The sequence below is a fragment of the Ursus americanus genome, chromosome 4 (genome assembly GCF_024610735.1).
Source record: "Ursus americanus isolate L20-20 chromosome 4, mUrsAme1.1.p, whole genome shotgun sequence".
Lineage (NCBI taxonomy): Eukaryota > Metazoa > Chordata > Mammalia > Carnivora > Ursidae > Ursus > Ursus americanus.
Window position 1 is genome coordinate 9,637,507 of NC_142130.1, and position 72,089 is coordinate 9,709,595.

The 72,089-nt window shown below is 38.3% G+C and overlaps 2 protein-coding genes, 1 long non-coding RNA gene, 1 other non-coding gene and 1 pseudogene across 6 annotated transcripts; 1 reads left to right on the forward strand and 4 right to left on the reverse strand.

Moving 5' to 3' along the window:
- Positions 1 to 616: 616 nt before the first annotated feature.
- Positions 617 to 13,436, reverse strand: LOC123786384 (uncharacterized). The gene is made up of 3 exons (XR_006777941.2): positions 12,560 to 13,436; positions 3,584 to 3,838; positions 617 to 1,204 (listed from the first exon to the last, which is right to left on the reverse strand). It is a non-coding gene; the product is annotated as an uncharacterized LOC123786384 (long non-coding RNA).
- A 2,904-nt stretch (positions 13,437 to 16,340) lies between these two features.
- On the reverse strand, positions 16,341 to 27,886 carry LOC148110204 (proteasome subunit alpha type-1 pseudogene; annotated as a pseudogene).
- Positions 27,887 to 36,216: 8,330 nt separating this feature from the next.
- RPL22L1 (ribosomal protein L22 like 1) lies at positions 36,217 to 40,187 on the reverse strand. 2 transcript variants are annotated; one of them, XM_045788637.2, is made up of 4 exons: positions 40,048 to 40,187; positions 38,394 to 38,486; positions 38,107 to 38,228; positions 36,217 to 36,480 (listed from the first exon to the last, which is right to left on the reverse strand). In XM_045788637.2, the coding sequence occupies exons 1-4, from the start codon at positions 40,054 to 40,056 to the stop codon at positions 36,336 to 36,338; spliced, it is 369 nt and encodes a 122-aa protein (XP_045644593.2). In that variant the 5' UTR covers positions 40,057 to 40,187; the 3' UTR covers positions 36,217 to 36,335. The 2 variants fall into 2 exon arrangements, with proteins under 2 accessions (XP_045644593.2, XP_045644594.2); XM_045788638.2 differs by having other exon boundaries at positions 38,394 to 38,483; positions 40,048 to 40,128.
- A 6,910-nt stretch (positions 40,188 to 47,097) lies between these two features.
- EIF5A2 (eukaryotic translation initiation factor 5A2) lies at positions 47,098 to 59,077 on the reverse strand. Of its 2 annotated transcripts, none has more exons than XM_045788636.2 (5): positions 58,939 to 59,077; positions 58,017 to 58,216; positions 57,372 to 57,476; positions 51,285 to 51,372; positions 47,098 to 50,672 (listed from the first exon to the last, which is right to left on the reverse strand). In XM_045788636.2, exons 2-5 carry the CDS (start codon positions 58,179 to 58,181, stop codon positions 50,647 to 50,649), a joined length of 384 nt encoding a protein of 127 aa, XP_045644592.1. In that variant the 5' UTR covers positions 58,182 to 58,216; positions 58,939 to 59,077; the 3' UTR covers positions 47,098 to 50,646. The 2 variants fall into 2 exon arrangements, with proteins under 2 accessions (XP_045644592.1, XP_045644591.1); XM_045788635.2 differs by having other exon boundaries at positions 51,241 to 51,372.
- LOC123786476 (small nucleolar RNA SNORA67) lies at positions 51,670 to 51,812 on the forward strand. The gene has a single exon (XR_006777975.1). It is a non-coding gene; the product is annotated as a small nucleolar RNA SNORA67 (small nucleolar RNA).
- Positions 59,078 to 72,089: the final 13,012 nt, after the last annotated feature.

Sequence of the window (72,089 nt, forward strand, 5' to 3'; positions counted from 1 at the left end):
TGTGGCCTGAGGTTTGTTACCTTTATAGAGAGAAATGTATAAAGACACTCACTGCCCCCCCCAAAACCCCACCTCTAATTGTACCACAGTTAATTGAGGGGTGTATTTTCTTCCAGTCTTTTCTTGATGTGTTTTTCTATAATTACTATCACACAGAAAATGCTCTTTGGTATCATGCATTTTCCGCTTACAGTTTCATCACAGGGGAAATTACGTAGACAGTGGACCTTGACCTCATCTGCATTTTAAAAACACCTAAGGGGCTTACACGAGTGCCAGTCCCCAACGTCATAGCTCAAGACCAGTGGGATCAGAAACGTCCTATGCCGCCGGGACCCGGATCCCGAGCTCAGGGCACAAAGGTATTGAGAGCAGAGATGTCTGAGGACTGAACCTTGGAGAACTCCTTCCTCAGATGAGTGCTTTTGGACAGCTAATGTGGTGTGACTCGCCTGCAGGTGTGGTTAAAATGCAGATTCTGATTCAGCAGACTGGGGTGGGGCTTGAGATTCCGTCACTGGTCAGTGACCCCCCCTTCAGAGCACCACAGGCGTAGAGGTCAGGAAGATGAAGAAGTGCCAGAAAAATCATTTCTATTTGAAGCATTTCCCCAAGTTCTTTAAACACTGTTTCTTAACTTTTATTTTTCATATTTATGTATTTCAGACAATGAGTAAGCCACATTTTTTCTTAACCATTCCCCTCTCGTTTGTCATTTAAATTGTTTCCAACTTTCTTATTATAACCAACGCAGCAATAAACTCCTTTGTGCAGACTTCTTTGTCACCAACTTTTAAATGAGCAACTAATGCAGGAAAACGATGAAGGTAGGCCCAGCTCCCAGAGGAGCAAACCATCCGAGGCACAAGTTCCCTTCCAGCACGGCCAGTGTGACTGTCCTCAGGCAACTCGAGCAAGGTTTCTTCGCCTCAGTTTTCTCTGCCATAAAATGGGCTTTTTCTTTTCTCATATCCTTAGGCTAAGAGGAGTGAAGAAAGTGATCAGTACATCCTTTGTGGAGCCACGGTGGCAGGCAGTATTTGTGACGGCTCCGGGACGGTGGCCGAATGGGCCGACTGCATCCCTGGCGTCACCCGGCCCCAAAGCCTACCAGAGACAGAATTGTGGGTGCCACAGTAGTGAATAAACATTGGGATTTGGCCCACTCTTAGCTGTTTGGATTTCAGTGCCAGGGGTAGGAGGTCTGAAAGACATGAAAAGAAACAGCTGAATTCCAAGGCACTCCTTCAGATAAAGTTTCCTTTAAAACATTTGTACCGTTCTTCATCAATATTTATAAAGTGATGACTAGATACAGCTGCATTCCTCCTAGGCTGTGTCTAGAACACACCCATAGGACCTGATCGAAATACAGGTGTTGTTTGTTGGGGGGAGAAGGGCCCCGCACAGCAAAAAAGGAAAATCACAATCGGTTACGTGAGCACAAAGAGATGAATGCAATTTTTTTAAGGGTAGAAAAATCATGGGATTTGGGGTCCTGGGTTTGGTTTCGATTGGCCTCTTGTTAGCAGAGGTTAACAAACAAGTTAATTAACCACTTTGAGGGGGGCCTGGGTGGCTCAGTCAGTTAAGCGTCTGCCTTCAGCTCAGGTCATGATCCCGGGGTCCTGGGATCAAGCCCCACATCAGGCTCCTTGCTCAGCAGGGAGCCTGCTTCCCCCTCTCCCACTCCCCCTGCTTGTGCTCTCTCTCATTCTGTCAAATAAATAAACAAAATCTTTAAAAAACAATGAACCACTTTGAACTGCAGTTTCTTCCTCATGAGGTACTATGGACGTTATTATGAATGCGGAAAAAATATAACTTTTCTGGAAGGAGTTAGTTGATGTCTCTGGCCTTTTAAGCACACAGAATGTTACTAAATACTTGCTAACATGTTGAAGATTGAGGCCTCTTAGGATTTCATTCCATATTCCTGGTCTAATCTTTGAGAGACACCAGGAAAGGCAGCTAGCTTCCAACTAAGTCTGTCGGTAGGTGCCGCGTGGCGCCTGGAATGTCCAAACCGCTCATCTTTGGGTTATGATGCTCATTGCTTGCTTCTGTTAGAATTATCTGAGTAGGGGCACCTGGCTGGCGCAGTGGTTAAGCGTCTGCCTTCGGCTCAGGGCGTGATCCTGGCGTTCTGGGATCGAGCCCCACATCAGGCTCCTCTGCTGGGAGCCTGCTTCTTCCTCTCCCACTCCCCCTGCTTGTGTTCCCTCTCTCGCTGGCTGTCTCTGTCTCTGTCGAATAAATAAATAAAATCTTAAAAAAAAAAAAAAAAGAATTGTCCGAGAAGGATTTTTTAAATGCCAGTGTCCAGGCCCCACCCTCAACCAACTAAGGCCATGCTCTGGTATTGTTTACAGAGTTCCCAAATGACTCTGTTGTACAGCCTGGGCTCAGAACCACTGAGTTACAGTCGTAAGACACCTACTGAAAAATCCGGGGCAGGTAAAACTATAAATCATTTTCTTTTCAACATTCCCAGTTTCAAGAAATGTATCCCCTTAGCTTGTCAGTCCTCGCAGTGCACTGCAGGAAGGGGCATACACAGATGATTCTGGACACCCCAGTGAGGTGCAACAGAGACAAGCCTAGAGCATCATAGGTGCTCTGGATCTCTATGAAGAGTCAGAGAGAGGAGGGGAGAAGCGACAGGGATAATAAATTTGTATGTCCTTGACATCACCACCGACTACTATCGATGGAGTCACTACCAGGTGCCAAGTACCGTACACCGAGCATTTCACACTCTGTTCTTACGCTACTCATGTGGAGGCTGGAGACAGGGACAGAGGTAGTGGACGTGGAGTAGTAAAATAGTGCAGATTTTCTGGAAAGCAATTTGACAATATGCATCAAGAGCCCTCAAAATGTGCATACTCTTTGGCCATAGAATTCCATTTCAAGTGACAAACCCATGAAAAGGGTTCCGGACACCGATGGTGCTTTTGTTTACCAAGATGTTCATGGCAGCGTGGTTTATTCTAGTAAGAAGCGTTGAATTACCCAACAAAATGGACGGTGATTACATGAACACTGCTACATTGTACACTGGAGTCTAATGCGGCCTTTAAGGATGTTTCCCTCTACAAACAAATTTTATGAAAAGATAATTTTATATTATAAAATATTGAGTAAAACAAAGTAAGACATAAAATGGTACCTACCATGTGATTCAAAATACCAGATATGGCAAGTGATTGTAAAATGGGTTGCATTACAAATTCGGGTGCCATTGGCAGAACTCCATTTGTACCCACGTCTTCCTCAGAGAGCAAGCTTCCAAAGATTACAAATAGGGAGCGCCTGGGTGGCTCAGTCGGTTAAGTGTCTGCCTTCGGCTCAGGTCATGATCCCGGAGTCCTGGGATGGAGCCCCTGCACTGTCCAGGTCCCTGCTCAGCAGGGAGCCTGCTTCTCCCTCTGCCTCTGTCCCTCCCCCCTCGTGCTCTCTCTCACTCTGCTCTCTCTTGCTCAAATAAATACAATCTTAAAAACAAAACAAAATAAATAAAACCTTAAAACAAAACAAGACAAAAGGTTCCAAATACGTTGCCAAAATGAAAATCTCTTACTAGCAAACTCTTGGGTTGTGCGTGCAGTGGTGCTGCGGAAACCTCCCGTCTTGGCCGCTCGCTAAGGCTTGAGTGTGCGTTCCCCTCTTCAAATAAACCCAGGCAGGGAGGCAGATGTAAATAGTTAGAGGAAATGGAAAACAAATGACAACTGATTTGTAATACAACCCAAATATTTGTTTCACAAGTTTTCCTCACGACTGGAATCCGGTTCTCTGTGGGTGTGAGACGAAGAGCTGAGTAGGAAGGGCAGATCTGCAGAGGAGAAGACAAAAGGACGTGGAGAATGTGGGGGGTGGGAAGCAAACAGAATCACATTTCGGCTTGCGCAGGCGTCCTGGACTGGGGATCCAGGCTATTTTTATGACATATAGTGGACACATAATAATGGTAGATATGATCATGATAGATGAAAATATAACTACGACATGTCATAAAACAGGATTCTTTCAGTTTTTCAATCTGGAAAGTAGGATTTCAATGAGGGCAGCAAAACTGAAATTATGGGAAGCTGAGCCTCAAAAAACTACAAGAATCTGATACCGTGTCAGTGTACTTGAAAGTAAAATTGCTCTCCAAGTATTTCAGAGCCAGGCAGATGATTTTTAGTCTAAAAACTAACTGGTTACAATAGATCGGGCTCTGGGGGCTTTGAGCATACCAATGTTCTTTAAAGATGTCTCTTAATCCAGATGTCCAGATCTCTTTGATCAGGGTGAATCCACCTGGGAACATATCAAAATGCAGCTTTCCTGTGAGGTTTTCTCTTTCTTCATCACATCCAGGCTCCTATGAAGTCAGAGCCCTCCCAGTGACTTGTCTCTTAGCATAATGGCCCCTTGTTTCAAGACGGATCAGATGTACATTTAAATCAGTTGTAAGAGTTGACAAAAATTGCATAAAGGATCCAACTGTCTTCTTCACCATCGGGAGGCACCACTACTCTCCAGCCTTTGGGATCATCTTTGATTTTAACAGCCAAACAAAATAACTATAACTTTAAGAAACCCGGTGCTTTCTACAAGTTTTCTGGGAGCACTCACATTATCCTGATACTCACCTGTCACCTCTCGCTCCAAACCTCCTCTCCTGGTCTCACTCCCATCCCCTCTGCTTTCCTCATCACTGCTCTCATCAGCTCTGTCCTTTCCATAATTACTTTGTGCCGAACATGAACATACTACCCTCTTCCTCATTCTCCAAGGCAACGCTGTTTTGTGTAATAGACTTGTACTGAATATTTGGAGGCAACAGAGAAGAATCCTAGCACAGATTAAGGAATAACTCATACAGATATGCAGCATCAGCGTTCTTGAATTTCCTCGGGCATCCTTTCCCAGCTTGTCACAATAAGAACTAGAGGATGTGGTGCGGACAAGTCAGAAGAGAACCATCATCACTATTGCAAGACCAAGTCCCAAATCAATCCTAGTGATGTAGGAAAGATGTTAGGGTTCAAAGCTGATGGCCAAGAAAGAATTCTTGAGACATCATTGGTGAAAAAAGGTGATTTTATTAAGCATGGGGACAGGACCCGTGGGCAGAAAGAGCTGCACCAGGGTCGTGAGGTGTGACCCGTTATATACTTTCAAGTTGGGAGGGGGTTAGGGATAGTGTAAGTCTCTAAGGAATTTTGGAAGCAAGGTTTCCAGGACCTTGAGGGGGCTAGCTATTGTTGGGAAAAGGTCATTTATTACCGGCTAATGAAACCTTAGCCATGAGACCCTTCAGACGTATATTGGTGGGCCATATGCTTGGGAGATGATTGCCAACATGTATCTTGGGGGGTTTAGAGATAAAGGAAATTTCTAAAGGAATTTTTATACATTAAAGTAGACTTACAGGATCCTGGGGGTGGGGGGTCAGGCTAGGATTGCCTTTGCCCTTAGCAAAGTACTACCATGGAGGCAATTGAGTCCCTAGAGGAATGCCACTCTACCTGTTTCAAGGACTTGTCAATGGGCTGTAGATAGTAAGGAAATTTAATAATTTTTCTTCTGCCTTCCTTTCCCACATCACTAGGACCCACATGGCCCAGATTCATGTGGTATTACATTCAAAGAAACAGCTGAGGAGCAAAAACATGCTTCAATCTGTAATTGCATCCACTGTAGGACATGAAAGGCATCTAGCCCATGGGCCATTGAACCCTTCTCCCCTCCTCCACTCCTGCTTGCAGCTCCCATGGTTAGTCTGGAGCCCCTCATTCTCTAAAGCCCCTCGCTCTCTGTTCTTCTCTGTAACTCTTCCCAGTGCCCAGCCAAAGTGGATTCTCAATCCATCACCCTTTCTTTAACACTTTACTGTGTACATCAGCTCAGCCTCTCAAGCTTCCTTTAGGTTTGGTTTGGTCTAGTTCCAGTATTCAGCCCCATAGAAAAGAACCTAGGAGTTGACCATCAAGCAAGAAGCTTCACCCACTGAGAAGCTGGGAAGGGGAAGAGGCACAGGGACATTAAAAGGGAGGGGAAATCTGAAAGTGTAGACACTGATCATTCCTGTCCCCATTGTGCATTAATATGTTTCTCTGTTATAGTTTAGCAGGCAAACCCACCTTAGGAGGTTAGGACTGTAATGAGGGCCTGTTAGGAAGACAATGTCAGGACCATCCTTCTAGTAGAGGGAGCCAATAGAACAGTGGTTCTCCGAGTCTGGTCCCTGGACCAGCAGCATCAGCACTGCCTGGGAATTTGTTAGAAATGCAGTTTTTCGGACCCCACTGCAAATCCACTGAGTCAGGCATTCTGGGGTGGAACCCAGCACTGTTTCAAGGGATTTCAAGTGATCAAGCCCTCCACGTGCTTCTGAGGCAGCTAAAGTTTGAGAAGTAAACTTTTTTTCCCTAGCCTGGACTTCTCCAAGCCAAGGAACCGGTTGGACTCAATTCAGTCCTGGCTCTGCCCTTTCTAGCTCCGTGACCTCCACCAAACCATGTAAGCTCCCCAAGCCTGACAGACCACATAAGGCTTTCTGCTGCAGAGTGCCAGAGGTCCTTGTCCTGTCAAAGGCTGGCCCCAAAGGGTTATCTTTCTTGGCTCTCACCCACAAAGCCTACATCTGCTTTCTCTCTTCCTCTCTCTTTGGGGAGCTGCCATCATCTGCTCTGTCCCTTGGGGTGCCTCTTCCCCAAGTTTGGGGACCATTTCAATAATGATAACAATAACAATAAAATATAATAATAATAATAATAATAATAATAATAATAATTCCTAACCCCCTTTGTGATACTGACATTGAAATGACACCTCCAGAATCCACTAAGTCAGCTTACTCTTGGCCAACAGCTGGATCAAATTTGCTTCTCCGATGCAAACATGCTCCCTGAAAATCAGCACCCTTGGAAATGGGGTAGAGCATGTTGACCAAACACAGAAGTTCTGTTAGGTAAACGGGTCCCCTACAGCTAGAACAGGACCCCGGCAAGGCGTTAAAACCAAAAGTTAAAAAACAACGTTTCAATTTTAAATATATCTTTCTCCACTCATCACTTCCTAACCTCTCCTTCTCTTCAGCAAGCTCCTAATTATCATGGGTTTGAGTTCTCAGCAGCAATTTCTTTCAATTTAAGTCATTTACAGCTTGCTCCATCACTGGGGAAATGCAGCCTCGACACTGTGCCCCTTAGTGCCCAACCAGAAGGGTTTTGGTCAACTGGAGGATGGCTTCTGCCTAGTTTCTGATTATCTGGGCTTTTTGGGAGAAGATGGCAAATAACCCTGGTCGAAGTGGGGTGTATCCTCATATGCAGCATAAGCCAGAAGCCACCAAGGGAGAACAGAAGAGCAGTTCCAGAGAGCCAAGAGCTACACCTGGTACCGACTTGCACACATGCTGGAAAGAAGAGAGGCAGGAAATAGAAACCATCTCCACACCCTGGAAATGTGGTCACACTCTCCCGAAGAAAATTTTTGGCTACCTAAACAAATGCGTCTCAAGTATTCATGTGCATACGAATCACGAATCACCGGAGGAACTTTTTTAGATGTACATTGATTAGGCAGGTCTGGGTGGGCCTGAGATTCTGAATTTCTAACCGGCTCCCTGGGGATGCTGATCCTACTGGGGCTTTGACTGCATTTTGAATAGCAAGAACCTAACACCTCCATTTGTGAGGTCCTTCGCTAAGAGAAAGAACTGTAAAAACACCAGAGATTCATTAGCTGGGAGTAATAGCAAGCATTTCTGCTGAGTGTTATCACCAGCAGTCTAAGTGAAGTGCAAATTTTGTTTTGCTGGAGTGCCTGGGTGGCTCAGTTGGTTGAGCATCTGACTCTTGGTTTTGGCTCAGGTCATGATCATGGGGTCCTGGCATCAGGCCCCGAGTTGGGCTCTGTGCTCAGCTTGGGATTCTCTCCCACCCTTTCCCTCTGCCCTTCCCCTCACTGGCCTTCTCTCTCTAAAATGAATAAATAAATAAAATATTTTTATTTATTTGAGAGAGAGAGAGAGAGGATGAGAGCGGGGTGAGGAGCAGAGGGAGAAGCAGACTCACTGAGCAGGGAGCCCGATGCGGGGCTCCATCCCAGGACTCCGGAATCGTGACTGGAGCCGAAGGCACCTGCTTAACTGACTGAGCCATCCAGGCGCCCCACATAAATAAAATCTTTAAAAATATTATCTTGCTTGGAGTCCGTTGTCACCTTTTCAGAAAACAAATATTTTAAATAGTATGAGTGTGCTGTTGTGTGTTGATGTGTATTATATTTCCATTTTTTAGCTAAGTTTTTGCTTAAATACAAAACTAATTCCAAGGGGAATGATACGGGGGGACGAGTGTTACTTCTAGCCAGGGGAGCGGTTCAGTAGCTAGATCATGGGTTCAGATCAGATGATTCAGTTTCCTAGCCTCTTGCAGGCTATTTTCCAAAACACCAACTTGGCCAGTGCTTCTCATACTTGTTGAGAGGTTGAGTGCTTAGAAATCACAGTGCTCCCCACAAAGCACAATGGATGAAATACTCATATATTTTACAGAATGATATGCTACAATTTTACTGGCAGAAGCTATGGCTCTGATACATGGATACAACATAAAGTAACAGCCTGCCCTAAGTCCTTTTGGAAGTGAGCTTCAGTTTCATAAACGGTAAGGTGAAGGTAATAACACTACCTCACAGGAGACCTTTGATCCTTCATTTGGAATCCAAGACATGCTGGAGATCTTTGCTTCTGGTGTTTATGCAGTGATCACCGTAAGGCACACTAGGGCTTCTACCGCTACTGGCTACCATTTATTCGGCATCTGCCACATACCGGATACTAGCTGAGCGCCTTGCAAATATCTCATTGAACTTGACAACTACTCTGCTAGGTAAGTATTTTATTACCTCTGTGTTACAGATGAGGGAAATAAAAATGGTTCCGCTACAGTTCATTGGTGGAGTTCACTCCTCATTCATCTTGCCATGGGCCACTCACAGCCCATGCGACCAGCTCCTTCTCCCTTGCTAGAGATGTGCTTTCTTCACCAAGAAATTAACATGTGGCTTTTGACCAAGCAAGTCTCCACAGCAGCATTAACCCTTTCTGAGTCAAAATCCCTTTGACCATTCATTGGAAAACATGAACCATCTTCCCAGAAAAATGCACATAAGCAAATACACCATCTTGCGCTCAACGTCAGGATCCCAAGCAAAGAACTTCTATCCTACAGAGTTTAGGAAGACAAAGAGGGCTTTTACAGGCTCCAAACTGAACATGACCTGCTATTACAAGCACTGACCTGAAATGTTTTCCTTAGCCATTTTCCTGATCATTTTATTTTTCAAATATTTATATTGATAAAAGATTAAACAAGTCCTAAATGTCAAAAATGTTTCTTGGCTCCAGGGTGCCTATAGAGTTTCCAATTTTTTTTTTTTTTTTAGGCACTAGTCATCAAAGAGACTATCTTTTATTAGCAGACAATATCAGTTGAGATTAGTGAATGTCCAGAGAATGCTTGTTTCTCTTTCTCTGGTATCTAAATGAAACAAGATACTTAAAGCATAACAACATGATTGCTCCCTCCTGGCTTTTTGACATAAGAAGAGACTTGAGCTGTTGACAAAAAAATACAGAGGTGGGAAACACAGAGTTTGGTGGTTTCTATAACTTCCAAATATGAAAAAAAATGAAGCAGGAGTGGGGAGGGAACAAGGGAGGAAGGAAAGACAGAGATCAGGTACTTATACTCAGAATAATTTGAAATGAACCTCTGCTGTGCGTCCTGTTGAGCCACCGCTCTCGCAGTGTGCCCTCTGGACCGGCAGCATCAGCATCGGAATCACTGGGAACTTGTTGAAAATGCCAATTCTCAGCCCTCGCCTCAGGCCTGTTGAGTCAGGAACTTTAGCGATGACACCCAGCGGTCTGCTTTGAACAAGCCCTCACGGTGATTCTGACTCACGCTAAAATCTGAGAACCACTGGGGTGGACAGATCTTCTCTGATTGAAGTGACCCTGCCTGCTGGTCCTAAATCAAACCACTGACTCTGTAATGAACAGGGGACCATGAAGAGCACAATGGTGAGGACATCAGTGTTCACGGAGCAACGACTCCAAGTCAGGCACTGTGTGCTTGTGGTCTCATTTCACCACAAGCCCTAAGCATGTTTACTTTTATCTCCCTTTTAAAGATTCTTCTTAAAAGAGAGAGATTCCGAGAGGTAGTATCACTCCTCTAGCTTACAGACCTACTAAGGAGTGGGCTCACAGTAGGAAATTTGACAAGCATAAAGAGCTATAAAGAAGAATAGAGGAATACCCACAACTCCACTCCATTCAGTGTACCCCCGCGTAGTATCCCCCCACCCCGCTCCATGTAAGACCTGATTTAAAGGCTACTTTGTGGTCTCTAACGGAGTTCAGGCTCCAGAGATGATTCCTTTCTCTGAGGTCTGAAAACCCAGGAACCAAAGCCTTAGCCCCCAGTTCTGTCCTGTTCCCCCTCTAAAAGCAGATGTCCAGATCCTTTAATTCTCCTTCCATCCCTATGTAGGATAATACACAGAAATAAGAGCTTAGTGAAACGAGTGAGCTACAATAAATGCTGAAAGCTGACCTAAAATGAAGTAGGAGTTAAGACCCTCCTTTAAGATTGAGCAGAAGTCACTTCAAGCCAGATGTAAAACAAGCTATTTATGCTCAGTTCCCTAGAAAAGGGATGGAGGCTCGTTCCAAGACGTGTGGATCTTGTGCTGGGGGGGGGGGGCGGGGGCAGAGAGAACTGCTGTTTCTGGCACCCACTGCAAGTATCTGTCCTGGGCCAGGACATCATGGTCCCTGCACCACGAGCCAGGCACTGTGCACCAGAGTCAGGGAATGGAAGTCATCAAATTTCTGGACGGCACTTTGTGATGTTTGGATGGTTCTCTGTTTAACCCCCTGTGGAGGCTGGTGTGTGTCTGTTTCATGCCAGACTCAGAGAAAATAGTAAAGATAAAAGACAGGAGGCTTAGGCTTATAGATGTTGTTTTCATAAAGTGTTTGTTTTCCTTGCTGTTAAGACCACTTGTCCAAGTGAATCATTTTGAGTTGTGTTTGATTAAAGTACCTCAAAAAAAAAAAAAAAGCCAAATGTTTTTAGAATATATAGCTGTGGGAGCCAAACATAATGAGCTTCCTCTTTTGAGAAAGAAAGAAAGAAAGAAAGAGGCGGGGGAGGGAAAGAAAGAAAGAAAGAAAGAAAGAAAGAAAGAAAGAAAGAAAGAAAGAAAGAAAGAAAAGAAAGAAAGAGAAAGAAAAGCTTAGCTCTTTTGCCTGCCACTAATTCTATGAAACCTGGAAATATTTGCTGTCCCCTGGACCCAGAAGTCCTTAGCTTCCTCCTAACATAAAATGAAAATGAAGACAACCTGCAAAGATTTTATATGACACAGGGGCGCCTGGGTGGCTCAGTTTGTTAAGCGTCTGACTCTTGATCTCAGTTCGGGTCTTGATCTCATGGTCATGAGTTCAAGCCCTGCGTTGGGCTCCATGCTGGGCATGGAGCCTACTTAAAGAAAGAAAAAGAAAAGGTTTTCTATGAGAGAGATTTGTCGTATTTAGCCTGTGGATAATTGAAATTTACAATTAAGAATTTTGTCAGAAGGGGCGCCTGGGTGGCACAGCGGTTAAGCGTCTGCCTTCGGCTCAGGGCGTGATCCCAGCGTTGTGGGATCGAGCCCCGCATCAGGCTCCTCTGCTATGAGCCTGCTTCTTCCTCTCCCACTCCCCCTGCTTGTGTTCCCTCTCTCACTGGCTGTCTCTATCTATGTCAAATAAATAAATAAAATCTTTAAAAAATAATAATAATAATTTTGTCAGAAGAATGCCTGTTAGTCTCAGGGTATCTTTATTATGTGTGCTAATGAGACAGTATAGTATAAAAGAAGGAAATGGGGCTTTTTAAAAAATATTTATTTTCAGAAAGAGAGAGCGAGTGCACAAGCAGGGGTGGGGGGCAGAGTGAGAAGCAGAGTCCTCATTGAGCCAGGAGCCCAACGTCGGATTTGATCCCAGGACCCTGAGATCATGACCTGAGCCAAAGGCAGCCGCTTAACCCACTGAGCCCCCCAGGTGCCCCAAGACAGTGGTTTCTAAAAACAATAGCACCATGATGGAAGTTAAGGAGTAACACAAGATATTCACTTATGAGAGAAAAGTTTCCACAAATTTTACTTTCTTACTTTTGAATAGGCAACACATTCATGTAGTTCAAAAGTCAAACAGAGCAAAAGGACAGAGAGTGAAAGACTCCCTACACGCCCCTGTTCTGCACACCCTAGTTTCCCTCTCCAGGTCTTCCGTAGAGCCACCGGGATCTTTTGTGTTCTGTCAGACGGACATTATACATAAATAAGCAACACACAAAATTCTTTGGCCCTGTTTTCTAACGCCAGTAGGAACACAGTACTCGACACATACCACTCCACACCCTGCTTTTACGCTAAAAAACGTCTCTTGAGTGTGTTTTCATTTCAGTATATAAAGGACTTTTCCATATGTGATCCTTACCTTAAAATCACGCCCCATAGCAGAGGTTCCTTCTGGTTTGTCCCTTATTTTGTGTTTTTTTCTGTGCTCTTTTGGTTCTAAGCCTTCTTTCTATTCCTCTTACATTTCATCTGGCTTAAAGGATCATTGGATCATTGTGCCGCAGTGACCCTAAGCTTCTAAGAACTCTGGTGATGGCATGTCTGAAAAACGTTCCTGAGGTTGGAACCTAAACGTTTCTGGAGAGACAGATATGAACAGGAAGTAAACACCAAGGAGTAGAGACAGGAGAAATGGACCCAAGATTAAAGACAAAAGTAATGTGAAAGAGGGGCGCCCGGGTGGCTCAGTCATCAAGCGTCTGCCTTCGGCTCAGGGCGTGATCCCAGGGTCCTGGAATCGAGTCCCACATCGGGCTCCCTGCTCCGCTGAGAGCCTGCTTCTTCCTTTCCCACTCCCCTTGTTAGTATTCCCTCTCTCAGTGACTGTCTCTCTGTGAAATAAATAAAATCTTTAAAAAAAAAAAAAGTAATGTGAAAGAACTAACATTTGGGATACATAAATCCCTAATATATTCATCATTGATCATGATTTAAATGTTCGAACCAGTAAAAGCTATTTTTCTATGACAGGAGTCCAGTAATGTGCAGAGGTGGTTAATATGCTAAAGGAGTAGAGGAGGGATTATGCTGGAGAGACACATGAAAGTGTGCACGGCAGGCTAGAAAGATCCATACTGTCTCTACAGATGTTGACTATGAGTTGATATATTTCTATGGCCAATTTGGAAAAAATATCAAAAGGATTAAAAATGTACACACCCTATGAAATTGTTCAGAAACTCCTATTAATAAAACAAGGATAAATTTATCACGTTCTTCAGAAAAACGTTATTCAGCAAAAAAAAAAAAAAAAAATTGAAACCATCCACATATCAAACACAAGGTATTAATGAGTAAGTCATGGCTTATGCGCAAGATGAAATACTATCAGCTATGACACATGTTTACAGGCATGAGAAAATGTTCTCCATAAATTTCTAAATTTAAAAGAAATTATAATAGCAAAAAGGCTCACTCTGTGTATCTATTTTAATGTAATAATAATGTCAAATGTTCATTGAGACTCACCATGTACCACATATTTTAAATATGTACAACACCTTCATAAATTAGGAGCTATGAGTTTTCCCTATTTGCCCGTGAGAAAATTGAGATACAGAGCAATTTAGCAACTTGGATGAGATCACACAGTTGGCAGGTGGAAGGCTGGGACTTAGACCCAGGTATTCATATCTATACCGACACGCTGAACCACAAGTGACAGTGCCTACCTCCGTACCAAGAAACCCAGAAGACAAAACAGAATTAGGCATTCTTTTTTTCCTATGGCAACCACAGGGGGAAAATGCATCTCTGCATGGAGAGAAGTCATCCTTTGAAAGCAGCTCAGAGGGGCACTGGGGGAGGTGGGTCTAAGGTCATTTGTCTGCCCATGTTGCAAGGCTTCAGTTCCGATTAGGCTGACATGGGAAACTGAAATCAAGGGTAAACAAATAAGGAGAACTTCAAGGGACCAAAATGAATCAACTTAATACTTTGAAGATACTTTCATCACAAAATATGCCATGAAAATGTCTAGATTTAAAAAGAGAAACAACAATAACATACAAATATTTATGCATCTAAACTTGCAAAGTGATCAACTACTTATTTATTCACATAATAAATAGTTTCTTTAGCCTTAATGATTGCTTTAGGGTCCTCTTTATTTTCTTAATTTAAATTCAATTAATTAACATATAGTGTATTATTAGTTTCAGAGGCAGAGTTCAGTGATTCATCAGGCTTACACAACACCCAGTGCTCACTCCATCCCGTGCCCTCCTTAATGTAGGTGCTCTTTAAAAGTGAGCCCTCATCATGCGCTTGAAATCAAATTAAAATAAAATATTAAAAATAAAAGAGTAAAATAAGGTTCCTTGTTAAAAGATGAAATAGAACCCAAAAGTCTCAATACTCGCCTGTATATTGAATAACTGTATAAGGACACGTCGGTCGTATTTTGTAACTTTTCCTCAGAAATGCTTTCAAGGGGCGCCTGGGTGGCACAGCGGTTGAGCGTCTGCCTTCGGCTCAGGGCATGATCCCGGCGTTCTGGGATCGAGCCCCACATCAGGCTCCTCTGCTATGAGCCTGCTTCTTCCTCTCCCACTCCTCCTGCTTGTGTTCCCTCTCTCGCTGGCTGTCTCTATCTCTGTGGAATAAATAAAATCTTAAAAAAAAAAAAAAGAAATGCTTTCAAAAGCATTAATGGATTATTCTACATTGTTTTTAGCAAAAAAATCACTTCACCTACATCATTTACCATACTTGTCGCCAAATGACTATGTTTCTAAAAGTTCAAACCCACTGACGAATGATGGTGATTTGGCACTACAGAGGCTATGTTAAAAACAGACTGAAGCTTTTCAAGACTCAAAGAGCTCTTTCTATAACATATTTGGTAATGTCAACATTGTTAGAGTATGTCTTCCTAAAATGGCTCCTGAGAAATTCTGACATTTTGTTTATCAACAAAATTAGTGACATTACTTTTTTTTTTATCACATATGTAACTTCAAGTTTAAAAAAATTTATTGTATAAATTGACTTATATTTATATACACATATCTAGAATTTATTTCAAGGCATGTGGGCACAGGACTCCTTAAAGTACACTAAACAGTATTTTCCTCTTCATGGCATAATGGCCTGGGGCCTTGAGCAAACTAAAATAAACTACGCTAATTTTTCAGTTGTACGTTAAAGCCTTAAATCCGCCACATAAATATTCCAAAACCAACTCAGGGCAGTAAGCTGATGGCTGGATGGAAAGCACAATCAGAGGGATTACTCTAAGGCTTTGAGGGAGCAGGGGAAAAGCGTTCCTTGACCTTCTGTACTGAAAGGCTCCTTTTCATCTGGTTTCAATTCTCTTGTTTGTGCACCTTGCCATATTTATTATTGAATTCCTGATTTCTTCTTCTTGTTTCACGTTCCATGTTCCAATGATTTATGAGAAATTGCTGATCTAGATGTTATCTTTGGCATCCAGCGAATGCACAGAGCCCCTCAGAATGCTAAGAGAACGAACGTGGTTTGAGCTCCACACTGCCCAAGCTGAACAGATGTCCATCGATTCATGACAAATGCCAGCTGAAGAAGCTTTAATAAGACACATTTTTCTTCTTAAACACAGCACCAGCAAGGATCACAGATTTTTTTTTTCCCTCTTTGGTGAAAGTGACTGTTACTAGAAATGGTAAGATTTTGTCCTAAAATAGTGATTTGAGGAGAAATCTGGCCAAAGATAGATTTTTTTTTAAGTTTTCTAAAGATGAGGTAGCTGTGTTTTCTATATCGGGGATCTGTCCTGTTTGGTTTGACTGAGAAATGAAATATGCTAATGACATTTCAGTTAATTTCTAAATATCTCTATAAAGACGATTTAGTTTATGTGTGTAGGGAATGAGAGGTTTTTTTTTTAATAGTGGCCAGCTTTCTCTTGCTTAACTAAGTGAAGACTAATTAGCAAGTCTAATGTGCTCAGAGAGAATCATCTAATTAGATAAATTTCACAGGCTAATCAAAATATTTGGAGATTTTTCCCTACACCTCTTCTCTCCACTAGAGGGGGTTAAACACAGCCCCAGAAAACCTTGCTGTCACTGAACATCTTTCTAGGCGAGCCCTCCTGTATTACCAAAATATTATGCCAAACACCCTAAAGCAGACATGTATACAGATGCCCTAGCAGGCTGTGTTTCTGACCTTGCTTGTAGAATTTAATAATTTTTAAACTACTACGGCATGAGAGAGATAGTAATAATAATTAAGATACCAAGTCCTGAATATTCAAAATTATTCTTCATTTATTTCCATCGCATTCCTTCGAGTAAAATCAGAAAGGCAGCACAGACAACATGTAAAGAGGTTAAGACATGATAACATATGATGCACTTGCAATAAAAGGTATATAATAGTAACAGGAGGAAAGAAGTGCCCTTTTTCTATGATAATAAGGGAGAGAATGGATGCTTTCCTTGTTGCTCCTTCACACACATGTATCGGCTATGCTAGAACACCTCGAGCAATTAATATATTTCTAGTTTGGTAGTTAAACAAATTAAGCAAAGAAGTAATTGGTTAGAGACGATTTTAATACATCAAATGTTCATTTCTGCAGTTCCACGTACTTAGAGCCTAGGATATTTAAGGAACAATTGAAAAAACCTGAATATTTCTCCTGTGAATTTCAAGAATTTTTAAAGGACATACATACCCCAATCTTGGCTAAGGTCCAACCTGTGATTTCCAGAGATGTTCTTTGTGGAGCTCATCACCCTAATTCCCAAAACTCGAAGTGAAACATGGTGGGCCATAAAGTTTTTATTTCTGAGCGGTGAGAGTCAGTGTGATTTTCGCTTTTCTCTTTATGCTTTCCCAGACTGTACTGTTTTTAGAATGCTTATTACTTTGGGGGAAATTGGGGAAAGGATACTGCGAACAAATCCTGAACACACACACCAAGTGCAATTCAGAAGCACACGGCACAACGATGAAGAAATGAGTTTACTGAGACAGATTTTCTTAAGGATAGCTACTTACCTACTCTACCTTCCAGGATTCAGAAACATGGCCATGAATGGAATCTTGTGTCTATCTAGGGTAGGTACCTAAGTGTCTTTTCTAAGGATTTAATAAAAACTTAATTAAGAAGAACCAATCGCACACTAAAAATGACTTGTGATAAAGTTAATAAACATTTAAATGAAGGCCAAAACAGAAAGAGTATTATATAAATAATGTATAAATAAAACTGTATTACCCCCAAACTGTTCTCAACTCAGAAGAAACTGAATCAGAAGCGATTGGAGAAATTACTTCGGGAAGCCTCGGTCCCGTCTAGATTCTTGGATTCTCATAGCCTAGTTCAGTGTCATCCGCGGCTACCTCTCTGTGCCCTCGTGGAACCAGATCACACGGTACACTGAGTCCTCACTCAAACATTGCATTTTGTTATGTTATGTGTCAATTCATAGTCTTTCTGTGTCCAATTGTTCAAGTCTCAGACTCTAAGAAACAATGTCTTCTTTAATTATTAGACTGCTAATGGCCAGCTACTTCGTCTCTAATTGCCATAGCACAGACCTTTGCAGATACAACTCTGTTCGAATGTCATAAATGTCCGCTGTTGTTCCCTGTTACAAAACACCTTCTTCTCTCCCAGACAATGGGTGCAGAAGGGTTTTTAGACCCCGGGACCTGCCAGGCAGTGCCCTAAGTGTTTTCCTTTATCATGAAGATATAGGCTGCCACTCATCCTTTACAGGCTGACTCTGTCTTCTCCCCACACCAGTTAGGACTCAGGCCCCTGCCCTGTTTTACACAAGAAACACAGTCATTCCCAGCATTTGGAGACTTTTTTTTTTTTTTTTTAATACACTCTACTAAAGATCTCAAAGGAGAAACAGTAAAGAGGTCTTCCATGACATGTTTTCAGCACCCTGCTGCAAACATCCAAATCAGAGCTGACTCTCCCTGGCTCCTCCAGTGGTTTTCAGCCTTCATCCCCTAGAGAGCACCTGGCCCGCTGCCGCCTTTCCTTCCTCCAGTGTCTCACCTGCAACCTGACCTGCCTACTTGTATACCAGTCGCCAGCAAATGAGAAGCCTTCCTTATCAAGTGAAGGGGAATTATGAATAACGATTTTATTTTCTACTGTTACGTTCACACTAAGTGCTCACAACAAGCCCTCGTAATGGGCTTCCTTACCCTCAGTTTACACTGAGGGAGGCCCCGGGGACAAAGCCAGGTTCTCTCCAGAGCTTCATTCTAAACTACTATACAATGTCTATTTCCTTGTACAATCAAAAGATGTCTGTATAACCCTCGCATAAAGGGGTGTGAAATACCCACATCAAAATCCAGACAGGACAGATCCAGGGATGACTTTTATAAAGCAAGACAGGGAAAACCCGCCACAGAATTATGTTTTTCTTTGTCTCTTTGTTTTAATAACGAAGGAAATGATCTCAAGATCAAATCCAACTTTGAAGTGTTCTCCCTACCTGAGTCACATAAAAAGAAAAAAAATCATTTTTAGGCATCAAGCATTTATGCAGAGTAACACTAAGCAACACATTCTTTTTTCTACCCCTACAGGCAGGTGAAACACTTTTATTTCACAGCTGTCTTTAAAACCACAAAGACAGTATGTTCTTCATATAAAATAATGGGTACAGATAACTATACTTTCTAGAAAATGATTATATAGATCATCTCAAAGAAAAATACACACCATTATATGGTTTCCGGCAAGCTGCTTGGGAAAAACACATCTGGACTGATTTCTAAAACATACCATAAGACCACCCTGCATCTTTTGGTTCGAAGTATAGATTATTGTCATCAGTACATGCTCCTGCGTTCTTACAGATTTGATAAAACACGTATAGACTGATTTACGACTTAATGTTCGATTGGTTCACCAGCCTTTCCTGCAGGCTCGTCAGCAGGTTGAGCAGGCTGTGTCCTTCTCCAAGACCTTCCAGGAATGGAGAATTCCTCCTCATCATAAATCGTAATCTCCAGGTCTTCACCAACAATTTCAGTGGAAACATTCTTTGTAGTTAGGTCCTGTTCTAGGAAGTGTCTCTTGTAAGGCACGCAAACCACGTTTACATTCAGATTGCACTCCATAAACCCAGACATATGTCTCTCCAAGCAAGTATGAGCTGATCGAGAATGGGCTCCAATGGACATGCTCTACAGTCGGAATAGTTGACAGATGCACAGGTTTGGGAAATGTGGGGGCCCATATCATCATAACCAGCAATAAGCAGTCCAACACCATATGGTCTCCAGCCATATTGTCGTGTTGGTATCTAGGTCTTGCTTCCAATTAGAGACACAAGACGAGACACAGGAAGAGGTCTGTCAAATACAAATCTGGAATCCAAACACTCGTGGCGCATAACATTACATAACAGTCTAGCATCAGCAGTAAGTCCTGTAATTGAGGTACCAATATGGTTGTCAAGGTGGAGAATTGTTTTTCTGATGAGCTGCATGCTCTGACTGTGCTCTCTTCAGTGCAACTAAAACTGCACGGGTTTTCGATTGCAGGCCAACTGTGGCTGAACCTTGTTTGACAGCTTCCATTGCATACTCAATTCGATGAATCCTGCCCTGAGGGCTCTGAACAGTGACGTCCTTGTCATACTGGTTGCGAAACAGGGTTCTGGTGCAAGTCTGGCTGTGGCCTCCTGCAGAAATGTGGATTCAGGAATGCTAAGCCACACATTCTTAACCTCCAGTATTTATAAAGATGCATGCAGTATATACATATATGTAAAAGAAAAAGGGAACACAGGGTAATTAATTAAGCAAAAACATATTTTCAAAGTTAGTAGAAGAAACTGATGTGGTAAAAAACACCTAGCAGGAACAGACCTAGTAAATACATCATGAACACTGACAGTACTCTGTAGCATAATTCGTGTGTGTGTGTGTGTGTGTGTGTGTGTGTGCGCGTGTGTGTAATCTTGTATCTATACAAGATTAGGTTAATTGTTTACTCATAATAATAAAGTTTGGTAAATGGTTATAATGGAAGAATTTACAGGGAACTGAGATTATTTAAGCCGGAAATAGAAATCTGAGAAGAAAATCAACAGGTATTCTATTAAATATCTACTGAAAGCAGACAAATTTAAGCCAGATTAGAGAGCATTTCCTAAGCAGCAAAATCACAGCATTCTGGAACATAATGCCAAGGAAGTTAGGCAGTCTCCTTCCAAAGGGTCTGTTTTGTTTGAAGGAAAGATGACCACCTCTTCCAGAGGCTAAGGTGAGTTCGTTTTGTCCGGAAAGGACTAAATGACTTCTCCACTGCCCCTGCAGTTTGAGTTGTAGGCGCACTGCCCTCTACATTCTTTTTCTGACTTTCTTAAAGACATCAGAAGACCAAGACGTACTTTTCAAAAGGAAATTAAAAGGTTTTCTTCTAGTCATATTACCTATAATGAACTAATTTTGGATTTTTAAAATTTCTTATAGTACCTTCAAAAATGACCTCTTACATAGTTATTTTTCTTATTTACTAAAAAAAAAAATACCATAGATTCATAATCTCTTTTCTAAAAGCCTTGGAGACAACTGTATTTTGGAGTTCAGTACTTTTCTAAGTTTGAAAAGATAACATGGCACAAATACCATATATCCTGCAACACTTCCAGTGGAGCTGGAGCGGGATCCGTAGTCAAACATGTTAATATTTCTGCAGTGATTCATACAAACATTCACACTGAGTGAGGAAAAGACCATAAATAGCCTCACATCAGTATAGGCTGTATTTTCCCAATAAATAAGTTACAAAACTCTTTGGTTTTCGGAATGGGTTGCACAACAAAATACAGAAGGCCCAATTAAATGTGAATTTCAGATAAACGACAAATAACTTTTTGTATATTACAGATCCAAATATTTCACTGAACATCCTTACACTAGAAATGTTATCCAGTGTTTTAGAAAGAATTCAAATTTAGCTGAATTTCTTGGTTTTTTTATTTGCAAAATCTGGTTTTTGGATTTCAGAATCACACACACAGTGATTGAGGACCTGTATCTAGAAATATCCTAATTGAAACACTATTAACAGCTATCCTTCTAGGAGAAAAGTTTGGTTTGGGCCTTTTTGAAGGGGGTCACAAAAAGCAAAGTTTTTAAAATATGCTTTATATCAATAGCATGTAAAAAACAAAGACCTGTGCAAACGCATCCATTTTAACATAACTCAAGTTATTTTAAAAGTTAGAAATAACATGGCTACTCCAAAAACAATTTTAATTTGCATCTCTTTCCTGCTCCACTTTAAAACTCTTCATCTATAAAACATTCTTTTTATAAAATTCATGAAATTCTCCTGTAACAAAGATATAGCTCCATCTAATGGGAAAATACTCAATTACAGCCCTTCACGAAGCTAGGAACATTTCCATGAGTGTTCGTAAGACTATAAAGCGTGTGTGGACACACACACACACACGCACACACACGCACGCACACACACACAGCAGATGCTTTTCTGTGCCTCTCTCTCGCTTTTTTTTTTTTTTTTAAGCCAGAAAGGACCCAAAAGTAACATAGTCATAGCTTTTGCAAGATCTGCTTTTTCCTTAGATTTGGACTCTGAAATATAAAAACATAAGTATATTTATATTTCATAGTCTATTTCATCATATATATACATTCTTCTGTAAGGCTTCTAGGCCAAGAGTTTGAGGGGCCTATAAAGCCTTCAGAATTTGAAGGGGAGCAGAATATGCCACTCCAAAATATGCCACTTTGGCACATAGATTATCTTAAATTAAAATTACCTGGGAAACAGTCAGTGTAAGAATAATCAGAACCTCCTCTGTCTCCCTGAAAATAGGAAATAAAATCCCCATGTGAAAGTCACCTTCACTGTACCAGGCGGGTAGAAGGGATCATTACCACCAGAGACAGAACTTAGGGCTGAGAAGTCGCACAAACAAATCCTGCTACTTCTGTATTAATTTACTACCCTAAGCCCAAACCCCTTTGCCTTGTCAATTCTTCACGAATTCATTGTTTCCTTGTCTAAAAGGCTTACAAGCTTCCTGCTTTGGTCACTTCTTGCAGTTTCATATTTTTATGGGGCTCCTGTATATGCAGAATTAAATTTGTTTTTCTCCTGTTAACCTGTCCTATGTCAACTTAAGTATTAGATTAGCTAAAGAACCTAGAAGGGAAGAAAGAAAATTTTTTTCTCCCTTAAAAATTGTGTGCAAAATCTCCGGAGAGAGATTTAGATCCTCATTAAAGGAGCCCATGAGCCACTAAAGGTCACAAAGTTTTCCCTACACTGCCATTTACTTCTCCCCAAGGACCAGATGCCTTTGCTCCACTGTTTTTCCCAGATGACCACAAACTAACCCTATACCGGAAGTTCCTTCTTAGCTGCTGGCTGGGCTCAGCACTTAAAAACTGAGCCTGAACCTAAACACAGACTTCACTGTCAGCAAGAAAGAGCAGGCCCCATGAGGTTTATGTGTATTTTTATTTTCTTTTTTTTTTAAAGATTTTATGTTTTTAAAGTAATTTCTACACCCAAGGTGGGGCTCAAACTCACATGCATTTTTAAAACAACAGCAAGATCTAGCAGAGGTGGAACCAGGGACTAAAGGTAGGGTCAGAGATAAAGGGCATCAAAGTAAAAAAAGCCACTCTCTCAAAATTTTCAGTTTATCTCCTTAGCCTTCTCGTTAAATAAGGATAATTCAGTTTTCTTACTGATTTTAATTTTCTGAAATCTATATTTATTTATCACGCCATTTAGAAGAGAAAACCTTTTATTCTGGAAGTACTTCAGTTGACATTTTTCAGTATTGATTTTATATATAAATACGCCACATCTTCCTTGTTTAAGGTTTTTTTTTTTTTTAAGATTTTTATTTATTTATTTGACAGAGAGAGACAGCCAGCGAGAGAGGGAACACAAGCAGGGGGAGTGGGAGAGGAAGAAGAGGCTCCTAGCAGAGGAGCCTGATGTGGGGCTTGATCCCAGAACGCTGGGATCACACCCTGAGTCGAGGGCAGACGCTTAATGACTGAACCACCCAGGCGCCCCTTGTTTAAGGTATTTGAATAAGAACTGTTATAATCAAAGGTCAATTTATTTTGGAAAGATCTCCCCCTTGAGGACATTACTGTTTATGCATCAGTATATTGTAAACTTGAGCACTCTGCTAGATACTGGTGGGTGGGAACGGAGGTTAGATAGTGCAAACGTCGTGCAGAACAGTTTGCCCACATCTGTTAACATTACAAAACCCAGAAATACTAAGATCTATAGGCAAGGACAGTCGTGCAAGCAGTGCGTGGAGTCACAAAAGCTGTAAGCCACCTCACGTCCACACTGGGTGACAAGTCAAAGAAAGTGTGCTGACGCTCTCCATGAAATACCATGTAACTATTAAAAGCTGGAAAATCTATGAATACTGACATGGATTTCTTTTTCCTAGACATGCTGGCACACATATTTATACATATATAAAACTGCCTCCAGATGAATACTGATAATAGTTGTTGCCTCAGAGAGAAGAAACCAGTCAGCAGGGGTCAGGGAGAAGACCCTTTTATGTATGAACTGAATTTTTAACCATCTATTTATATTATTTGTAAATTAAAAAATCCAACAAATTAAATGTTTTGTAATATTTTTGAAGTAGAACTTATACAGAAAATGCACAAGTCATACGTGTAAAGGACAACAAATGTTTACGGAGTTAACGCATCCAGGTAACAAAAACTCATACTGAGCAAAAAGCACTACCAGTATTTATTTAAAAGAAAATCCCAGACACTTTATCATTTTATCTGTAAATATTTCAGTATGTATCTTTTGTGAAAGAACTGCAACCTAAAATGGAACCAGAGGAAATGAGATAGAGAATCTAACACATGCACCCTCAGGAAAACAACACTTAAGAACAGAGAGACTGATTTCCTGTAAGTGCCTGATTTACAGAAGACTAACACTTCTCTCCTGACCAATGAACATCCACCAAGAAACTCTCACCCTCCTCAAGCCAATGAACCTACTGTGTGGACTCTGGCTGGACTCCCCCTCTTTGCACTCCTTGCCCATAAATACAGTCCACCCCGAAGAGACTCACCTGTACCCTCTAGAGCATACGTTTTCCAAATTGCAGTTCCTCTGCTATCCCCCCATAAACTCTATTACTAGTAATTGAAGCTTGCCTCAGTTTACCTTTTTATTTTGGTTGACTCTTCACAGATGAAAACATAACCATAATACCACTATCAAATCCAATAAAGTTAACAATAATTAAATTTTTAAATGCTTAATGCTTACATTTTTTAATGCCCAGTTCATGTTCAATTTTCTTTGCGGTCTCAAAAATATCCATTTACATTTGATTTGTTTGAATCATAATCCAAACAGGTCTACACCTTACATTTGGTTGATTTTTCTCTTAAGTCTCTTTATTCTGCAACAGCCCCATCCCCTTTGGTTAATGCTACTTCTTTGTTGTGGAAGAAACTGGTCATTTACCTTGTAGAATTTCTCACATTCTGGATATGGCTAATTGATTATATCCTCCTGGTGTGATTTAACATGTTCTCCATCCACTGCATTTTTTGGAAGCCACTAGATAGACCTAGAGAACACACTTCTTGAGTTGGTAAGTAAAAATGTTCTATCATGCAGTATGTTGAGGAAACACTGTACAACTTTGTAAACCTACGCATAGAGGCTCACAAACACCTGAAAAGGCCCTAAGTGAGGAAATGTTGTTTAATTTTGCTTAACTGAGTATTCCCCCATGCGTTCTGTTGTTGTTGGACCACCCATGACATTCGCATGGAACTAGAGTCCGGTTTCACACAGTCCGATCAACTCTGGGAGGAGATCTGGTCTTCTCTGAGTTCTTTGATGTTGTGGGGTGCAAGACGCACTACAGATGTTCACGAGTTTGTTGGTAGATTAATCCAACAGACGTTTACTGCGTGTTTTCCATTTACAGGGTATTGTACTTTACTGTTTCTGTTCTCGAGAATGAAGACTGAACTGGTGAATCAGCATGGGTTCAGAAAGCAAAGGCACATGCTCCTTTAAAGCATAAAGCAGTACAACAATCCGCTGTGCCTATTGGAGAATTATGGAGTGGAGCAGCTTGGTGGATTCATCAGGTAAACTCCGATGGCAAGATTAGCTCTGGAGTTCAGCAACAAGAATCGGCAGCAGATCTGAGCTGAAAAGGACCCCAGAAATTATCTGGTGTAGTTTCTTCGTGACATGAAGCCCAGGAATAGCAAAGGACTCTCGTGGCTGATGAGGGATACAGTTTAAGATTAAAGCCAGATGTTCCTGCTGCTAAACTTAGTGAAACCCTGGGTACGTCCCATTCAAGATCATTTCTTTGTAGGTAAACTGCTTTGTTTTGTTTTCCTCTGGAGGCTTTTAGGATTTTCTCTTTATCCTTTGGAGTTCTGAAATTTCTTCAGGATGTGTCTAAGTACGAGCTTTTCCATATGAACATCCTGCCTGGATTACATCTGGCCCTTGCAGTGCAGGGATTCAAGTTTCCTTAGGCTGAGGAAAACTTGTATTTCCATTTCTGGGTCAGTTGTTTCAATTTGGTCATCCCATTTGTTTTTCTGTGATGTTGTTTGTTTTATTCATTTTGGGTGATCCTTGGCTGATCCTTCCACATTTACGAATAAAAAGCCATGTTAATTAGTTGACTTGGGCTCATTTTGCAGTTTAAGGAGTTTACCCAGAAATGCACACTTAGATCAAGTTGACCTCGAAGTATTCACAGTCTGGTGAGGAAAGAAAACAAGTAAACCAAAAATTCTGTCAAAGTGTCAGCACACCTGTGTTGCAGCTTGGGCAAAGAGAAATAGGTGTGTGCCCGAGGGTTCCAAGTGTACCCCTCTCCCAACTTCAGTAGCTGCTTTGGGTCCTCCAGGGTTGGGCTGGAAATGCAGTGGGGGCACAGAAAAAAGGAAGGAGCAGAAAAGTTCTGACTTAAGAGCTATCGTTTGGTGGTGTGGCTCTCTGGACAAGAAGTTTAAGGCTTTTTCTTTCTCTTGAAGGATACATTTCTGAATTTCTCAAAGGTTTATCACGTCGAATCCTTAGCTGCAACAGTTGTGACCTGGGCAATGCATTTTCCTAGACTTTTCACTTACTACCTGGAGCCGTGGCCCATTCTACACAGATTCTTTTCATTTGAGGACCCATCTCTCTTCCAAGTAGCTCTCTTAGATGGACAAAAACTTGACCCAGGCCTGGTCTTTCCCTATGCACCACATCTGTTCCAGAAGAAATACTCGTTTATCCCTGCATTTGTGGAAACACACCTCTCATCCCTCTGCCATTGTAGGTAAACTGCTCCAGCCCCTGCCTTTGGCCTTAATGTCTCAAGGGTGAGTCAAACATCCAGGAGTCTTCAACTTCTTGTATGTCTTGCAAGTAGGTAGTGAACGAAGGCTTACAAAACTGGAACCTGAGCAGCTCTCTTGTAAGCTCAGCAGAGATTGTAAACACCTCACTTTGGAAAGTGGGCATATTTGGCACCTTTAGTGTGGGGCCTCAGCTGAAAAGGGAGAGAAAAAGTCCCACTGTAAAAGCTTGTTTCGTGCCTAAATGAAAAGTATAGGGGTGATGAAATAAGGAATCTTCCCTGCTGTTCCGTCTAAGCAGTGGGCCAGCTCCCATGAGTGATTTTATTACAACAAACATGTTTGCCAGACAACCTCTATCAAGCCAATTTGTGGGTCTCAGGTGGGGGGGGGCTTGGTTCTCCCAAGAAGCTGAATGGAGCCAGTTGAATGTGCATCACTGGGAGAAAGGATTACCCCGCAGAGAGAAGTGTAGAAACATTTTTACACTGAGCCATGTACAGAGCATGAGCGTTGAAGTCAAACAGGCCTGGGCTGAGGGTTCAATTTGGAACTTACTAGCTGTGTGACCATGGGTGTTTAGCACTCTCAGCCCTTGCTTTTCTGATTTGTGAAAGGGAAGTGTAGCTAACTTGCAGGATGGCTGTAGAGATTAAATGAGATGTAGGACATAAAGATTCTAAAAGAGAAGGCCCCCAGTGAGCAGTAACCACTGGCACCACCCCCTTGTTCCATTAATTCCTATTCTTCCTTAAAGACAGCTCAGGGTCAGCCACATCCTCCAGAAGGCTTTTCTGGATTCCCTTTCCCACACCTCATGGTATAGGTGCTTCCAAAGCACCTTGTTATGTCTCTATCATGGCACTAACCACACTTACCTAAGGTTGTTTGTTCCTATGTTTGCTTCCCCCATTAGAACTGCAGGCTCCTGAAGTACAGAGAGCTTATCTAAGTCAACCCTAAGCTCTTAGCACAGGGCTCAGCAGAGCAGATATCAATGGCCACACAATTATGACATGCCTGGGATCTGTGTAATTCACCATCCTGCCTCAGAGACATAGGGAAAGAGCATTGGTACGTTAATAGATCCTGGGATGCCTGGATGGCTCAGTCAATTAAGTATCTGTCTTCAGCTCACGTCATGAACCCAGAGTCCTGGGATTGAGTCCCACATTGGGCTCCTTGCTCAGGGGGAGCCTGCGGCTTCTCCCTCTGCCTGCTCTGTCTGCCGCTCCCCATTTGCGCTGACAAATAAATAAATAAATAAATAAAATCTTAAAAAAAAAATAGATCCCTCCCTTGGGGGAAACCATATCCAATCAATCGTAACTGAGATAGTAGATCCCTGATTCCCAGTCCGGTTTTTTGAATCACAGAAACCTAGAGCAGGGAAAAACTTTAGAGAGTACCACATCAAGCTGGGGAGGGGGCACATGCTACTCTCAAGGAGCATGCATGTCTTTAAAAAAAAAACAAAACATATTTAACGCTGTAAGTTTATATTTGGGAAATTTAAGAAGAACCTTACTTAGGTGTGTTTTGGAATAGAAATCCCAAAAAACCTTGGTTGGTGTGCATATTTATGCATCAGTCATATCATGGAGAGGGCAATCAGAACTGGGCAGGGCAACACGAAGTTTCTGTTTATCAAAAGGAGGCAAGGTTACCAAACTGATAAACGATGGCCTATCTGCAACCACTTCTTTATATACAGATGAGGAAACTGAGGTTGCAGAGAGCTCTACCCAAGGTTACAGGGCCAGGAGGCAGCTAGGGCAGAGTCTCCACATCCAGATTAGTGCTCCTCCACTGTCCTATGCCTGACGGTGGCCTTGTGCAGCGACCAAGTGCCTCAGCCCCAGTCCAGGAGAAGCACTGGCCTAGGACTGAGAGGTGGATGGCATGCTGTGATCCTGGGCAAGCCAGTTCATCTGAGACTCGTTTCCTCATACGCGAAGTGGGGAAGATCATATTCTGCCTCCCAGGGCTGCTGACAGATCAAAAAAGAAGAGAAAGGCCTTTATAAACGGTAACATATAATTTAAAAGTGGCCCTTCTGGCATTTAAATCATCCAGCTTGTAGAAGAGCGGGCACACTGAAGCTGTCAACGTAGACACTGCAACCACCTCAGCATAACCAAACAAGGATTTCCAGACAAGTAGGAAAATCAGTGCTAGTTAGAACTTCCTTAGTACTTTTTAATCAGGGGTCATGGTGTAAGTGGGCAACTACATGGGAAAAAGAAATGCAAATTGGATTTACTTGACTAACTGTAAACCAGGATAAATTCAAAATAGAAGGTGGACTTAAATTGTAAAAGTGAAACCAGATAAGCACTGGAAGAAAACATGAAGTCTTCCAAAACCTAGAAATGGGGAAAACTTTTCCAGCCGTGCCTCAAAATCCTGAAGTGACGAGGAAAAGATTAATAGATTTAATTACATAAAAATGATGGCTCTAAAGCAGCAAGACAAAACAAACACCATAAATACGGGGAAAAGACAAGTGACAAACTGAACAGAAAATGTGCAACACGCATCACAGACGAGGGTTTCATAGCCTTACCATAGAGGGAGCTTCTAAAAATAAAGAATAAAAAGACCAAGAATCCCGTGTATGTTGAACAAATATCAGCGGACGGCCCACAGGAAAAGAAATGCAGATGGTCCTTTACTTATGAGATGGCACTCATTCTCACTCCTAAGAGAAATGCAAATTTAAACTACCCTGAAAACCACATCTCACCTATCAAGATAGATTAAAAACTCAAAATGGACACTATAATCTGTTGGTAAGTCGACAGGAAAATGGACATTTTCATACTTTGCTGGTAGGAAGGATAGTGGGGGTGGCGATGGGGAACTTGGCAATCCATATTGAAATTACACATTCATTTATCTCTTGACCTAGGAATCTCACTTCTACAAATCCATTCCAAAGATTTAACAGCAAACATAAGAAAAGGCATGTGCAGGAGGCTTTCACTGAAGCACTAATTATAGCAAAAGGTTGGAAAGAACTCAAATGCCCATCAGTAGGGAACTGATTGAGTAAACTATGTTATATCCACAAAGAAGTGACTGGCTCCAGGATGTTATTAAGTGAAAAAGGGTAATATACAGTAAGGTATCATTTAAATAACGGTATATACCTTTAAAAAATGGATGGATAAACCATAAATTTCTTTGTCAATGGCTATGTGCAGAGGGAGGGAGGACATGGAATGAAGGAGACTAATACGAGGCGCTAGACTGCTGTAAACATACTTTGTTTTGGACTTTGGAACCTTGTAAATATTTTACAGAATTAAATTAATTTGCATTAATTAAAATGCAAAAAGATTTTAAGTAAACTTTTAAAAATCCAAAGTAAAATGGAACAAATGAACCTGTATAACAAGTTTGTACCAAAACCAGAGAGAGATGAATCATTCCCAGTAGCTTTCAAACATAGGACTTTGTTCATTCCTAGTGGGATATACCGTAAGGACAAAAAGAGCTACAAAACAATCTTAATTGCAAAGTAATTATATTATAGGTAGTAACACTGTATTACTTTTGGGGAACTACTATGTGCATATTCTAAGGTAAAGCAAGTACGTACTTGTGTTGGTGTCATTGAAATTTTCAGCATGGAGAAAGGAAACAGGATGATACAAGAGATGAGATAAAAAAAAACTCTGCTGTGCTAAATTTGAATTGGAAGTATCAATATAAATTTCTTAAGTATTTTGAAAAACAAACATGTATTTCCTTGCTCTGTCCACTGAAAAGGCTGAGAAACAATGAACAACACAGTAGCAATGAACATGCCTAGCACCTAGAACAGGATCCAGAGCTCCTTGGAGAAATGGGTGACTCCAGATCTGGGGAAGGAAATTTGGAAGAGCTAGAACATCTTATCATACCAGAAACCAAGCAATAAAACGTTAATGAGGTTACGTCACAGGACTCAGGAGCCAAATTGAAGAGGCTCCCATTGGTCAAATATGGGACCATTTGAGTATCAATAAAAGTAATTACAACAGATAAAACATATCAAATATTTTAACTTGAAAAATTATTACATAATGGAAAATAAGTAAGTACTTATCCTATCTTCCTTATAGGAAGGAACTGTACCTTGGGGCTGATAAGGGAAAGGACCTCTTTTAGGTATATTCCAGCCAATAAATGAAAAAAGAATGATAGAATTAAGAGTTTCCCCACTTGACAACCCCTAGGGAAATGATGAATGTAGGCAGTGGTCATCAGCGGTGCTAATATGACAAAAGAGGAAAGCAAACATTATATTACTCTTAACAGATGTACACAATGACAGCTGTAAGTATTGTAGCCAAAAAAAAAAAAAAAATCAAACTTGAATCTAATATTTGATCAAGCTTCTAGATCTAACTAGCAAGTCACAGGAAACACAGTGGACAGAGGAATATGTTATATGACACCACTGGGACTGGAGGTATGTGTGTCATGGAAATTCAGATTGCAGAAAATTCTACAGAACAAATGACTCAGTTTGATCAACAAATAAATTGGGGAGTATGGGGATACGGAGAGAGAGACAGAGAGAGTCAAAATCTCTAGGTTCAAGGAGGCTTTAGAGACATCATTTCATTGCCACTCTTGGACCTTATTACAACCTTAATTTGCACAATTTAAAAGTTATGAGGTATATGAGGAAATTTAGCATTGATTGGACATTGAATAATATAAGAAAATATTGTTCATTTGGTATAGGTGTGATAATGGTAGAATAGGTATGCTTAAGAGTCCTTATTTTTTAGACACTGAAATTTAGAGAAACAAACAGAAGCCTATGGATAAAATGAACAACAAAAGAAAAGGCAACATACTGAAAGGGAGAAAATATATGCAAATCATATATCTAATAAGAGGTAAATTTCTAAAATATATAACGAACTCACACAATTCAATAAAAAAAATCCAATTAAAAAATGGGCAGAAGATCTGAATAGACATTTTTCCGAAGAAGATATACAAATGGCCAACAAGGACATGAACAGATGCTCTACATTATTAATCATCATGGAAATGCAAATCAAAACCACAATGAGATATCACCTCATACCTATTAAGATGACTGTTATGAGAAAGACTAGAAATAACAAGTGTTGGTGAAGATAGGGAGAAAAGGGAACCCTCATGCATTATTGGTAAGACTGTAAACTGGTGCAGCCACTATGGACAAGAGTAAGGACAGTCCTCAAAAAATTAAAAATACTATATGATCCAGCAATACCACTTCTGGGTATTTACCCAAAGAAAATGAAAACACTAAGTCAAAAGGATATATGCACCACCACGTTCATTGCAGCGTTACTTACAATAGCCAAGATACAGAAACAACCTAAATGTCCATCGATGGATAAAGACATTGTGATACACACATACAATGGAATATTATTCAGCCATAAAAAAGAAATCTTGCCACTTTTGATAAGGTTGGACCTTGAGGGCAATATCCTAAAGGAAATAAGTCCCAGAAAGACAAAACAGTATATGATCTCCCTTATATGTGGAATATATACATATATACATTCATTCACACATATATACATTCATTCATACATATATAGACATACATATACATATATACATTCATATATACACATATATATTCATATTTATATATATATATTCACCAAGACCATAGATATGAAGAACAGATTGGTGGTTGCCAGAGGTTATATGTGTGGAGGGCCAGCAGGTAGGGGATGGGAGATACAGGTTAACCGTTAAAAAAAAGAAGAAAGAAAACATGATACTCCCTTTCCCCCTAAGTAAGGGCAGGAAGGGAAAAGCATAAACAGAAAAAAACACAAATAAAAATAGTGGAAATAAATTCAAGTACTGTTGGTAATCACAGGAAATGTAAATGTTCATACAATGGAAAACCACACAGAAATAAAAAAAAACTGATCAGATTTGTATGTATCAACACAAATCTCATAAGCAATTGTGCTCAGTGCGTGAAATAAATTCAGAAGGATATAGTTTGGGACCATTTTGTAAATTATAAAATGACGCAAAACAGTGTTATATATTATTTATGGATACAAATATATGTAGCAGAATTTGAATGGAAGAATATATACCAATTAAAAAACAAAATCCAATAAAGTTAAAAATAACTTTTCAGTTCATATAGAGATGCTGCAAGGTAAAGAAAATCTGAGAATCTTCCAGCCTTTCAGAATGACTTTATTCTTCACAGCTTTCAAACTGTGAAGTCACCTGACAGAATGCTCAGTCTGAGATTCTCTTAATTCCTGTAACTTGTTATCATAGACTAACAAAATACTCTGCTACAATCATTCATTTAAAATATGTCAAGTTACACTTCTCAGCTCAAGTCTACTAGTAGTTCCTCATTGTACTCAGGAAAATAGCTGAAGCAAATGGCCTGCCAGCTCTCCCTACTTGATATCCCTTGTAGTAGCCAGCCTCCAAGATGGCCTTGGATAGATCCCCACCTCCTGGTGTTCAAACTCTTGTGCAAACCCTTCTCACTCGTCCAAGTTTGGTCTGTGTGCTCAACAGCATAAAGGAGAAGCAATGGCACAATACTTCTGAGATTAGGTTATAGACACTGGAGCCTCCATCTTGGTTGTTTTCTCCTCCTGGCTTGGACCACTCACGCCAGGAAAAACCAGCTGCTATGTCATGAGCAGCTCCTTGCAGAATGCACCTGGCAAGAAACGATATTCTACCAACAGCCTTGTGAAGGAGCTTGGAAGTAGATCGTTTAGCTCCAGTCAAGCTCAAAGGAAAGATTTTCTTAAAGAGCCAGACAGTAAAGTTTAGGTCTTAGAGGTCCTACGGTCCCTATTGCAACTATGCAACTCTGCCATTTTACACAACATGAAAAATAATGTTCAGGACTGCAGTTCCAATAAAACTTTATTTACAAAAACAAGCAGTAGTTTGTTAACTTTTGCATGACTGCAGCCAAGGCTCACAGCCTGACTGCAATTTCATGAAATCCTCAATCAGACCCACCCAGCTGAGCTGCTTCACAGGTTCTTGTACCTCAGAAACAGTAAGCTGACTGTTTCAAGCTGCTACATTTTGGCTTAATGGAACTCATACACTCCATCCTCCACCACCCCACCCACCACCAAGTACACACACATACCCTTCACCTTTCTAATTTCGCCTCCTTCTCCTCTCTACCACACATTCAGAGCTCAGATCAGAGATTTCCTTATTCTTTCTTGAATATACCAGAGGCACCCTTGACTCAGGGCCTTTTGTTCTGCTAGTCTCTCTGCCTGCCTGGACGCTTCTCCCATAGGTATCTAGCTGTATCCACTAGCTTCTTTAGGTCTCTACGCACTGAGCCCTTCTTGGTAACGCCTTTCCTGACCCTATTTACAAGTGCAACACACCTTCCTCCTTACATTCCCTATCTCCTTTATTTTTCTCATATTCACCATGTTCCATACATTTTACTTTACTGTCTGTCTTCCTCCACTGGAGTATAAGCTTCACAAGGACAAGTGTTTCTATTTGTGATATTGCATTATGCAGCTGGCTTTCAATAAATTGTAAGTAAATTTGCTTGTCTCAACTAACCTGCCAACTCCTTAAAGGCCTAGTGTACACAGGCCTGAGCACACATTGTTAAATTAACTTTGAAGGATAATTTTAAACATCTGAACAACACAACCAGATCACTTGGAAGGATCTCTCCAGGGGAGGAATGGAGGTATTTGGTGTCTGCAATACTTAATCCTCACTCTACCTCCCCACAGGCAATTTCACCCCTCCCAACTGTTTATTACCACCTATGCACAGACGACTAGTGGACATCTTCACTTAGACTCTTCCTCAAAAGGACATCTTGTGGACCTCAAATTCAGCATGGCCTAAAATGAACTTTCCCCCTACTCCTCCTTCTCCTATTGTGACCAAACTCAGCAAATGCAATCTTCTAGTCAATTATGTCACCCTCAACACTTCTCCCTACCATCAATATCAATCACTAAGTCCCAGATTTTATCCTCTGAAATCTCTTAAAATCTGTCCACTTCTCCCCATCTCCTCAAACACCCCAAAGCTACCTACCATAGCCACAGGATACTGCCATATACCTTCCTGTCTCCTTGTATCTCCTATGACCCTTCTGAAAGTCATTTTCCACAATGCAGTCATAGATCTTTTCCAAAATGCACATCTCATTGGATCATTACTGTTCACTTAATATTCAGTAACTTCCTATTGCTCTGAAGATTAAAACATGTTTTTCTGTCCTGCATGGGCTGGCTTCCCCCTTACCTTGCCAAATTTTCCTCATAACCACAACTCTATTCCAGATATACTCTATACCAACCAGATTCTCCATGTGCTGACAACTTTACCTATGCCGTTCTACCCAAACACCCCTTACCCAGTTACTACTATGCCTGTTGTCTGTTGTAGGTCAGCCTCTGTTACCTTGAGTAGATCGAATTCCTTTTAGAAAGCTTGTATGGCATTACTTGGTCACTGCTTCCCTAACCATACTAGAGAGTAGGCTGTTTTTACTCCATTGTACCCACAGTGCTCAACAAAAAATCTGCAGGATTTTGGTAACTATCTAGAAAACATGAACTATTCAAACAGGGCAGTTAAGAGCTTATTGCAACTGTCTGGGAAAGAACAAAGGAGTTGCTGCACTAGAGCAGTACAATAATGTCGGGGAGCACTTAAACGAGTTCTTAATAATCAAGATTCAATTATCAATAACTGACACTCTTGATGAAATTATTCCCAACACTCCCCAAACCAATTATGTAAATCTGTACATTAGGCTGTAACAGTCTAGACATTATTTTGTTTCTACTGCTATCAGGGCCCAAGTACCTGAGGTGCTGACACCACTTTCAGGTTGAAAGTAGAAAAAGACACATTACTTGGGACCACTGGAAAACCAAGAAAACTGATAACGGCTCCAGTACTTCCCTCCCGTTATTCTCTTATCTCTTGCAATCTGGATTTTGCCAAACCATTCTATTTTTTCAAAGGCCTTTAATTTGGGGTGAAGGGTCCATCCACTGAGAACTAAGCAACAGATGACCATCACTTCTAGAATTACCAGGGAGGAGGCTTGAGAAAGGAGATGAGATTCCAACTGGCTGAGTGAATTATTTCTCAGACGAGGAACACATAAGCAGATTTGGTAGGTAAGATATCAAGAGTTATTTGAAGGTTTTGAGTTTCTAGTGCCTACAAGGCATCTGGTTGGAGATGTCTAGTAGGCAATTAAACACTAGTTTAGAGCGGTACCATGCTCACCCATAGAGCTTTTATGCTAACTAGGAGTCAACACTCTCTGAAGCAGAGGGCAGGAGCGACTCAATAGGAGCACGTATGTGTACGAACTATTCCAGGCACTAAGAATTGCATTTACAAACTGTAAAAATGTTTAAGACTATCAAGAGAATTTTAAATATTTCACTATATGAAGTTACACACAATACTGTGCTTCATTATTTCCTATACAACACTACATACTTTAACTTGAAGACACCCATAAAAGGAATACATTTCAGAAATCCTGAAAAAATTCTACTAGCTATAGGCTATTTAAGTATTGCTTACAAAAACTATCAAAGGAAAGCCCAGAATCACGTAAATGGCATATACTTAAATAAAATAAGAGGCAGAAGCTTAACATACAGAGTATAATGCTTTTTATTCACCAATAAACTAAAAGCCCATTTCTAGATGTTTCTTTCTTTCACATGCTTCATTTGTTTTATTAACAAGCAAAACCCTGTAAAGGGCAGCTTCACCTAGTCTTCAGACTCAGATCCATCTTCATCTTGACTAATCTGGAAATAACGAAGTTCGTAAGTCTCCTTGTCAGATGCCACCACACGAAGCCAATCACGAAGATTGTTCTTCTTAAGGTATTTCTTGGTGAGATATTTCAAATACCTTTAAAATAAAGACACGAATGTCATTAAGAAATACAATTATCTACTATGCAAAGGCTTATTATATGAAAGATATGCAGTTGTAGTCATTTTTAATGTTCCCTTCAAACTATTTCATTTGTATCCAACATTGTTCAAGGTTGCTGGGGATCTAAGAATTAAGGTAGCTGCTCAACCCCGATTACAATCAGTCGATACCCTACAGACCCTATTTCCCCACCTCCCTAAAATTAACATCCTTTAAGTTGAAGCTAAAAAGAATAGTGGCTTCCTCTTCAGTTTTACTGCCATAACCAGATTACCTTTTAATATGTAATTTCATTCCTTTAATGTATTATGTTCTAAAATGTCAACATTCCTTTCACCAGTATCAACCTCCCTAACCTCAGTCCCATGATCAACAAAAGGAAACCTATCAACAGGACTGAACCCATTTACAAGTTCAAGATTATTGACACACCTGCAACTAACATATGGCTCAGTCCTTATAAAAAGCTTTCAACATGGTCTAATTTCATCACTCCAGCCATTCTCTTCCACTTCCACTTTACAGCAATTCTGAAATATCAAGCAGTCCTTGAGTTTCCCTGTCCTTTCTTAGTGCTTTTCCCTCTGCTAGGAATACTTCATCCAGAGGCAACACTGAGCAATCTCAGCTCCTCTGCAAATTCTTATGTACTATCCCTACCTTCAACACAGCCATTACAGGATGTAATAATTATGTGCATGTCATTAAGATCCTTGAGAACATTATCTTTCATCCCCAAATCCCTAGTGATGAATTCATAACCACAGCTAACACGCACTGCTACTTTAGTCCAAGCCACAACCGGCTCACCTATTCTCACAGCAGGTTCTTCAGCTTCCACCATCAGTCTTTTTCAGCCACAACCATGAATTCCCTAATTTCCATGTCTCATTCCAAAACTTCATCTCAATGAGATTTCCTTGAACACCTTATCTAAAAATATTAACCCTGAAATCCTCCTTATGCATTCACACAGCACTTATCAACTACTTAATATTTCATCGTCCCTTTCCACTAGAATTTAAGCTCCTTAGTGGTAGGTACTTGTCTGCTTGGCTATCCAGTCCTACAAGAGTGCTGCCATGTAAGTACTTAACATGTTGAGTAAATTAAACGAACTAAAACTGGCAAAATGTTAGACTTTACCTTTGACTGGCTGCCTCTACTAAATAAACCACCAAAACCTTAAAAACCACACATCTAAGAAAACATTTATATTACTTAATTTGGGACATTACTTTCATGTTACACATTAAACATGTTTCTTGCAATGTATTATAATATTAAAACATCTAACACTGTTGAAGTTTATATATAATTTGGGTTTCAGGGATTACCATACACTGGATAGGAGCCCTGTTTATAACTTGTCTATATTACAACAATGAATTACGCTTACTGACAACTAGCCCAGGTAACTGGCCCAGTTACTGAACATATTTTCCATTCACACAGGCCATTAGTAAGTTCAAAACACTTGTTTGTATATCCCTGACCTTATCAACACATCTATTCCTGCCTATGAAGAGAAAATACAAGCTTATGTATTCTCACAATTACCATAATTTCACTGAAGTGTTATGGGAAACATATACCAACCTTTTAGAGAACTGTTTCTCAGAAACAACTGTGATTTTATTCTTGAAGCGTTCAATGTGAACAACATTCCCCAGATTTCCAGTTTTTCCATTGACTTTAACCTTCTCCCGTAGAAACTGTTCCTATTTTAAAACAGAAAACACGCAAAACTAGGGAAGAAAACCCTAGATATTCACTAGGGAAGGTACCCTAGGAATAGAGCTTAGGTTAAAATCAAATATTACATACTTAAATCTTTAAGAACTCTATTACAATGATAAAAACAAGCTGAGGAGCGTGATACTCACAAAATTTCCAGAATCAAAAATTCCATCTTCTACTGGATGAGTAAGGTCCAAATTAAACTTCCAGGTTGACTTCTTAGGCTTCTTGTCTTTCTGCTACAGACAGTCAACATAATTACGACTATTTAATTTACTCACTTTATATACAAAACTTTAAAGTTTGTAGCATCCCAAAGATGTACAATGTACTATGATGTTTTATATATGTATGAAATGGTGCAAAGTGCTAAAAAATTGCTTCGTATCTATTGTATATACCCTTTTTCTCAGGGGTACAATCCTTAACTTGGTTTCAACCAAGATTTTGTAAAATCCAACAGAAATTTTCCCCTCTCGCCACCCAAGTGTCTCAAAAGTGCAACACTCAAGAAAGCTCAAAGCACATGACAAGCCACTATTAGTTCCCTTCATCAGAAAATTCCAAAAAATCCTGTATTTAACTGGAAAAGATTAATGCAAGGATCAATCAACTTTTTACTGTAAATTAAAAACGAAACCCGCCCAGGGCTGGTTTGAACCTCTCAAGCCCACTCTGTTCCAATTATCAAGTGAAATTTTATGGGCTTTTAATGTTTTCCAGACCACTGACATTCAATTTTAAATTACCAGGTACTGTTTACTATAGGCCAGGCCCTATGGGACACAACTAGTATATACCACCTTGCCCAAACTCACTTAAATGCCAGAACAGGACATTCTATCTACTCTAGTCTAGAGAATTAAATCCTTATGTTGTTGTGGTGAGGGAGACCTTTAGTCCTGTAAGGACTTTTCAATTAAAAAAACAAACAAACATATGTAACTTTAGTTTTCCATACCCAAAACTTAGACTAATAAACATAATCGGCCTATCCAAGTAAAATGCTGCTGTACCTACCATCAATTACATTCAGACAATATGCTGAAAACCGACAAATCCATATTTATCAGAGGATGCCATCTCCAAATCAGACCCACCCAAAAGGACACCAAGTACTAATGCCAGGTTGCTTTTAGATAGCCGAGTAATTTGTACCCCCCCCCCAAATATCCAAAACTTAGGACTGGTAAATTGTTGACATATACCTCTCTTTTCAAATGCTCTTTGGACTGGTTTAAATATCTTACCCTCTTGTTAATTAAAACATAAAATCTTTGGTGCACGCTTTTACATCTGCGAGTCTTTACTTTTACCTTTAAAAACTTCATGAGGTAATAAAGAAACTTCTTCCCCAACTTTTCTAAAGTTCTCTGAAACTTCCGTAGCCCCGGAGCTCCCTCCGCTCCGACAAGGCCATCAGACCGGTCCGATTACCCCATCTCCTCCCTGGCGCAAACGAACAGGCTAGCATCGGCATTACCAGAAGCGAGATCGAAAAGAAATGGCCCAACGCTGTCCCATTAGCACGGTTCATCGCTGCGCCTCCTCCTTCCTTGCGGGGCCACAGCCACCCATCCTAAGCCAACTCCGGGCCCACCTCGAACTCCACCAGACCGCATGGCAGTCGCCAGGTGTCTCGAAAAACCAACTCAGAACCTTAACATCGTGCTTGTGTTCCTGACCCAGTCTCCACTTCTACCCTCCCTTTATCTTAAATGAGAGATCCCCAACTGGCCAGATGCAAAACTCATCTGCATTGGGGTAACACGGTCCCACCAAAATCCCACACTCACTCACCGGCGCCATCTTGAGAGGCGGTCTGGCGATCAAAGAGAAAGCTACCGTCGCGCGTCCCGTAGTTATACCAAAACGTGCTGCGTCACGCGCCGAGAGCGTACGCTCCCCACCTCCCGGAAGAGAGCGTGGGGAGGCCAGTAACCCAGGAAACCGGGGCGTGATCAGGGGAGCATAGGCTTCGGATGCAGTCCGGTTTCCTGGGCGTGCCGGCTAGCGGCCGTAGTAAAATGATTCAGGGTTTTCCGCCAATGACGACGTTCGTCCGTTGACTACAAAGGTCTCCGCAGTTACGCGAGGTGGTTCCCAGGTAAACACAACCGAGGGATGGAGGAATCATCTTTCACTGATCGCCTAGATCTTCTTTCCAATCAAGGCAAGGCAGTGTCTCAGGTTGCTTTGGGATCTCCTGTTTTATATTGTAATTACAATCCCACAGCGAAAACGTTACTTCTGTATTTGTGTTTTGTCTGAGAGTCTTGTTTTCTAAATGACTGTTGAGGGAAATAACTGCCTCAGGGAGCCAAAATAAACTAGGTTCTCGAGGAAAAAACTCTTAAGAAAAAAAAAAAAACAAAACCGTATTGCTCACTCGTTCACTTGTTGAGTTCACTGTTGCTTCACTTTTATCATGGGTTTTAGTTAACCCTGTGTAGAAATTAAGATGGAGTCACTCTTGTGAAGCAGAACTTTGGTCAAGCAGTGATGTAAGCAGCCAAGGGCATTGCAGCTAAGACCAGATGTCTTCGAAGCCAGCACAGGCTGACCACACCAAAAACTGGTAACAGGCGGAACCAGAGGAGGTCTACAAAGGTCCAAGACTGATGGAATCCCTCTAAGAAGGGAGGATTTAAAAAAAAAAAAAAAAGATTTTATTTATTTATTTGACAGAGAGAGAGAGAGCAGCCAATGAGAGAGGGAACACAAGCAGGGGGAGTGGGAGAGGAAGCAGCAGTCTCCAAGCGGAGGAGCCTGATGTGGGGCTCCATCCCGAAATGCCAGGATCACGGCCTGAGCAGAAGGCAGACGCTTAATGACTGAGCCACTCAGGCGCCCCAAGAAGGGAGGATTTTTGCAGCAAACCGTCAAGACTTTCCAGATGCTGACCCTTTCATCTCTGACCACATCAAAAAGGCAACTGCCCTGAAGACCCTGCCCAAATGGTCTTGGGACAGAACAGAAATCCTTCACCGCTTGAACATACTAAGTAGCAAGTGCTGAGAGTTGACCTAGACCGGAGGGAGGCCTTATCTCAACTGCACACTCACAAAATGACTGCGAGTTTGGTTGATTAACTTCCTACCCCTTGTTTTGTCTTGTTATGTGATTCTCTTGTGCTTTGTGTGATGTGTAAGAAAAGAGCTTAAACACTAATGAAATGTCATTGAGTTTAGAATCCTGAACCTGCTTTATAATTATGTTAACCTTGCTTTATGATCGCATAAAGCTGCCATTATGGAAAGACACAACTCATGTGTGCACCTTTATAGTGTGTTCATGACACGCTAGGACTCTTGACTTAAAGAAGTATGAGCTGGCAATTGTTTTAAATCACTAAATACACAGGAAAACAAGCCACTCTGAATGAAAATCAACCCCCAAAACCTATGAAATCAGACCAATATACATTGGAATTAGACAAAATATAAAATAAGTGTCTTGAATATATTTAAAAGCTAAAAGTATTTAAAATATGTTAAGGGAAAGGGGAACAATCAAATTGGCCAGGACTAAAAGAAAATAAGTTCTAGAAATTAAAAATAGCCTCAGTTAGAGTGGTTGAGTTAAACAGGAGAGTAGCCACAGCTGCAGGGAATATTACTTCAAATGCAACATAGAAAAAGCACTACCCCTCTCCAGAAAGTAATACTCAAATGACATTGTAGGACAGTCCTATGAAAGCAAACTGCACAGTTTTGACAAAGGATGTGCTCAGCCCAACTGTGCAAACAATGAGGCACTGAGAGAAACTTATTACCACTGAAGAATATTGCTTTTAACTCCTCCAACCTTGAATGTTCTTTGTCAAATTCTCATGAATGAAAGTTAAGAGCACCAGATACGGGAAATAGGAACTGAAATCACTGCTGCTTTTCCTTCCTTTACTAATTTGATTAGAAAGCATTAAAAAGTATGATTAAAAAATTTATGCTTGCTTCTATGCATCTTTTCTCTCAGTGTGTATTTAGGAAAAACTTTAGTGATAATTTGTTATTATTTCTAACAATAGCAATCTCAGAAGATTTTCCTGTTAGTGCCACAGGAATTCTGAATAATTGATCAAACTTAAAATGAGAATAAGTATCTTTTTAATTGCTTAATTTTTGTCATTTTTGTCTTATTTTTAGCTTGGTCATTCATCTATTGGTGGCCATTTAAATTATTTCTACTTTTACACTATTATAAACAATGCTTTAAGGAACTTCTTAAATTAACAAAATTAGTATCTTAAGCCAAAAGAAATGCTCCTGGAAAGAAATAGAGAGAAACAAAAAAGATAATGCATTAAAATATCTAAAATCCCATTTGAAAAAAAAAATCCCATTTGTTTGGAAATAGCTATTTAATGCTTTGTGGGCATGCATGTTTGTGAATGTGTATGTATAAACATAAATCATTTAGATTACACAAGTAATTACATTCATTTATAAAAATTGGATGGTACTATAGTTTTCTGAATTAAAAGATTTTATTTAGAAATAATTACCATACCAAAAGTTGTAAAAATTATGAAAATAGTTCAAAGAACACACACACAAATACATAAAAATCTGGACAAAAGATATATAAATACATACATGTGTCTATATATCCTTTATTCATATTTTTACCTATTATTAACACTTTGCTCCATTAATTTTCATTTGTTTTTCCTCTCTTTCTCTCCATCTATACATCTGTAAATCTTCATGGGATGGTTTCTTGATAACCTTTTCATTTATTTTATTAAAATTGCTCTGTTTAGGCTTTCTATTTCTACTGAGGTTGATTCTAATAACCACATTTTCCTGAGAAATTATATCATTTAGGTTTTCAAATTTATTTGAATAAATTTGTTTTATTTTTATTTCCTCTGCATTATTAGTCATTCCTCCTATTATTTCTCATTTTTTGTATTTGTGTTTTCTTCTTCCACCTTAAATAAATTGGTCAGGGTTTTGCTGTTTTTTCAAAGGACCAGAATTTTATTTTTTAATGTGCTATTTTTCTATCCACCTCACTAATTTCTGCTTTTATCTTTATCATTTCTTACCTTGTGCTCTCTTTGGTTTATTTTGCTGTTCTTTTTCTAGCTGTTTGAATTAGGGCTTTAATTTCACTTATGTTCATTCTTTCATTTTTATTGATAGAGATGTTAAGGCTACATTTTTTTTCTATTGCCTTATATAGATTCTGATATATGGTGTTTTCACTATCATTGTCTTTCAGGAATTGCTTCTGTTTGTAGTTCCCCTTTCAACATAGAATTATGTAACAGGTCTTTAAATTTCCAGGTAGAAGAGTATTCTTAATTTTCAATTTTGTTTTTAATTTCACTTGGAATTCGTATCAGAGTGTTATTTTAAATATTTCTACCTTATAGAAATTACTGTTTTCTTTGTGCCCTAAATATTCTTTATTCTGAAAGTTCCATTTGCCTTTGAAAGGAAGGTATATTCTCTAATATCAGGGTGTTAGTGATATGTATATAAAATCTCCAATAGATTGATCTCATTGATTGCACAGCAATTAAAATGAACTAGAGGGACAACAATTTTAAGTGAAACTCATACACATAATTGTGAACAAAGAAGGGCAGACATACTGTCAGTTTTAGGTAGGTGAGCTTCCATTCTCCTAATTAGAATCTGTCCTAGGAATCTGATGGCAACTAAGGTTGCCAAGCTTTTTTGGCCCTCCAAAACATGCTGGGACATGCCCAGGGGTGTGGCCCCAAAATTATTTGACTGGATCCAGAAATAAATCTCAAATTGGACAATGAATTGATGTAACCTTGTAGGTGGGCCCTTTTTAGCCAAAGCACACCCAGTGGTTGCAACTGATCCTGCTGAATGTATCACGGGAATATTAGCATACCTCATCTTGTACTTTGCTTTATTGCACTTCGCAGATATTGGTTTTTGGGTTTTGTTTGTTTGTTTGTTTTTTAACAAATTGAACGTTACAGCAACTGAGTCCAGGAAACCTATTTTTCCTGACACCATTTACTTACTTCATATCTCTGTGTCATATTTTGGTAATTCTCACAATATTTCACTTTTTCATTATTATTATATTTGAATTGCTGAAATCACATAAAACTTTAATGGGTTGGGGATGGCTTTTTATGGATGAGCAAGGAAAGTGGGTTTCTTGAGATGGAATCTACTCCTTGTGAAGATGCTGTAAAGATTGAAATGACCATAAAGGATTTGGAATATAACATAAACTTAATTGACACACTAGCGGCAGTGTTTGAGGTTTGAGAGGATTGACTCTAATTTTGAAAGAAGTTCTACTATGGTTAAAATGATATTAAACAGCATCGCATGCCTCAGAAAAATAATTTACAAAAGGAATAATTAATCAATGCAGCAAATTTAATTCTTGCCTTATTTTAAGAAATTGCCACAGCCACTCAACTTGACCAGTCAGTAGCTATCAACTTCGAGGCAAAACCCTCCAGCAACAAAAAGATTATGACTTGCTGAAAGCTCAGATGATGGTTAGCATTTTTAGCAATAAAGTATTTTTTAATTCATGTATGTACATTGCCTGTTGAGACATAATGGGATTGCACACTTCAGAGACTACAGTATAGTGTGAACGTAACTTTTATATGTACTGGGAAACCAAAAAATTCATTTGACTCACTTTGTTCTGATAGTCGCTTCATTGCAGTGGTCTGGAATCAAACCTGCAGTATGTCTGCGGTATGCCTATAGATGTTTTAAATTCCCAGTGGAACACGCACTTTAGACAGACAGTGTGAGTTCTAAATGTGGTAATTCCACAGGACACCTCCTATTTGGATAGGATGCTTAATTATAAGGTTGTGGATGGAGGAGAGGAGATTAAGACAGGCTGGCACATAACAAATAATTAGGCTTTTCACTCTTCTTTTTTTCCTCCCATGCCTCCCCCTGGGAGACCAGGCTACTGATATTTGCAAATAGCAAAAAGAGTGGGACTAAGAGCTGGAAGACTCTTACCTGGTACTTCGTTTCTTGCACAATTATCTCACTGGATTTGGAAGGGTATGGTTATCAATAATTCTGGCCACGGATATGAGGTCACAACGCCATGGTAATCTTTTGGCATGGCTCAAATGTCGGAGTGGGAGATGTTCTAGAATGGTACAGCATGTAAAAGGAAGAAACGGTTGAGCCATCTAGGGATGAAACTGTCCAGATAGTGTTGATTACACATAGGATTGGAAAAACGATGAAGGGTTTTTCCAGGGACTCATCACACCATTCATATCACTATGGAAAGAGAACAGCAATGCAGGTAGAGAACACCTGAGTCTGGGAGGTCAGGAGTAGGGGAGGGACCATTAATTGCTTTTGCATTAAATGTCTCTGGAAGAATGCAAGGAAAAGGATGAAGATGGGAATGTTTTACTCTTGTAACTACAGAATTTTGAAACATGGGACTGTTTTACATATTTTAAAACTACTAAAAACTTAAAAATGAGAACGAAATTATACTCAAATCTAGGACTAAAATTTAAAAATTAACATTATCAGCCATAAAGCTAGGGTGCTCTCTAGTAAGGATCTAGACTATAAAAACATGGTAAAAACAAGTTAGATTTTAATAGTGCTAAACACATTAATCCATACTAGTTTCTAATATGAAAATGGTTTTAGGAAGGTATATATACAAGAATAGGGTAAGCTGTAAGTTAACTTTATTTTTATTTAATATAACTGATGAAGTTACCAGACAAATATATTTTAATGTAACAAAACTATAATTGATGTTCATCATCTATAATGTAAAGGATTTCAATATTTTAGGATAGCCAAAGACAACATTTGGATTTTACCCATTTCTGAAATGTAAAATGCACAATTATAATATCCATACTACAAATCTTACGATTTTAAAGTTTTAGCTTAAAACATGAGTCTCTGTAGATAAAAGCAAGAATTCTCCTATACCTAAAACAAATAAAATGTGTTACTAATAAAGTGCCACTGGATTAGACAATGCCATTTCAACTATTTCCTTTTTGGAGAGGAGAACACAGGTACATAATAGTATGGAACTAGTCATTTTCATTATACTAGCATAGAACTACTCATTTGCATTATATTTTATAACAAGCACAAGAGTGCTTATTCATAATAGTAACCATAATAAGAATTCCTCTCAAGAAAGATCATAACTATGACTTATGACAAGCTGTACAGTCATCACTGAATACAGTTTAATGTCCAGAGTTTTTAAAAAATATAATCTCAAACTAAGATAAATCTAAGTGTACCAATACCAAGAAATAGTTTTAGGGACTTCATATAAATAAAAGAACCTCTCTCTCAATTGTAAAATAGTCTTCACCCAATTCTAAGGCGAGAGGAATAGTGATGGTTGGTTAAGTTTGGCAACAACTATGTTTCTAGCAGGTGAAAGCCTGATATGCATTGCTATAAGATGCATCTTTCACATAAGGAAAACATGCTAATTAGATGTAGACAGCACTTTTCAGGCACTTGACCTCACTTGGTAGTTAAGTTGATGCCCAGATGTATACTTAATAGAGAAACATTAAATTATATAGTGACTTCAAGTCATGTTCTCACAGAACATCTGTGTTCCATAAGCTAAATCCAAATGTTCCCTGCTAAAATCAAATAATGATGCCATATATCCAACTCAGGGGGGAAAATTTAATAGATTAAAGTTAATAGATTGAATTTTCTCAATTTTAAGATTTTTCCACAATAAATTTTTCATAGCCTTTGTTGTCTATTACTTGTCTGAATGCTAGGAGAAAAAAAGGCTTAAAAACTGTAAAATATTATGCCTAAGTTAGAAAATTTTAAACTGTCGATCAGTTCAGTATAACATATGGTTTATGGAAATATGCTTACAGTTTGCTCTTATACTGCTTAAGAGCCACATTTTCTCATAGTAAATTTGTTTCCAGTTCATATTATAGAATTCAGTATGTAAACATTTTCATGTACACAAAAGAGCATTATGAATTTTTATCTGTTGTCCCTAAATAAATTTGAGAACCACTACATCTTTGTATGGCTCTAAAAACTATCTTTGGGGTCATGCCAAAGGAATGCTTTCAGATATATCTTTAAGGTTTGGGTTCTAAGATAAGACTACCAAATTCTATTCTAAAATGAAAAAAATATGGCAAGATTCCAGTATAGATGTTATCAATGTTCCCATTTTTTTTCTTTAATACTTAGCATATAGGTTAAGTATGTTGATGTTAAGGATTTTTTTATTTGCATGTATCACTGTATTACAATTTGGGAAAATTTTGCAGTATACTTTCAGGCAGTTAGCTTTAAAATAATGCAACTTTAGCTCTTAGCACAAACAGCCCTGAGAACAACGCATTCAAATTACAGCTCAACTAGAAATAAGCTAATTGAGAAACTTTAAAGTTACAAAAACAAATTCTGGAAAAGTTGTAAATTAAAAAAAAAGTTACCAACATTTGAGGCACTACCAGACTACAGTACTTTTAAGAGTTGGAAGGACTTTGTAAAAAGAACAAACATACAAAGCTACGTGTGCATATGCACACACTCATGTTGTGCTAGAATGAAAAATTGTGTCCCCAAATTTTATAGCCTAAACCTTTTATTATAGCATCTCCTATTAAAGATATCATGCTCTGGCTGCAGGAGAGTTTTGGTAATCATTATACAGCATTGGTACAGAATTTTGTACCATAAATGGTAACGGATTCAAGAGCTTGGTTAGCAACAATTTCAAGTGACAGACAGCCCTTGGAGGGGAGAATGAGAGAAACATCATAATTATGTTTATGATGCAAATGTTAAGCTAAAGTAGCAATGATTTGATCTATTTCAGAGGGTATACAACTTTGTAGTAGCAAATAAGATATAACAAAGTCTTCACAATAGAAATAAAATACATTGCTCTAGAAAGAAACAAATATTTCACTTGTTAATATTGTATATAAATTGGTGAAATGCCTGCAGACAAAAATGGTGTATCATTGAATAATCTATCAATAGGACAGTCTACACTCTATACATGGTAACCTGTGATATTTAACATTTGCTACAAAAAAGTACAACAAATACTAGGAGTCAACTTTTAATATTTCTGATGTCAAAAAAGAATGAAGTCACTTCTGTTCTATGTTAAAAAATATGTTTACCTGCTTCCTTTTAATACAATTTATAAAGCTTTACTAAATGAAATATTTTGTTCTAGAGAAACATGTATTGACTTACTTGAAAATAAACAGTCCCATATCTTTAAAATCTATACTTATATATCAGAAGAGTATTTACACTTCATTATAATACTTAAAATATTTATGCATAAATAGCTTTTGCCATTCAAGGTGTGAAGATAGAGATGCATTATTATAATTTACATATGCTCACCTCACAATTAAAAATGTATTTATGTGAAGTTTGACAAGTTAGGAACAACAAGGGCATGCTAATCCAGAATTAATAGTAGACCAGAACACTAATGTGGTTAACTGGGATCATATGAGTGACCAGCAAGCAGCATGGATTGAGAACTTCCTGGGATTCCTGTGGGTAACAATGCCAACCAGCAACAAGTAAATCACACAGTACAGAGTACTAAAAACCTAGAGCAGTATGTAGTAGCTACTTAAACGGAATACTGGAAAGAATTTAGCCTAATTCCTAACTGTGCTTTAGATGGGCGAAAGCTAAAATGTCACACTAAAATGATTAACTACAACCTCAGTATTTCTTGTGCTTTAGAATTCTCCTTGCATTTCTCTTAAAGTATTTTGTTTCTTCTCCAAATGAGTTTGCTAAGCCAATACAAGATTTAAAAATGTGCACAAATTAAGTAACTAAAACCTTTGGTATCTTCTATTCCTAATGCTATATTCAGTCACTGATTAGACCAGTTACAGCATCATATATATTTTCCTCTAGATGATAGAAACAAAGGCCTTTCAGAGCTCAAGGGATGATGGGAAAGGTCTCATACTCAGTCTTAGAGAATGAAGGTATTTCTAAAGTAGTGATTTTGTTCTAAGTTTCATTTCAATATGATTGCTATTAAGTCAAAGGTCCTCACAAACCATGTGACCATGTCTGGAGTCCTGGAAATAAGATACACATGATCCAAAAGACTAAAGAGAGATGTAGCTGAGTCACCAAAAACAGTTTTTAAAATAATTCGGCTTGTAGAATTCTTTCCTAATTATGTTTCTTACCAGTAACCGAATTAAGTACATAACAATCAGAAAAAATACAAGTACGTCCTAAAATAAGTAAAATAATAATTATTACATAAAGTAACTCTTCTTCCATGATTTACTTTCATTTCACTTTAGAAAAAGTGTACATAAATTTAACAAATGTTCCAAATCAATTTAAAGTAAGAATTTCCAGTTTTTGTCTGACAACTAAATATTTTAATGTATATATATTAAAAAAAACTCCTTAAAAAAGGTTGGAAAGGAGTGACTACTATAAATACCAATAATTTATTCAACATAATAGATAAAAAGCACTGCATAGTATCCTATAAAGCAGGTCATTCCTTTAAATACGGAGAGAGAACAAAAGGAAAAAGCAAAAACGTAACTAGAAAGAAACTTCCTATTTTTATGCTGATTACATAGGCCTCCAGTAAAGACCTATAGCTCTAACCAACCCCTTGGGCCACTGTCCCTTGCAGACTCCTTTACAATCTGACTTGCTAATACTAGTCACCCAACAGTTCAATGCCTCTCTGTCAACCACAAGCAGGTATCAAAATCACTACATAGGTTATGTTTAGTCCTCCAACAATTTGGCAAAGAAAAGTATGACTGAGGTAATACAGGTGGCTGCACATGCCTACTAAGATAATCGAAACTTTTTGATAACAGGATTTCTGTTTAAGGATTTGTGCTTGCCACACACAGGCTGAAGCTATGACAATTCCAATCCATTATCTACTCACTCTATATTAAGTCTGAAATTAATGTAGAACAATTCCACTTAAATGTGGTACTTCAATACCACTAGATGCTACATTGTCTGATTTAAAACCCTGGTTTATTTATCAACTAAAATTCAGGAATGATTTGCTCAGACAAATCATATCTGCTAAAGCCATCTTATCTGTTTGTTAGACTCACTGAAAACCACAGGAAAGTTATAGGGAAGACACCTACAAAATTTTTTTTAAAAAATCAACAGAATTACACATCTTGATTATTTTAAATAACCAATTGCCTGCAAAACTAACTCAGTACAATTTCAACACAATTAAAAAAGAAATGAGGTTGCTTGTGAAGGCCATAGCTTTGGTGACAACTTAGAAGCAAACTTCAGATCTGTGGTTGATCCAGACCTAAACAATTTGCTCATGCCTGATGTTCCCATTTATTTGCAGGGCTTTATGGCTACAGCATATTCTTCACTCATTGCACACATAACAGACACCTAGAATGGAAAAATGCAGGCAAAAAGTTATTCAGAAGGCAATACATATATGAGATATATTTAATTTATTATACACTGGATATTTGTTGATATTTTATACATATTGACTTTGGATAGAGGTATCCCAAGACCAGATAATCTACTTTCCTTATAGTTTTCCGAAGTAAAATTTCTCAAATTGTGGTTTTTAAGATAACTTCCAGGGAACAGGGAGAAAAGAGCTATAAATGCCCCAATACTTACTAGATGTTATACTTCTGAGGGTTATAACAAAGAGAAAGTAAATCACCTTCATGCGTTAGTATTCCCATAACATCCTTTCTCATTCTTAATAGCACAGACGCTGATCTTCAAAACAAATTTGGGGTCGGCAGTGTCTACCTAGCAAAAAATGAACTTTGATACTTTTCTTGGTAATGGGTCTCTAAGGGCATCATGGGAAAACTATCTTATAGAGATCATTTTCAATTTCAGCGGTATTTAAGAACTACATTTCATAGTTGGCATTTTTTGCTAACTAGATTAGGCCAAAGTTTTTATAAAAAGCAATCTCCCCATAGGTCTTTACCTGTACATCTTCACCTGCATTGTATTTTCCTTCTATTTCTTTACCTAGTTCACCTTCTGGCAGCTTAAGATCCTCACGAACTTCACCAGTTTCTGTCAGCAGGGAAAGGTAACCATCCTGAATGCATATTAGCTATTAAAAGAAATTATATCATTTGCACTGATTAGATTATATTCACTCTTTGTAATGTTTACATAGTTAAGTTGCAATCCACATTAATTTGTACAGGTACACAGTAATATATTAATATACTCTTAGAGCTTAAAAACGCTAAACATACAAAAGTATAAAAGATGTATAGACTAAAAGTATAAGTTCACTTCTTCCTGCACACCACCTTCCCCCAAATCTATATATATAGTATGTCCTGAAGAATTCGCATTTATGTACACAATACAAATACAGTTGCTTTAAAAAAAATAAATGGGAATCCAAAGTGACTCCCTTTCCAAGGGGCCTGCTCATGCCCCTCTTCAGGGAAGTAGCAACTTGGAATAAAATCTGGCATGCCTTAGGTTGTTGGAAGAGAGGGGATGTTTGTTTCCTTTGCCTTCCTTTGGCTGCCTACACATATACTTCAGTCCTTTCTGGATAGATTGTGCCCTCTTCTCATTCACAAGCTGAAGTTGTCCTCTCCCTTGACACTAGGCCAGAGGCATTAATGGGTAGCAGGTTTCTTTAATCACCAACTATGACCTTCCCACTAAAGGGGAAAACTATATCCACAGAATTGGTCGTGGTGGATGATTTGGCTGTGAGGGTGTGGCCATTAACATGGTGACAGAAGATGACAAGAGAACTCTTCAAGACATCGAGACCTTCTGCAACACCTCCGTTGAGGAGCTGCCCCTCAATGTTGCTGACCTCATCTGAGGGGCTGCCCTGCTACCTAGCCCTACCCAGGGTTCAGTCCATGGGGGGCTGAAGAGAAGGAGGAGTGGGAGGGAAGGGAGCCATGGCATGGACATCTTGTCACTTTTTTTCCTTTGAATAAATGTTGCTTTTTGAGGCAAAAGAAAAAAAAATGGGACATTACAGGTATTTTTCAGCAAGTTTTTTTCAGTTAACAATATGTCTTAGAAATCTTTCCAAATTGGAAACTATGGGCCTGCCTTAGTCTCTTTAACCACTTCACAACTGCACAGATAGATTGTAACTGATTTAACTGTTTTCCCATTAATGGGCATAAAGTTAATTTTAGTTTTCTATGATTACAATGTGTTTTATACTTTGATTATGAACAAACTTAAGTGGAAAACTTTTGGTTTTTAGTTCACTACTAACAATGTTAGATTTTTTAAAAGACAAACACTAGCTTGTTGATGACATTAATGAGACAAACCCAGTCTAACCTTCAAAAAGGCACAGGTTTGATATCACTCAATTTTTTAAATTATAGGAATGAGGAAATAGCCAGGCTGTACTCATGTATTCTCAAAGCAGGTACGCCATCAGTATGCCTATACTAACAGATTTTATAAAAGGCAGTTGTTCAGAATTCAAGATGCTAACATTGACAAACAAAAAGGGGTCAAAGATGTGATCCTTACGTCCCTGTAACTACTACAACATAACACAAGCATACCGTAGAGAGAGATTTCAAAGCTCTCTTCTATGGCACAACCAAATCTGGCTATGGCTTTCCACAGATACCCCAAGAGATTTCAGCTTTTGCACATGTCTAAAATCTCAAAAACAAAAAACCATCCTACAAAGCAACCACAAATACTTTTAATTCACCTTTACATCACTCAAACATTTGTAAGGTGGTTGGTAGAGGAATGGGAAACAAGGAGGTTGAGGCAGAAGTGTAGTTTTTTTTTTTTTTTAGATCATACCAATCTTTGTATATACTACAAAGTGATCACCACAATAAGTCTAGCTACCATCTGTCACCATACAATCGACTGCCTTTACCCATTTTGCTCATCTCCCGCCCCCCTCCTTTCTAATAACCAACTACTAATCTGCTCTATAAGTTTTGTTTTTGTTCATTTGTCTTTTACATTTCACATGTAAGTGAAATCATACGCTATTTTTCTTTCTCTCCCTGACTTATTTCACTTAGCATAGTACATTCAAGTTCCATCCAGGTTGTTCAAATGTTAACATTTCCTTTTTATGGCTGAGTAGTAGTCCACTGTGTACATACATCACATCTTCTTTATCCATTTGTCCATTAATGGACATTAATTGTTTCCATATCTTGGCTATCGTAAATAATGCCACAGTGAACATCCGGGTGCATATATCTTTTGAAATCAGTGTTTACATTTTCTTCATATAAATCCCCAGAAGTGGTATACCAGGATCATATGGTAGTTCTACTTCTATTTTTTGAGAAACCTCCATATTGCTTTCCATAGTGGCTGTACCAATATACATTCCCAGAAACAGTGCATGAAGGTTCCTTTTCTCTAGATCTTCTCCAACACTCGTTACTTTTTATCTTTTTGATAATAGCCATTCAAACAGGTATGAGGTGATACCTCATTGCAATTTTAATTTGAATTTCCCTGGCAATTAGTGATGTTGAACTTCTTCTCCTGTATCTGTTGGCCATCTGCATCTCTTCTTTGGAAAAATGTCTATTTAAATCCTCTGCCCATTTTTAAATCAAATTGCTTGGGTTTTGTTTATTTTGTTTTTTGTTTTTTTGCTATTGAGTTGAATTCTTTATATATTTTGGATATTACTGGATATATGTTTTACAAATATCTTCTCCCATTCAGTAGACTGCCCTTTCATCTTCTTGATGGTTTCCTTTGCTGTACAGAAGCTTCTTAGTTTGAGGCAGTCCCACTTGTTTATTTTTGCTTTTGCTGCCTTTGCTTTTGGTGTCAGATTCAAAAACTTAATGCCAAGACCAATGTCAAGAAGCTTACCACCAATGTTTTCTTCTAGTTTTGTAGTTTCAGGTCTTACATTCAAGTCTTTAACCAATTTTGAGTTAATTTTTGTGTATGGTGTAAGATAGTCTAGTTTCATTCTTTTGCATACGCCTGTCCAGTTTTCCCAACACCATTTATTGTATAATTTTAAACAATTAACCACAGGCTTACAAGGTAGATCTTTTTGATTTTGGCCCTTTTAGCAATTCCCTGAAGTAGAACTTGTCTATTTCAAGAATTAAAAGTTCCACTGTCATTAGTGACTGAAACATAAAAACCAAGTAATAATACTGATACTTGGTATTTATTTATAGAATGGTGGTTTTTATTTCTAAAGAGTTAAGAATTCATAAGTTAAACTGTGGGATGAAATAAAAAGCATTTCAAATAAAAAATGTATAGACATTATAAAACATCCAGTAAAACAACATATTTTAAAAATTAAACATCTTATTAAAATAAGCTGCTATGTGAAATAAAATTAAAATTTTCAAAAATAAAGCTAAACTATAGAAAAATAGAATGCCGAAAATTATTTTATCTTCTTAATAAATTATTTAAAAATTTTCAGATATACAGAAAAATTGCAAAAATAATACATCACAATCCCATATCTTTTCCCTAGACTCACCCACTGTTAACATTTAACTACATGTGCCTTTTTTCTCTGTGCATAGAAATATGTAAAATACATACAATATACATTTGTATTCTTTTCTTCTTTCTACTGAACCTTTTGAGAGTATGTTTCAAACATCACAACTCTTCAGCAATAAATACTTCAGTGTGTTTTCCTAAGAAAAATTCTTATATAATCAGCTTATCTTTCAAAATTAAAAAATGCAGTATTGCTAAAATATTATTTAATATATAGTCCATTCAAATTTGCCAATTGTTCCAATATTGTCTTTGGTAGAAACTTTTTCCTCCCAAAACCTTGTATTTATTCGGTGTGGATAGGTGCATGAAGGCCACCACAGCACAATAAATATAACTGAAAAGGCTCACAGAGCTAAATTTTTTAAATGAACAGAAATAAGTATTATATGCTGACTTGATAACGAAAGGATGTGTTTACTGAGTACTTACTGTGCAAGGCACTGCTCAAAGTATTAACTAATTAAACCTCCCAATGATCCCATGAGGACTTTACTATTCTTATCCTCATTTTATAAATAAAGAAAAAAAGGTGAGAGGTTAGGTAACTTGCCAACTAAGGTCACATAATTAGTAAGTATTAAAGTAAGGATTTGGACCCAGCCTGTCTGGCTTGAGTCGTTCTCTTGTACACGACACAGTGTAGACTACATAACAAAGGCTGAGATAGGATAAGGCAAGTGAGGCACTAATTTTGAATGCAAAATTTAAGGTGGCACCAAAAAAACTCATCAGTGATCAGACAAATATTTTAAAATTAGAATTAATGCAAAAAATCCATGATGAACAAAATATCAAAATTTTAAATAAAGATAGAATTTGAATTACTGATTTTTCCTTTTTGCCTAAGGCGCTTATGTGACTTGACACTGTTTGTTGTCCTGTTTTTATTTAAAATCTTGTGCTCACTTACCTCATTCCCCTACACCCTGCTGTATCCCCCAAAAAAACCCAAACCAAATTTTTCCTTCAATGATTGATTAATTTTATCATAGTAATTACTGCTGAATTAATGATACTATCTTTCTGAAACACTCAAAGGCAAAAGCATTCTATATTGAATGCATATTAATGTATATAACGATTACTGAACATTCAAAGCATTCACACTGTAAGGATGAAAACAGAAATCCAATTTTGGCAAAAAAAAGTCTATGCTTAGCCTTAGCTGTACCATCCTTACTTCAATGAATAATCCCATATGCACTTAACAAATGTTTATTGAGCACCCAGTATAAGCCATGTCTAAATTAGGTGCTCCAGGTATAACAGAATGATTAAATGGAACATTTACATAGGAAAAGGAGGAGCAGAAAAGAACTACTTTTTGATACATATCTACTTATGAGGTAATTATGGGATACATTTTCTCATTTAATCCTTCTACATTATCCTTCCTTTGTAGATAGGAAGACTGAGGCTCAGAGAGATTGTATAATTTGTCCACGGTCATCTAGCTAGAAAGTGACAGAACTAGATCCAAACCCAAATTGCCTTACTAAAAAAAAACCCCATAAGCTATTATTATAATAAGACAATTCAAATTTCTACAAAGACTTCAAAGCAACCTGGAAAACATTTGTAAGTGGGAAAGTGAAAATATAAAACTTCTTACTAGATTAAAACTATGTAAAAATATTTTTACATGTGGACAAAGAGTAAATCATGTTAATTGCAGTTGGTGGTAACATGCTTTAAAAATTATACAATAAGAGGTATAGTAAGAAATCAGTTTAAAATGAATAAAAAAAATCTAAGTGTCACACTTGTATTTTTCATTGTGTAACACAAACATTAAAGAGTTCTATGTATGGTATGCTCGACAGTGAGATTGAAGACTTACAAGAAAGACTTTAGTTATGATTAATCTGAGCTCCCACATCCTATGAGGTCAATGGTTTGGTTACCACCAATACTCCAAAACAACAAAATGCTATCATTAAACATGACCTATCCAAATGCATAATTGGAACTAAAAGCTGGAAGTCTAGACCTATAATTTAACTAAAGGTCACAGCATGGTCACTGAATGTAAATAAAACAATTACATAGTTTTGTATTTTCTTTACCATATGCACTGACCATGTAGTTTCTTTATATTAATGGCTTTCAACTTATTTCCCTATTTAAGAATACCAAATTCTGACTCACATTCACTAATACACAGATTTAGTTGGTGGAACATGAATTCCAATGATTTCTTAAAAAAATTAGTTTGATAAGTGAAAAGAAATAAAACATCCAGGAGGGAGTTATCTAAATTGGAAATATTTTACAACAAAGAGAATAGTAGTTTCACTAAACATTGAGCTTATTCAGGCACAACATGCAGTCACGTGGCCTGAGAAATAATGACATGTTCAACTTTAAAAACTCAAAAATGTTAAAAAAAAAAGAAGCAAATTAGCCAGAATTCTAGCTAAGCTACAAGGGTTAAGTATCACTATTTTTCCAATTTCTAAGATAGGTGGTGCCTAGTATTTGGTTAAAAAAATCTGCCAAACTACTACCAGGTTTTATTAAATTACAGTCGATAGTAGAATGTATTTACAAAGCAGCATTTTAAAGGAAGTTAGTACTCACTTGATAATCATTTCTCTTAATATTTGGAACATCCATGTTGTGAGTAGAAGGGCAAATATCCTCATATTTTTTGCCAGTGAAAATATCAATTCCAACAAGGTGAACCTTACAAAGAAGGGAGAACAGGAAACCTGTTTAATCTTTGCCAAGTATATCACTCATTACATACACAAGAGCACAACACCAAAGCTGATTATGACAGATTCTTTCTCCTTCCAAGGTCATCTAATTTTATTTTCTTAAAAAAAAATGCAGTGGTCATAGAACTGAGAAGCAGTGAACAACTAAACAGTTTCATGACATATCAAGACCCAATATCATATACAGCCCAATAATTCAATTGTAAGAGTGCATAAGAGAAATGAAGTTATGTTAGAACAGGTTTACTCATCTGTAAACTGAATAGATATTCTAAGTCACTAGGATTCAGGAAAGTTTCAATTACCAGCTAATTGAAATTATAAGGGCCCAAAAAGGAAATGCTACCTTTCACTATTCAAAGCAATAGCTGGTCACCCAGAAATTGTGGTAAGAAAAAAATGCAATTATTACAAAGTTATAAATATGGAAATCTCATTCATGTTCCGTACTAGACTACAAATGATCAAAATCCCAAAGCAAAGAGAGATCTGGAAGGGCACTTACCTTGGCATGACCGTGCTTTCCAGTTTTGGAAGTTGACATCTCCACTATTTTGCATGGTCGTCCTTTGAGAACCACGAAGCCGTTTTTGCGCAGGGCCGAGCACTGCATAGGGTAAGTGCTGGAAGCCCCTGCATCTCCAGTAGTGAAATCAATTTCATCCGCCATGGTGGGCTGAGGAGATGGTAGCTTTTCCGAAGGAACTACGCAAAAAGTTTGTGTTTGCTTTTTAACAACGGGAACGCAGGCGGGGAAACATCGCATTTCGGACAGGTTACGTACCAAGCATCATGGATCAATAGATTTTTGCATTTATAGAACACCTACCCTAGAATAGCGGGCACTTTCTAACTCCGGCCTCTATAAACTTTTCCAACCATTGGTGGGGAGGTGGGGAGATGGGGAGGGAAGTCGCAGATGAGCTCGAAGGGGGTGGGGGGGATACCCGCTCTGGGCACTCACCCGCGCCGGGGACAGCAAATCCTGGCCCCCATTGTCCCACCGCAAGAGAAGCCGGCGACCTTCCCGCATCGCGCCGCGCCACCCGGCCCTCCGCCACCGCCCTGATCCCACTGCGGGGGACCCAGTCCAGGCCGCACGTCCCCGCGAAGGATGGGGATAACGGGACCTGGCCAACAGCACCTGGCCCTCGGGCAGCGGGCTTGCACTCCGCCCTCCAGCCTGCGGCGCTGTCGCCCCGGCCTCTCAGGCGCCCCCTTGTCCTGCCGGCATCCCCGGCCCGGCCGGGCCGGGCCCGGCCCCGCATGTGCCTGAGTCCTGGTGGGTCCCGCGCTCGCCTCCGTTCCCCCATCCAACCTTCCTCCTTCCCTCGTTCAGAACTCGGCTCCGACCGCCTTCTCCAACCGCCTTTTCCGGCCCTGCCTTGCTCAGGTCCCGGCCCCACCAGCTTTTCCCCTGTCTTCACCTTTCAGCAGCGAAAGAAATCCTCTCGCCTGCGCACGGGCGCCGGTCCCCTACAGCTGCGGCGGCGACAGCGGTGGCGGCCCCGGCAATTCCAAGAGACGGGGCGGGGCCGCCACACTTTCCACACCCCGGCCTCCCCGCCCTTTCCCGCCCCCACCTCAGCCCCACTTCCGGGATAGGTCCCGGCGCGTCACAGGCACCGCCCTCTCGGGCTCCCATTGGTTACAAGGTTCCTGAGGCCCCGCCCAGTCACGTGAAGCGCGCCCTGGCAACCCCACGTGCTGCGGATTAGTGCACTTCCGGCGTGAAGAGCACTTTCTGGAGTCCTGTAGCTGAGGGCGAACTCAATGGTAAGGCAACTTGCTACCTCAAACTTTAGGGTTCGTTGCGCTCTGGTCCCAGTCGAAGTTAATGGGAACCAAACCATGGGCTTGGTGGCCCTTGCCTTTAGGTGCGTGGTGGTTGTCACGTGAGTGTTGTTAGGATGCGCGAGGCACGCGAGTTCAACGGGTGTCCTGCGTGGTTACGGAGGGAACTTTGGGGTCGAACTCCTGGCACAGGTTGGTAGTCGAAACCACACTTGTTCCTCGAGAAAGAGCCCAAGTGCAGTATTTTATTACTAGCCCAGCCGCACCAGCTTACGGGACCCCAGCCATCTATGGGATTTGGCAGTAACTGCCCCTGGGTGCCTGGGCAGGGTCGGCAGGACCCTCAGGGGTGGGAACTGCTGAGACATCCAGTTACCAAACAGCAGCGCGAAATTACCAAGCCCATTCGTCACACTAGACTGTTGTGGCGTTGTGGAGGTGAATGGTTGTCCCGACTCCTACCGCATAGTCCCATCCAGAAACTCAGACAAGTCCAGTTCTGACAAATTTGGCTCTTCTTTCCTCTCAGCACTAGCATTCCTTTGAGTTTGAGGTATGTGCATACTCCATTAGGGCAGTTGGGTTGTCTTCATAATCGAACAGGAGCCAAAAGAACTTGACTAGGATTAAGGACCAAGGTTCTTAAATGTGCTCCTTTATGTTCTATTTAACAATGCACTACATTCTACTTTGGACAGGTGATCCACACCCACCAGTTTATGTGGTTCTGTAATTTTGTATTGCTGTCTCATGAATAGTCAATCCCCTTTCTCACATTACTGTGTGGCTCTACCATTTGCACAGATATTTATTTCACATATGTGGAATTTAACCTTTATAATAAGCAAGGGAACTCCCATAAACTGAATTCAGCCTGTAGCTAATATTTGAAAGAATCAAACTGGAACCCTGGTTCGTGAGTCTACTCTGCTTTTCCTTATACAACCTAAATTTTCCCTCTCTAATGTTATTAGAATGATTGTTAGCATTTATGTGAGTGAGTAGGGCATTAAATGTCTTATGTGCATTATTCCTTTAATCTTAACTGTTATTCTTTTTTAACCTCAAGTCTATTAAGTTATAATTTATACAAAGTAGAATTTACCCTTTTTAGTTCCATGAATTTTGCAAAACATAGGCAGTTATGTAACTACTACTGTAATCAAGATAAAGAATATTTGCCTCATTCCAAAAGTTTCCTCCTGCCTCTTTGTGGTCAGTGCCCTCCCTCCACACCCAGCCCCTGGCAGCCATTAACAACTACTGTTTTATCTACATTTTTAATTGTGAGAAAAAAAGCAGAGAAAAGTAATTTGCCCCAAATCACACAGTTAGCAAATCATAGAGCCAAGATTGAACTCTAGGCAGTTTGGCTCCACAATCACTGCTTTAACTACCACAATTACTGCATTTGCATAAGATTTGGATTTGGAATCAAGTGATCTGGGTTCATTCATTCAAAAAATACAGTCAATTTTAGTGAACTTGCTGGAACACTGAATCAGCATATACTGAACCATTGCTCCTAGGGGAAATGCAGAGTTAGGTTCCTGTGAGCCTCTGGTCACAACATTTTTGTCAACTGACCAATACATAATCTTGTTTAATGTGTGTTTTAGTTTAAGAACACCTTATTTAATATATATTGACTCATTAACATTTAACTCACAGCCAACAGCACTATAATTATGCCTGAGGGGAGCTTATCTAACACATGTATTTTCTCTATAAGGCATATCACAGCCTTCTTGTGCTTAGAAACACTACACAACATTTTAGCACTATGCTACGGGGCCATTTTAAATAGCCGTGTTACCAACAGAAGTCACAAAAATGTGAGAAGTGGCACTAATAGACTGAAAAGAAACACTTGTTTAATTTGACAGCTGTAATAAGGCAGAACATCACCTCATTTGACCTCAGCTAGGAAAATACACGGTGGATGGCTTCTATCTTTTGCTGTTCTGTGCTTGTCCATAAATGACTGTGAAAGCAGTGCTAGTACTGATTACAAGTAAATTGGATGCATAGGAAAATTCACAAATATGAGGTCTATGAATAATGGGGAGTCACTGTTTTTATTTTAGTACCCTTAGCACTGAAATTACCGTGTTGACCAAGACAGTCCCTTTTTCATTAGGTGCTTACAGTCTCCTACAGGATACGGTTACCAATTTTAATACATAAAATAAATACTCCTAAAGAAAAAACTACAGGGAATTGAAAAAAGGGTCTCCTCCTCATCTAGTCTAGGTATTGTCCAATCGAAATATAATGTAAGCCACATGTAACTTTGAGTTTTGTTGTAGCCACATTAAAAAAGTTAAAAAAGAGATAAAAATGAATTTCAATAATATATTTTATTTAACCCAATATATCCAAAATATCTCATATGTAACCAATATAAAATTATTAATAAGATAATTTTATAACTTTTAAACTGAGCGTTCAGTCACCTGTGTAGAGCACATCTCAATTCAGACTATCCATATTTTAAGTGCTTGGTAGGTATTTATGACTGGTGGCTATCACAGTGGACATCACAAGTCTGAAAAATTTCAAGACTGCTTCTGTAGGAGTGAATATATTAATCTGATATGAGAAAAATGAGTAGAAGTTGGCAATGAAGAGGGTTTTGGAAAGGGCATTTTAGGTTAAGGGATTGGGGGTACAAAGACTTATAGATGAGAAAATTGTGGCATCATAGTATCTTACTGGTGAAAAGCTATAAGGTATTCCTCTAAAATCAGGAACAAGACAAAGATACCCTCTCTCACCACCTTTATTCAACATAGTATTGGAACTCCTAACCAGAGAAATTAGGTAAGAAAAGTAATAAACGGCATCCATATTGGAAAAGAAGTCAAATTATCTCTACTTGCAGATGATATTATATTGCATATAGGAAATCCTAAAGTCTCTACCAAAAAACTATTAGAATAAATGGATTCAGTAAAGTTGCAGGACACAAAATTAATATAGAAAAATAGTTGTGTTTCTGTACACTAGCAATGAACTATCAGAGAAATTAAGTAAATGATCGATTTATAATTGCATCAAAAAGAATAAAATATTTAGCAATAAATTTAACCAAGGTGGCGAAACACCTATACACTGATAACTCTAAGATGTTGATGAAAGAAATTGAGGAAGACACAAATAAATGGAAGTATTTTCTGTGTTCATGTATTGGAAGAATGAATATTATTAAAATGCCATACTACCTAAAGCAATCTACCGATTCAGTGCAAATCCCATCAAAATTCCAATGGCATTTTTGACATAAAGAGAAACTCCTTAAATTTGTATGGAACCATAAAAGACTCCAAGTAGCCAAAGTAATCTTGACAAAAACAAAGCTGCAGACATCACATTTTTTATTTCAAACTATATTCCAAAGCTATAGTAATCAAAACTGTATGGTATTGGCATAAAAACAGACATGTAGATCAATGGCCTACTGAAGGAGCCAGCAATAAAACCATGTCTATATGACCAATTAATTTATAACAAAGGAGGCATAAATATACAATGGGTAAAGGATAATCTTTTCAACAAGTGGTATTGGAAAAACTGGGTAGCCACATGCAAAAAAAAAAAAAAAAAAAAAAAAGAAAAAAAAGAAGGAAAGAAACTGGAGCCGTATCTTACACCACACACAAAATTAACTCAAAATGAATTAGAGATTTGAACATAAGATCCCAAACTCTTTCCATTTACAACACACAGTGGACCTTGAGGGCATTATTCTAAGTGAAGTAAGCCAAATGGAGAAAGACAAATACTGCATTTAGATTCTATTACGTGTGGAATCAAAAAAGGCAAACTCATAGAAACAGAGTAGAATATTATTGCCAGAGAATGGGGTGGGGGATAAGGAGGAGTTGGTAAAAGGGTACAAACTTTCACCTATGGGATAAATAAGGTCTAAGAATCTAATGTATAACATGGTGATTACTGTTGATAACACTGTGTTGTATGAGAGTAGAACTTAAATCTTCTCACCAAAAGCAAAATCCCCCCGAAAAACCTAAGTATGCAAAATGATGAATGTGTTAATTAATTAGATGGGAGGAATCATTTCAGTATGATGGATATGTATAGCATATCATCATGATGTACACTTTAATTTTCTTACAATTTGTCAATTATTCCTCAATAAATTTGAAAAAAAGAAGGTAAAATATCTAATAATGTCTTATATTGGTTACGTGTTGTAATGATATTTTGGATATGTTAGATTAAATATATGTCAATTTCAAAAGAATTAGATGGGGCAAATAGGAACAAATAAAGAGATTTAATTTAACCATATCAATAATTACATTAAATATAAGTGGATTAAACATTCCAATTAAAAGGCGGAGATTGTCAGACCGGAGAATCTCATACCTAACTATATGCCACCTACCAGATACACTTTAAAAATAAAGATACATATATATTGAAAATAAAGGGATTTTAAAAAGATGCCAATCAGCATTAAAATGTTGGAGTGGCTTTACTGTTATCAGATAATGTAGACCTCAAGACAAGAGTATCACTGAAGGAAAAGAGACATTGGATAATAATAAAAGGATCAAATCATTAGGAAAATCTAATTTAAGTGTGTATATTAGTCATATACATGAAGCAAAAACTGACAGAACTAAATACATAGCCAAGTCTACAATCATAGTTGAGTATTTTAAAATACTTCTCTCAGCAATAGATGAAACAATAGACACAGCAGCATTAAGAATGTGGTGTAACTTAACATCATAATCCATCTTGATCTAATGGACATTTTTAGAGTGCTGAACCTAAAACCGGTAGAATATATTAAGTTCAAGTACACATTGATCATCATCCAAAGTATGCTTGATCAATTTTCAGAAACCATTGGCTGACTTCAGTGGAATTAAATTGGAAATCAGTAAGACATATTTAAAAATTGAAATTTTTAGAAATTAAAACATTTGCATGTAACCTCTAGATTAGAGTAAAAAAAAAAACAAGGAAAATAGTTTAAATTGAATAACAAAAATACAATATATTAAAATTTGTGGGCTATAATTAAAACACCTTTAGAGAAAAAAGTGATACTTTAAGTGTTTATTTTAGAAAAGGAGAAAAATTGTAAATCAATGGCATAGATTTCTACCTTATGCTAGTGAAAAAAGGCAAAGTAAATCTATAGCAGAGGTCTGCAAACTTTTCCAGTTAAAGGCCAAATAATAAATACTTTGGATTTTTCAGGCCATACACTGTCTATTGTAGCTACTCAAAGCATAGACAAAACATAAATGCACGAGCATGACTTTATTTCAATAAAATTTTACTTAACAGAGAAGTGGGCTAGATTTGTCCTGTGAAGTGTAGTTTGCAAACCCATGATCTAGAGTAAGGAGAAGGAAGGAAAACAAAAATGTAAGCATGAGATCAATGAGGTATTTAAAAAATAGAGGAAATAGCCAATGCTGAAAGTTTGTTATTGAAAACATTAGTTAGTTGATAATATCCTAGCTAGACTGGTAAATAAAAAAAAAAAAAAAAGGAGAGAATATGCAAATAACTAAAGTTAGGAATGAAAGAAGGGGTATCACCATAGATCCTATACATAATAAAATGATAAGATAGTAGTATTATTACCAACTTCTGGCAATATTTTTAACAACTTAGATGAAATGGACAAATCCTTGAAAAATGCACTATATACCTAAATGGATGCAAGGTAAAATGGAAGATCAAAGTAGCCCTATTTTTTTTAATTAAACTCATTATCATAAACCTTTCCATAAGGAAATGTCCAGATGTCTTCTACTGAGTTCTATCAAAATTTTTGGGAAGAAATAATGCCAGGTTCACACAAAATCTTCTAGAAAATGAGAAGAGAACATTTCCCAACTCATTTTCTGTTTCCAACTCCTGACAATTACGAGAAAATTACAATCCAATATTTTTCATGAAGATAGATGCTGGAATTCTTAACAAAATATTAGCAAGTTGAATGCACCATATATAAAAACGGGTAATACATCACGATGAAGTCAGGAGGGATTCACCTCAGGAATGCAAGAGTTTGTTCAGTATTTAAAAATCAACCAATGTAGTAGTAAATGGATCTTTATGACCTTGAATTAGGCATTGGTTTCTTAAATATGGCACTAAAAGTACAAGTGATTAAAAAAAAAAAGATGAATTGGACTTCATCAAAGTTAAAAAATATTTGTACTTCAAAGGACACCATCAAGAAAGTGAAAAGAAAACCCATGAAATGGGAGAAAATATTTGCAAATTATATATCTGATAACAGATTTGTATCCAGAATATAGTAAAGAACTTTTCAACTTAATAAACAGATGAATGACCCAATTTTTTAAATTGGCAAAGGATTTGAATAGACATTTATCCAAAGAAGATACAGAAATGGCAATTAAGCACATAAAAAGATTATCAACAAAGTGCACTTTACACCCACTATGATGGCTAAAATGAGAAACACAGACAATAATAACTGTTGGTAAGGATATGGAGAAATTAGAACCTTCATACATTGCTAGTGGGACTAAAATAGTGCAGCCACTTTGGAAAACAGCTTGGTAGTTTCTCAAAATGTTAAAAACAGAGTCAGCATTTGAGAATTCCACACCTGGTCATATAATATTCCATTATATCCTATATAATGGAAAATATTCTATAATAAAAAAGAATGAAGTACTTATTAATAGTACAATGTGGATGAGCCTTGAAAAATTATGCTACATGAAAGAAGTCAGTCACAAAAGGCTGCATATTAAATAATCCCATATATATGAAGTATCTAGAATAAGCAAGTCCATAGAAACAGACAGTAGATTTGTGGTTGCCAGGATCTGGATGGAGGGGAGATTAGTAAGTTACTGCCAATGGGTGCCAGGTTTCTTTTGGGGTGATGAAAATGTACCAAAATTAGTGTGATGTTTGCATAACTCTGAATATACTAAAAAAATCACTGAATTGTACACTTTACAAGGGGAATTTTATGATGTATGAATTATACCTCAAAGCTGTTATTTAAAAAAGTAAGCATAAGTATTCATCCACTCAGCATAAATAACTTTGACATGCCATAGTAAAGGTTCTTTCACAAACCTATTCCTTTATATCCTTACATGAAAAGCTCCATTTGTTACCATGACTTTCCTAAATATTAATTAAAAAGATTTAAAAAAATCAATGTAATTCACCACATTGACAGAAAAGTGTTGAAAAACTATATGATCATCTCAATTGATGCAAAAAAAGCCTCTGAGACAAAATTCTAAACCCATTCCTGAGAAATTTCAGCAAACTAGGATTTTCTTTATAATAATATTTTTTTATTATATCATGTTAGTCACCATACAGTACATCCCTGGTTTTTGATGTAAAGTTCGATGATTCATTAGTTGTGTATAACACCCAGTGAACCATGCAATATGTGCCCTCCTTACAAAGGAACTTCTTTAACGCAGTAAGACATCCATGAAAAAACCCAACAACTAACATTATACTCAGCAGTGAAATACTGAATATGTTCCCTCTATATTTCTTTTCTATTGTGGCCATAACAAAATTAACACAAATTAAGTGCCCTAAAATAACACCCACTTAATTCAGTTCTGTACATCAGCAGTCCATGAACAGTGTGGCTCAGTTTGTTTTCTGTCCTGGATTTCTGTCCTGTCCTAGCAGGCCAAATTGAAGGAATCAGCAGGGCTGTGTTTTTTTCTGGAGGCTCTCAAGATGAATCCACTTCCAATATCATTCAAGTTGTTGGCAGAATTTAGTTCCACACAGTGGTAGTACTAGGGTCCCTGTTTTCTTGCTGGCTGTCACTTGGAGATTGTTCTTAGCTTGTAGAAGCCCCTTGGCTCTTGGTCCCCTTCTTCCATCTTCAAAATTAGCAGTGGCAAGTCAAATTCTCATACGTTGAATCTTTCTGACCTCCCTTTCTTCATCATCTTCCCTTTGCTACTTCCTCTTCTTCACCATCTGACTGACTTTTCTGCCTTTCTTGTCTACTTTTAAGGGCTCACGTAATTACATTAGGCCCAATAGGATAATCTTCCTAATTTAAGGTTAGCTGATAAGTAACCTTAATTCCATATCAGAGTCTCTACACAGCAGTACCTAGTTTAGTATTTGATTGAATAATGGGAGAATGGGAATTTTGGGGGACATTTTTAGAATTCTGCCTACTATATCCTCTAAGAACAGGAACAAGGCAATGATGTTCACTGTAACCACTCTTATTCAGTGTTGTATTGGAGATCCTACCCAGTGCAACAAGGTAAGAAAAAGAAATAAAAGGTACACAGGTCAGAAGTTACTTTATTCATGATGTCATGATCGACTCTGTTGAAAATCCCAAGGAATCCATTAAACAGGGACTAGAATTAACAAGTGTGTTTACTAGAATTAATAAGTGAGGATATAGGCCAATAGGAAAATCACTTGTATTTCTATGTTAGCAACAAACAACCAAAAATAAATATTTTAGAAGAGAGAACCTTTATAATAGTACTAAAAATTTAAATACTTACAAATAAAATATGTATAGGGCCTATATATTGAAAACTACAAAATTTTCAAAGTATTCTGAGGATAAACTAAAAAAGACCTAAATAATTGGAGAAATATACCAAGTTTAGGGATCATGAGGCATAAGTATCACAATTCAGTGCTTCCTAAATGGATCCATAGATTAAATACTATCCTAATCAAAATCCCAGTAAGTTTTTGTATAGAAAGTGACAAGATTATTCTAAAGTTTACTTGGAAATTCTAAGGACCTATAATAACAAAAATAATTTATAAAAATAAAATATTTGAGAAATTCAAGGTTTATTATTAAGCTATAGTAATTAAAACGCTCAGACAACAAAAGACTGCTGTTTTTTAAAATGGGCAAGAGACTTGAATTGACATTTCTCCAAGGACAATATAGAAATATCCAAAAAGCACATGAAAAGATGCTCAACATCATTAGTCAGTAGGGAAATGAAAATCAAAACCACAATGAGATACTACTTCACACCCACTAGAATGGCCATAACTTAAAAAAGGAACAAGTATTGGTTTGAATGTGGAGAAATTGGAACACAGTACATGCTGGTGGGAATGTAAAATGGTGCAGCCACTGTGCAAGGTGGTTTGGTGGTTTCTCAAAAAGTTAAATACAGAATTATCATACAAACCAGCAATTCCACTCCTAGGTATATACTCAAAAGAATTGAAAGCAGATACTCAAACAAATACTTGTGCACAAATTTCATAGTAGCACTATTCAAAATAGGCAAAAGGTGGAAACAACCCAAAAATCTTATTAACAGATGAATGGATAAACAATTATGGTACATACATACATCGAAGTATTAACCAACCATGAAAAGGAATAAAGTACTGATACATGCTACAGTGTGAGTGAATCTCGAAATTATGCTATGAGAAAGAAGCCAGACACATATTCTGTAATTACACTTATATAAAATATCCAGATTAAGTAAAACCATAGAGATAGAAAGCAGAATAATGTTTGCCAGGACTGGAAAGAAGAATGGAATGGGGAAGAACTGCTTTATGGGTACAGGGTTGTCTTCTGGGGTGATGAAAATGTTATAAATTACTAGAGGTAGTTGTTGCTGCATTGTGAAATGTACTAAATACCACAGATTTGTACACTTTAAAATGATAGCTTTTGCTATGTGAATTTTACATCAGTGGAAAAAATGAAACTCTATATCTACCTCATATGTTATATAAAAATTAATTGAAAATAGATTGTGGACATAAACATAAAATACAATTTATAGAAAAAATATAGGAAAATATCTATGTACCCTGGGAGTAGACAAAGAATTTTTAGAAGACATAGAAGGCAATAGCCATAAAAGAAAAAGATCATGCGTTAAACTTCATCAAATATAAAATTTCTTATCAAAATGAATAGTCAAGTTAAGAGTGGAAGAAAATAATAATAAAAAGAAAGATAGCTAAGATACCTTTCAACAGGTGAATGGATAAACCCAGTGTGGTGTTTTCCTATAATGGAATATTACTCAATGACAAAACCCCCCACAAAACTATCAACCATTTATAAGCCTTAGATGCATATTGCTAAGTGAAAGAATCCAGCCTGAAAATGATTCCAATTACATGACCTTCTGGAATAAGCAAAACTATACAACCAGCAAGAGATCAGTTGTTGCCAGGGCTTTTGGGGAAGGAAGGAGAGTTTAATAGTTGAAGACAGGCAGTATTTTTAGGGCTGTGAAACTATTCTGTATGATACTGTAATGGTGGATACATGACATTATGCATTTGTTAAAACCCATACAGCTTCACAGCAGTAGAATGAAACATAATGTACGCATTAAAAGAAATCATTTAGGGGCACCTGGGTGGCTCAGTCGTTAAGCGTCTGCCTTCAGCTCAGGGTGTGATCCCAGCGTTCTGGGATGGAGCCCCACATCAGGCTTCTCCGGTAGGAGCCTGCTTCTTCCTCTCCCACTCCCCCTGCTTGTGTTCCCTCTCTTGCTGGCTGTCTCTCTATGTCAAATTAATAAATGAAATCTTAAAAAAAATAAACCATTTAGGAGGTTGGGGGATCCAGGAAAGAATGCAGATGTGGCAAGAGAATGTAACTATTACAATGTATATAAAACCACCTCCTTGCTCTGTTAGCAAGGAAATAAATATCACAAGTCTATAGGGATATAAGTAAATGATTGACTAGGGAAGTGAATGAAGGAAAAGAGAGAAATATTCCTTACAGAAGAACTCTAAATGATTTATGTAGATGCTCTGCCCTAAAAGAGCATACCTCCTCACTGTGCATTAATGATTACCTTCCAAAGAGTACGGTGTGGAAAGGGAAAAAAAGAAAGAGTGACTTGACAGGGGAGAAATCTGACAGTACTATCTCAGCCGGGTGATCATGGTCAATATCAACAGTAATAAACCATATTCATAATATGTACCTTGATATGATATGAAGAAAACGGCACTTTGCCACTGTGGTCTTCATCTCCAAACCCATATCCCTAGTCTAATCATGAGAAAACATCAGACAAATTCCTTAGAGGGACATCCTACAAAATACTTGACCAGTACACCTCAAAACTGTAAAGATCACCAAAATAAAGGAAGTCTAAGAAACTCACAGCACTCACAGCTCCAAGAGGAGCCCAGGAAGACATGACAAGTAAATGCAGTGTACAATCCTGGATAGGATTCTGGAACAGCAATATATGTTAAGTAAAAACAAAAAGAAAAACAAAACAAAACCTAAGGAAGTCTGAGTAAACTATGCATTTTAGTTAATAATATAATAAAAAAAAGACTGGTAAGTCTTTTTATTATAACAAATGTACAATACTAGTGTAAGATGTTACTAATAGGGGAAACTGGGTGAGAGAGTATATGGGAACTCTGTACCATAGTCTCAATTTTTCTGTAAATCAAAAGCTTTTGTAAAAATAAAGTCTATTAAAAGTATTTGGCAAATGACAAAGGAATCCTACTTAGTAATAAATACAAACAATAAAAAGTGGGCAAATGACTGGAACAGCTCCTTCACAAACACGTGCCCAGTTACCAGGGAAATGCAAAAGTAAAACTACAACGAAAAACCACTATTGACCCGCTAGAATAACTAAAATTTAAAAGACTGAGAAGACCAAATATTGGTCAGGATGTGTGACTCCCATACATTGCTTGTGGGATTATAAAATGGTCCAACCACTTTGGGAAATGTTTGAGTTTCTCATAATACAGAACAATTCCAAGTTTAGATATTTGTTCATCAAAATGAAATCATATGTCTACAAAAAGGCTTGTACAGAAAACGTAAAGCACCTTCACTCATAATAGCTAAAAACTGGAAATAATTCCAAAGTCCAACATTGTTTATTGGATAAACAAACTGTTGTATTTATAAAATGGAATACTACTAAGTAATAATATGGAACAAACTATTGATAACCACAGCAATATGGATGAGTGAAAGAAGCCAGAACATATACTAAATGGAAGAAAACAGACACAAAATAATTCATACTGTAATGTACTTTATAGGATGTTCCAGAATAGGCAAAACCAATCTATGGTGGAAAAAAATCAGAAAAAGTATTTACTCTGGGAGAGAAGTGGTATATAGCCTAGGAGGGGGCATAAGAGCACTTTGCTGGGTGATGAAAATGTTCTATATCTAGACAAATGAAGATTATACCTGGGTATACGCATTTATCAAAAGTCATCATGTTGTGAAGTGAATACATGTGTATTTCAATATGTAAATTTACCTAAATAAAAAACTCTTAAGGAACAACTGGATTCTGATTTGGTAATTTTAATAAATTGAACAATTATTTTTTAAACTCTTGAATATTTTCTTATGCTTAAAAACTATCAACAAAGATGTTATAAAAAATTCAAGATGAGGTAATTTTGTCAAGAGATTTTTGCCAAGAAAGGAAGGAGAGAAATATAATAGAGCCAAATGTGGAGTCAAGGCAAAGTTTTTTATTTTATCTATTTATATTTAAACTTTTTCTTTTGAATGAATTTTAAACTTACAGAAGTGTTGTGAAGATAGAATAGAGTTTCCATACACCCTTAACCTAATGTTTATATCTTATATAATCATTGTACATTTATCTAAGAAATTCATATTAGTACAATATTGTTACTAAAGTAGAAACTTTCTTTGACTTTTGCCACTGATTTTCTTTTTTGTTCCAAGATCCAATTTTGGATAACATACCATTCTATTTTATTAGTC

Excerpts from the sequence above, each read along its gene's own strand:
- EIF5A2 (XM_045788635.2), bottom strand. The coding sequence starts at position 58,181 with ATGGCGGATGAAATTGATTTCACTACTGGAGATGCAGGGGCTTCCAGC. Across the intron at positions 57,477-58,016 it reads GAAAGCACGGTCATGCCAAG|GTTCACCTTGTTGGAATTGA; the intron begins GTAAGTGCCCTT and ends CTTCTTTGTAAG. Across the intron at positions 50,673-51,240 it reads ATGCAGGTGAAGATGTACAG|GTGTCTGTTATGTGTGCAAT; the intron begins GTAAAGACCTAT and ends TTTCCATTCTAG.
- RPL22L1 (XM_045788637.2), bottom strand. Across the intron at positions 38,229-38,393 it reads TTTTTGATTCTGGAAATTTT|GAACAGTTTCTACGGGAGAA; the intron begins GTGAGTATCACG and ends GTTTTAAAATAG. Across the intron at positions 36,481-38,106 it reads GAGAAACAGTTCTCTAAAAG|GTATTTGAAATATCTCACCA; the intron begins GTTGGTATATGT and ends TTTATTTTAAAG.